The following is a 72089-nucleotide window of genomic DNA, read 5'->3' as shown; positions in this document are numbered from 1 at the left end:
AGGTTTTTCAGGGCTATCCAGTCCTTTATTTGGAGGGATGAGATGCACCAGGGTAGACCACAAGCACTGGAAAGTCTGAGTTGGCTGCATATCCAGCAACTGGATTTATTCACAGAGAACGCACAGGAATGTGCCCGTTGAAGAAAAATAGTACCATTATGGGCCAAATATTCATGTAAGAAGATAGCGAAGAGCCAAAGGAGTGGGAGCATAATAAAAAGGGTTATTGAAGGAGCAAAAAACAGAGTAGGGTTCATTTTCTCAATTTTTCTGAAAGACTGCAGTCTCCATGAGGCACGCAATTTCCAATGAATTTCTAAGGTGCCAGATACTTCTCGAGTACCTTAGCAATAAATGTCCTCCACTGTCACTTTGAATGTGGCATGGCAGACCAAATCAGGGAATAATTTCTTTTAATAATGCTTTAGCTACTTCTGGGGCGTTCTCAGTCCTGCAAGGAAAAGCTGCAACATATCCATGGAAGGTATCTACAAATACAAGCAAGTTCTTATAACTTCCTTGGGCTTTTGGCATAACTGTAAAATCTATATGCCAATCTTCTCCTTGTTCCATTCCACTTTGGACTCCTTTTATGGGAGGAGGACCTGTCTTTGGGTTGTTTTTGGCATAAATGAGACATTCCCAGTCACCTTCTGAATTGTTTTCTGCATGTTCAGGCCCACTATAAACTTTCACAACCGTTTGTTACATTGTATCCCTTCCATAGTGAATTCCTTGATGCAGGTGAGCAATAATGACCCTCATTAAATGATCTGGCACTAATATTATTCTTTCCTCATTATAAAGCCAACCTTCTTGGGTTGCCCGAAATGGTTTGCCTTGCCATTCCCAGGGGTTAGAGGATACACCTGGGAATCCCCCTTCTTCAGCCTTGCATAAGTCTTCTTAGGATCAATGTGGTTTAAAATATTCTAAGGCCAGGCTTGGTATTAGGGACACAATAACCTCTGATTTTTGAATTTTAGCTGCCCATTTAGCTTCTTGGTCAGCAAGATTGTTTCTCTTTGACACTGGACTATCAGCCTTCTGATGTCCTGGTCAGTGAACGATTTGACCTCCTGTAGCTGCAGAATGGCTTCTAATAAGGTTAAAATCATGTTAGCATGTTTTATTTTCTTTTTCCCTGATGTCAACAGGCCCCTTTTCTTCCAGGTGACCCTATTTGCATGGACCACTGAAAAGCCATACTTGGAGTTAGTGTACATGGTGACTCCTTTTTTGTCTCCTAAGTGTAAGGCCCTGATGAGGGCTATAAGTTCTGCTCACTGAGTCAACTTACCTGGATGAAGAGCCTTAGCCTCGAAGGTCTCTTGTAGAGTTACTATGGCATACCCAGCTTTTCAGAGTTCTTGACTCATGAAGCTGCTCCTGTCCATAAACATTTCCAGGTCTGAATTCCTAAACAGCTGCTCCATGAGGTCAGGACAGCTGGAAAAAACTTAGTGTATTATTTGTATACAGTCATGGTAGGTTCTTCCTGAGCACTGCGAAGCAATGTGGTTGGGTTTAAGGAAAAGATAGCCTTTAATTTTACTTTTAGTTTATATAATAGTATGGCTTGATATTTGCCTAGCCTCCCAGAGGTTAGCCAATATCCCCCTTCTATTCTAGGAGTGTGCATGGTAGTGGGTTGCCACAAAGTCAACTTTTCAGTTTCTTGCAGCAAATCACAGGTGGCATGAACTGCCTCGGCATACTGGCTATCTTTGTGTTACTGTATCGAGCTGTTTGGACAAATAACACCACTGGGTGCTGCCAAATTTCTGAGTTAGAACCCCCAACCTTACTCCTTGTTGTTCATGCAAAAACAGGTTAAAAAGTTGTTTGATTTTTGGGAGGCCTAGGGCTGGAGCCATTACGAGTTTTTCTTTTACGGCATAGAATGCTTGTTGGCATTCAGCAGTTCAGTCTAAAAGTTCATTGTCTCCTTTTAGGGCCTCATAAAGAAGTTTGGCTGTGAATTCAAAATGGAATCCAAATGTGGCAGAACCCTGCCATTCCAAGAAACCCTCAGGGTTGTCTCCTGGTAGCTGGTTCGGCTACTCTGGCTAAAGATTTTCTCCTGTCTTGTAACAAGTTCCTCTGTCTTTTTGATAACTCAGATGTTAGATTTTACAGTAGGCTGTGAAATTTGGGCATTTTTGTTAGATGCCTTATATCCCCAGTCTGCCAGAAAGCTTAGAGTTAAGATAGTGTTCAGATCTGAAGATTCCTTAGATTTGCTAGCAATTAAGATGTCATCAATCTACATATAGCAGCAAAATCCCATCTAAGAGTTGGAGCTCCCTCAGCTCTTTCAGCAAGGTTTCTCCAAAAAGTGTAGGGGAATTTTTAAATCCTTGAGGGAGCACAATCCAGCAATATTGCTGCTTTATTGCAGTTTTGGTTTCTTCCCATTCAAAGCAAATAGCTTCTAGGACACTGGGCTCAGTGGTATACAATAAAAAGCATTTTTGAGGTCTTGCACAATGAACAGCAAAGGTCCCCAGTTAAGGTGGAAGTAAGGTGTGAGGGTTAAGTACTGTGGGATGGATATCGTCTACTATTGATTAACTGTCCTTAAGTCTTGTACAAATTGATACTCAGTACTGGGCTTTTTGAACAGGTAAAATGTGGGGTATTGTGCAGGGTCCAGCAAAGTTGGATTGGCAGATGCCCAAGAAAAGAATTCATTAATGGCTCTATACCCTCCCTAACCTCCCTCCTTGGAGGGTATTGTTTCTGATGAGGAATTTTCACATTAGGCTGAATTTTTACCTGGATCAGTACAGCTGTTTTGGCTCTCCCAGGCCAAGCATCAGCCCATACTTCAGGGATTACCTTTTGGAGGATGTCTTCTGGGACTTGAAGCTGAGTTTCCTTTTCTAAAAGTAACACGGTAGCCTGGAGTGCACACACTTGATCAGGCTCAGGAACTTCAATGCCTACTTTTTCCAAGGAAAATGTTTCCTGGGTATTCTTTTTTTTTTAGTAAGTTGTGCCTTGGGAATGGAACTGTACACACTGGCATACATAGAAAGCTATGTTTTAAATGGTCCCCTAGCTGACACTGGAGGGGTTGTAGGAAAGGCTTGTGAATAGGGCTCCAGAAACCCTAGTAACAGCCACAGTTTTGGGACACAGCATTTATAAGCTTCTTTCACACCAACACAGATGCCTAGGGGTCCTCGTGGGAATTGTGGAGGCATGAAGTTGGAATGAAAGGTGCCCCAGGGCATTTGATAGGCAGTCTTGTGAGCCACTACAGAATACTGTCTGTGCTGGTTTGGATAAATTATGTCCCCAAAAACACCATGTTCTTTAATGCAATCTTTTGGGGGCAGATGTATTAGTGTTGATTAGGTTGGAATCTATAGATTAGGTTGTTTCCATGGAGATGTGACCCACTCAACTGTAGATAATGAATTTGATTAGATTATTTCCATGGAGGTGTGGCCCTAGTCATTCAATGTGAGTCGTGATTTAATCACTGGAGTACTTTAAAATTAGAGAGCCACACAGGTCCAGACGTTTTACTGACACTGATGCTTAGACATGCTTGGCGTTGCAGGCTCCTGATGTTAGCTGCAGCCAAGAGAGACAATTTGGAGACAGCCATTAAAAGCAGACTTTTGCTCTGGAGAAGCTAGGAGAGGACAAAATGCCCCAAGAGCAACAATTCTAAGAATGCACAGAAGCTGAAAGAGGAGCTGGAACACAACTTGGGATCAACAGACGCCAGCCACATGCCTTCCCAGCTAACAGAGGTTTTCTGGACACCGTGGGCCTTTCTTCAGTGAAGGTATACTTGTGCTGAAGCCTTAATTTGGACATTTTCACGGCCTTCAGACTGTAAATTTGTAACCAAATAAATCCCCTTTATAAAAGCCAATCTAATCTACAGATTCCAAACCTAATCAACACTAATACATCTGCCCTCACAAGATTGCATTAAAGAACATGGTGTTTTGGGGGACATAATTTATCCAAACCAGCACAGACAGTATTCTGTAGTGGCTCACAAGACTGCCTATCAAATGACCTGGGGCACCTTTCATTCCAACTTCATGCCTCCACAATTCCCACGAGGACCCCTAGGCATCTGTGTTGGTGTGAAAGAAGCTTATAAATGCTGTGTCCCAAAACTGTGTCATGGACGGAGAAGAAAAGGAACCCCCATGAGTGCAGGAGGACATCAATGGGTAAGATCCCTGGGACTCCCTCTGAGTAATCCAAAGAATCCCATCTTCTAGGGCTGCAGCATTGTGCCTATTGTAAAGAGGAGAATCACTGGAAGCATGAATGCGGAAATCACCCAAAAGGAGGGTGTTCCGGTTTGCTAATGCTTCCATTATGCAAAATACCAGAAATGGTCATGGCTGATGGCTGCCTCCAGTGGGGCAGCTTGGCATTTTATTTGCTCCTCCTGGAACTGGCCTTGGTTGTTGTAGACCTTGAAGGCAATCTCAACCAACTGAGAATAAGCATTCCTAGCCCACCTTCCAGTTTTTGCAATTTCTTTCTTATGTCTGGAGCACTTTGACTGCTAAAGGTCATATGAACTAGCCTCATATTATCCAGATGTTCTGGTTCTAAGTCAGTGTATTGCCTATAGGCCTCAAATACTCTTTCAAGGAAGGTAGATGGGTTTTCCTTTGGCCTTTGTTGTATCTCTGCACATTCTTTAGACTTTTAGGCTTTGCAACTCCCTTCTGCGTTCTTATTATAATACACCCTTGTTCATTTGGGTCCCATTTTGGCTCTGCCACAGGGATGTTAGGGTGGCTACTGTATGAATTGGGTTATTAGGCTGCAACTCATGCAGTCTGTCACCTTCCTGTCAGGTTTTTTGAAGACCATCCTATGCTCCTCAGGCATTAATAGGGTGTTTAAAAGGGCCGGGATATTTACCCAAGTGGGATTATGAGTAGCAAAAATAGAAGTAAAGAGATTCTCCATTCTCTTGAGATCATCCCTACATGAAAGCTTGCTATTTTTCCAGTTATACAAATCAAAGGTGGCAAAAGGAGAATGTAAATAAATGAATCTCCTTGGAATCCTCTCATCATTTAGTGTGGCCAGTTCGTGTCTGAGTGGAAATTTCCCTGCTTGGGAGTGTGTATTTCCCTGGCCAAATTGAGTGCCCTAATGGGCATGGGATGGGGTGGCCATTCTTTCCTGACCAGATGCTAAAGAAAGGTTTACAGCTGAGCCATCCTGGGGAGAGTGTGAATCACCATTCCTCTGTTTTCCCACATAAGGCAGTGCAGAAGCAGATGGAGACATTAGGTACAATAGAGATAGAGCCTCCTTGGAACTGGAATCTTGTAATACAGACTTAGCTAGTGCTTTAGTTGATTTTGATTCTCCAGCTTTACCATTCCTTAATTGGGCTTCCTCCTTCTGAATCATGATTTTACATCTCTTGCAAATTCTTATTTTGGTGTAAAGATCTAAAGGACAGCACATACAGCACATATGGAATCTTGTCTCATTTTTCTTCTCTTTAACAGTGCAAGTCTAATTTTAATATGGTATTATAATTAAGAGACCCATTTTCTGATCATTGTTCCCTTGGTTCCAATTCATATTGTGGCCAAGCAGTGTTACAAAAAAATACATATGTATCATTTTCTTCTTTTTCATCGATTTATAACAGAACTGACTGATTATCCAAAATGTATTTTAAAAGACTGCTGTCAGATGTGCTATTAATACTTCCCATGGTTCTAATTATTTGGCACAGACAAAAAGATCTTCCTGGATTAGGTCTCCTAATTTCTAATCCTGGTAAATTTACACAGAACCAGGACCAGAAATCCAGATGGGGATTTAATCCCCTTAAGACAGACCAGATCAGGTGCTAGAGTGGGACTCAAACCCACGACCCTAATAATCAAGCTCTGACTAGAGAATAGATGCTCATAAGAAGTTACCTAGAAGATGTCTATTCCTGGAACCATTTTTTCTCTCAAAATGGAGCTGACTGAAGGGTCTGCAATGCCAGTGGGAGCAGGAGGAAATCCCAATCATCCAGACTCTAGACAAACAGGTCTAGGCTGCTGCCTACAGCCAGCAACTAAAAGATCTTTGACCTGCAGGTACAGCAGGACCTTGGGCAAGTGATAGGGATTTTCAACATTCCTTTATGGTCACTAAATTTTTTTCTGAGCAGAGGGCTCACTGACCAATGCACACAGAAATTAATGCTGTGACATCAGGATTTTGAGAAAAGAAAGAGTTTATTGTGAGGCTGTCAAACAAGGAGACAGGAGTAAGCTCAAATCTGTCTTTACAAGCTGAAGAAGTGCAGGTTTTTTTTAATCATACATTTTTTCTTCTTGTGGAATATCATATATACATAGAAGTGATAACTTTCCAAATGCATTTTAAAGATAGTGGGGAGCAAATTTCAAAGAATATTATGGGTTACAATTCCACAGTTTCAGTTATTTCCTTATTGTGAAATGTAAGATATACAAAAACAAAACAAAACAATATCTTTGAAAGTATGGTTTAACAATTAGTTATATAGGAAATTTCCAAAGTTGTGTAGAGGTGGTTTTGATGGATGGGGTGATATGAAACTGGTAATGGGGTGAGATGATGTGGGCTTTGGAAGGAGCTGGGCTGGGCATGTGCAGTTGATGAACATGCTAACTCATGTTGCATGATCAAAAAATTGTGTCTTTCACGTGGCAAGTGGATCGAGATTTAGGTGGTTAGATTTAATTAGGTTATTTTAGGATAAAGTTTTCCTTTTTTTCTTGTGCATGCCCTGGCCTTTGGGACAGGAATTTTCCAGTTAAGTCCACTTACAGCAAGTTTTCTTAAGGAAGTTAGGGAATGGTTTAATAAGAGAGGAAGAATGTGACTTTTGCAAGCTAGTGGGCAGTTTCAGTGATTTTAATATACTTTTCATGTACATGAAAACTTTTCATATTCTTTATGACCTTAAAGAAGTAAATATGCTCTCTCTTAGGAAATACAAATGATCACATAATATTACCTGAGTCCCATGCTAGAATATATCATAATTGAGGTATCTGTGTTTCACTTAGGTTTCCCCTCTGTTCTTTCCTGTATTTCTAGACGTATTTTTTTCAAGCCTACAGCTCTTTTCCCCCCTTACTTTCTGTTCAGGGAAGCTGTACTCTCTCCAGACTCATTATAACATGGTGGGGATATGAAGAGTTTTCCTTAAATGACAGTTTGATAGCCCTGAGTGTTTTCTGGGGAGTTTATGGTCTAGATTTATCCAGCACATATCAACTTTTCCCTATGTCCCATTTTTATTCTCAACTACTGGTTAATTTGGCATATCCAGTGCCTGCTGATCAACCAGATAAAATGATCTCAATACTTACCAGTCTGATCATCTTTTGGGTGATTGTTAATTGTCCAAGAGTGACATTGTGCATGCACCAGATTCTGGTGATTGGTCCCAAGACATAGTTCTAATCAGAAATATAATATAAATGTTTAAATTACCATTATAATAAAAGTTTACATTATTATCTTGACTTCTTTCATTTTTTTTTTCCTTTAGCACAGCCATCCGATTTCATAAAATAACTGAAATTGACTTTCTGATGTCATTGCCATTAAACTACATGGAAGAGCTTTTCAAATATGTGCAAATTTTCCATCAAAGTATTTTGTAGGAAGGGAAAATTTTTCCAATTTATTCTCTTGTAACTTCAGTGAAGATCAGACCTGTCATGTTCAAGTAGAGGAGTAAACAAAGTACTTTTGAAGCCCTGGCATTGTTGAAACTTGAAGAAACTGGCAATTTCTGAGCATCGCTGAAAACTTTATGTTGCATTGTATTGTCAAGGAAATGTACCCTTTATGTAGAGTTATTTTTAAATGGAATGCATTTTTAAATTTCTCATTTCATTTTCTTATTCAAATAGCAGCTGGCTCAGAGCTTTGAGTGTGAAAGGGCCTTGGTAATAATGAGATCTCTTTGCTGTGGACAGATAAGATGCAGAATCACAAAACTCCATGAGTTTGCTTGGGAATATAATAATATTGAATCATCCTCACTTCCCAAACAATCTGGATTGCTTTAACTTCTTGTACTGGTCTTTCCATGTTACAGCAGACCACTGTGAAGGCCAATAACCCGGAATCCATGGCCACTTTCTTAGAGTTCCATCTGGTTATAAGAAGTTTTCTCATTCTTTGGAGATAGACCAGAACCACAAGTCCAGTTACCCTGGTCAGGTGGCACAAGTGCTTCTTCAGTTGTATAGATTCCACAAGTTGCAATCAATTAATTTTGTGGTTTATTTATTTTGCAAAGGCCTTGTAACAGCAACACATGCCCTCATGCCCACATGGTTTCATTGCCATAACTGCCTCCTAACAGGCCTCTCAGTAAAGCTTCCCCATTACTAGCACCTTGTGTGGAATGCAGCAGCAAAACCCCTCAGTGGGATGAGTAACCAAAATCAGATTTCCCGTCTCTCCTCAGTTTGGTTTGGGTTGCTGGTGTGACTCTCATTTGGCTTTGCAGATTTTTAATGAGGAGCAAACATGATCTTGGAGTGGCACAGCTGAGGAGCAGGGGACTGGTGAAAGACATTGTTTTGGCAGAATGGTGGCAGGATCAGGCATAACAGCTGGTAAGGATGCATTTATTGTGAATAAAAAAGTCTAGTAACTGGGAAACTCATTTTGTTGATGTAGCTCCAGTCCACAGCTGTGATTTGAAAGTCTTACATCTTGCAAATTACTGAATCTCTGGTTATTTCTTCTAAGAATCTAAGAGATTTCTGTTCAGTAAAACTATATATTAGTATGTTCTCAGCATCTGTTGATTTCTTGTTTTTATCATGTTATAATTAAGGTAAACTATTTATTTATCCATCCATTTCTTTGTTATTTTGTCTTTGACTATTGGTTCAGGACTTACTATTTTCCCTTCAAATGATAGAAATGTAATTAAATACTTCTATCTTTCAACTCTTTACAATCTTGCAAGTCAGGAAAAACATCTGTAAATAACTATGTAAATGAGATGTGCATGTAAAGCGTTATGGGAGTTCATATGAGGGTGGGAATTTTTCCTACTTAGAAGAATTAGGAAAAGCTTTAAGATTGAGATGGCATCTGTGTTCAGCCTTAAATGATGAGTATAATTTAGAAATTCAGACAGGTAACATACATCTCAATCAGGGAAAACAACTTGAGCAAAGGCAAGGGTTCCATACAATAGGTAGCTAAGCCAATTCTTCTCTTTTACTATAATGTCTGAGGTGAGCATTGGGACATAAGATCAGAGGGTGGTTTGGAGATATATCTTGATGAGGTTTAAAACTTAGTTGAAAAAAATATTTAGGTTTTATTTTACACAATAAGAAGTTACCGAAGACTTTTTTTTTTTTTTTTTTAATCATCATTTTATTGAGATATATTCACATACCACGCAGTCATACAAAACAAATTGTACTTTCGATTGTTTACAGTACCATTACATAGTTGTACATTCATCACCTAAATCAATCCCTGACACCTTCATTAGCACACACACAAAAATAACAAGAATAATAATTAGAGTGAAAAAGAGCAATTGAAGTAAAAAAGAACACTGGGTACCTTTGTCTGTTTGTTTCCTTCCCCTACTTTTCTACACATCCATCCATAAACTAGACAAAGAGGAGTGTGGTCCTTATGGCTTTCCCAATCCCATTGTCACCCCTCATAAGCTACATTTTTATACAACTGTCTTCGAGATTCATGGGTTCTGGGTTGTAGTTTAATAGTTTCAGGTATCCACCACCAGCTACCCCAATTCTTTAGAACCTAAAAAAGGTTGTCTAAAGTGTGCGTAAGAGTGCCCACCAGAGTGACCTCTCGGCTCCTTTTGGAATCTCTCTGCCACTGAAGCTTATTTCATTTCCTTTCACATCCCCCTTTTGGTCAAGAAGATGTTCTCCATCCCACGATGCCAGGTCTACATTCTTCCCCGGGAGTCATATTCCACGCTGCCAGGGAGAATCACTTCCCTGGGTGTCTGATCCCACGTAGGGGGGAGGGCAGTGATTTCACCTTTCAAGTTGGCTTAGCCAGAGAGAGAGGGCCACATCTGAGCAATAAAGAGGCATTCAGGAGGAGACTCTTAGACACAAATACAGGGAGGCCTAGCCTCTCCTTTGCAGCAACCGTCTTCCCAAGGGTAAAACTTATGGTAGAGGGCTCAACCCATCAAACCACCAGTCCCCTATGTCTGTGGTCATGTTAGCAACCATGGAGGTGGGGTAGGTGAATACCCCTGCATTCTCCACAGGCTCCTCAAGGGGGCACTACATATTTTTTTTTTTCCTTGTTTGTCTTTTTTCTTTTTTTTTTTTTTTAACTTTCCCTTCTTTTTTAAATCAACTGTATGAAAAAAAAAGTTAAAAAGAAAACAAACATACAATAAAAGAACATTTCAAAGAGACCATAACAAGGGAATAAGAAAAAGACAACTAACCTAAGATAACTGCTTAACTTCCAACATGTTCCTACTTTACCCCAAGAAAGTTACATAATATAGCAACATTTCAGTGAACTTGTTCCTACTACATCCATCAGAAATTAACAGACCATAGTCATTTCTGGGCATCCCCAGAACGTTAAATAGCTTATCTGTTCTTCTTGGATTATTGTTCCCCCTTCCTTAATTGCTCTCTACTGCTAGTTCCCCTACATTCTACATTATAAACCATTTGTTTTACATTTTTCAAGGTTCACATTAGTGGTAGCATATAATATTTCTCTTTTTGTGCCTGGCTTATTTCGCTCAGCATTATGTCTTCAAGGTTCATCCATGTTGTCATATGTTTCACCAGATCGTTCCTTCTTACTGCCGCGTAGTATTCCATCGTGTGTATATACCACATTTTATTTATCCACTCATCTGTTGAAGGACATTTGGGTTGTTTCCATCTCTTGGCAATTGTGAATAATGCTGCTATGAACATTGGCGTGCAGATATCTGTTCGTGTCACTGCTTTCCGATCTTCCGGGTATATACCGAGAAGTGCAATCGCTGGATCGAATGGTAGCTCTATATCTAGTTTTCTAAGGAACCGCCAGACTGACTTCCAGAGTGGCTGAACCATTATACAGTCCCACCAACAATGAATAAGAGTTCCAATTTCTCCACATCCCCTCCAGCATTTGTAGTTTCCTGTTTGTTTAATGGCAGCCATTCTAACCGGTGTGAGATGGTATCTCATTGTGGTCTTAATTTGCATCTCTCTAATAGCTAGTGAAGCTGAACATTTTTTCATGTGTTTCTTGGCCATTTGTATTTCCTCTTCAGAGAACTGTCTTTTCATATCTTTTGCCCATTTTATAATTGGGCTGTCTGTACTATTGTCATTGAGTTGTAGGATTTCTTTGTATATGCAAGATATCAGTCTTTTGTCAGATACATGGTTTCCAAAAATTTTTTCCCATTGAGTTGGCTGCCTCTTTACCTTTTTGAGAAATTCCTTTGAGGTGCAGAAACTTCTAAGCTTGAGGAGTTCCTATTTATCTATTTTCTCTTTTGTTGCTTGTGCTTTGGGTGTAAAGTCTAGGAAGTGGCCACCTAATACAAGGTCTTGAAGATGTTTTCCTACATTATCTTCTAGGAGTTTTATGGTACTTTCTTTGATATTGAGATCTTTGGTCCATTTTGAGTTAATTTTTGTGTAGGGGGTGAGGTAGGGGTCCTCTTTCATTCTTTTGGATATGGATATCCAACTCTCCCAGCCCCATTTGTTGAAAAGACCATTATGGCTCAGTTCGGTGACTTTGGGGGCCTTATCAAAGATCAGTCGGCCATAGATCTGAGGGTCTATCTCTGAATTCTCAATTCGATTCCATTGATCTATATGTCTATCTTTGTGCCAGTACCATGCTGTTTTGGCAACTGTGGCTTTATAATAAGCTTCAAAGTCAGGGAGTGTAAGTCCTCCCACTTCGTTTTTCTTTTTTAGAGTGTCTTTAGCAATTTGAGGCATCTTCCCTTTCCAAATAAATTTGATAACTAGCTTTTCCAAGTCTGCAAAGTAGGTTGTTGGAATTTTGATTGGGATTGCATTGAATCTGTAGATGAGTTTGGGTAGAATTGACATCTTAATGACATTTAGCCTTCCTATCCATGAACATGGAATATTTTTCCATCTTTTAAGGTCCCCTTCTATTTCTTTTAGTAGAGTTATGTAGTTTTCTTTGTATAGGTCTTTTACATCTTTGGTTAAGTTTATTCCTAGGTACTTGATTTTTTTAGTTGCTATTGAAAATGGTATCTTTTTCTTGAGTGTCTCTTCAATTTGTTCATTTCTAGCATATAGAAACATTACTGACTTATGTGCATTAATCTTGTATCCCGCTACTTTGCTAAATTTGTTTATTAGCTCTAGTAGGTGTATCGTTGATTTCTCAGGGTTTTCTAGATATAAGATCATATCATCTGCAAACAATGACAGTTTTACTTCTTCTTTTCCAATTTGGATGCCTTTTATTTCTTTGTCTTGCCGGATTGCCCTGGCTAGCACTTCCAGCACAATGTTGAATAACAGTGGTGACAGCGGGCATCTTTGTCTTGTTCCTGATCTTAGAGGGAAGGCTTTCAGTCTCTCACCATTGAGTACTATGCTGGCTGTGGGTTTTTCATATATGCTCTTTATCATGTTGAGGAAGTTTCCTTCAATTCCTACCTTTTGAAGTGTTTTTATCAAAAACGGATGTTGGATTTTGTCAAATGCTTTTTCAGCATCTATTGAGATGATCAATTGATTTTTCCCTTTCGAGTTTTTAATGTGTTATAATACATTGATTGTTTTTCTTATGTTGAACCATCCTTGCATGCCTGGAATGAACCCCACTTGGTCATGGTGTATGATTTTTTTAATGTGTCTTTGGATTCGATTTGCAAGTATTTTGTTGAGGAATTTTGCATCTATATTCATTAGGGAGATTGGCCGGTAGTTTTTCTTTTTTGTAGCATCTTTGCCTGGTTTTGGTATTAGATTGATGTTAGCTTCCTAAAATGAGTTAGGTAGTGTTCCATTTTTTTCAATGTTTTGAAAGAGTTTGAGTAAGATTGGTGTCAGTTCTTTCTGGAAAGTTTGGTAGAATTCCCCTGTGAAGCCATCTGGCCCTGGGCATTTATTTGTGGGAAGATTTTTGATGACTGATTGGATCTCTTTGCTTGTGATGGGTTGGTTGAGGTCTTCTATTTCTTCTCTGGTCAGTCTAGGTTGTTCATATGTTTCCAGGAAATTGTCCATTTCTTCTACATTATCCAGTTTGTTGCCATACAGTTGTTCATAATATCCTCTTATAATTTTTTTAATTTCTTCAGGATCTGCAGTTATGTCACCTTTTTCATTCATTATTTTGTTTATATGGGTCTTCTCTCTTTTTTGATTTTGTCAGTCTAGCTAGGGGCTTGTCAATCTTGTTGATCTTCTCAAAGAACCAACTTTTGGTGATATTTATCCTCTCTATTGTTTTTTTGTTCTCTATGTCATTTATTTCTGCTTTAATCCTTGTTACTTCTTTTCTTGTACTTGTTTTAGGATTGGTTTGCTGTTCATTTTCTAGCTTCTTCAGTTGATCCATTAGTTCTTTGATTTTGGCTCTTTCTTCCTTTTTAATATATGCGTTTAGTGCTATAAATTTCCCCCTTAGCACTGCTTTTGCTGCATCCCATAGGTTTTGGTATGTTGTGTTCTCATTTTCATTCGTCTCTATATATTTAGCAATTTCTCTTGCCATTTCTTCTTTAACCCACTGATTGTTTAGGAGTGTGTTGTTTAACCTCCAGGTATTTGTGAATTTTCTAAGTCTCTGATGGTTATTGACTTCTAATTGTATTCCATTGTGGTCAGAGAATGTGCTTTGAATAATTTCAATCTTTTTAAATTTATTGAGGCTTGTTTTATGTCCCAGCATATGATCTATTCTGGAGAAAGTTCCGTGAGCACTAGAAAAGTATGTGTATCCTGGTGATTTGGGATGTAATGTCCTGTATATGTCTGTTAAATCTAATTCATTTATCAGATTGTTTAGGTTTTCAATTTCCTTATTGGTCTTCTGTCTGGTTGATCTATCTATAGGAGAGAGTGATGTGTTGAAGTCTCCCACAATTATTGTGGAAACATCAATTGCTTCCTTTAGTTTTGCCAGTGTTTCTCTCATGTATTTTGTGGCACCTTGATTGGGTGCATAGACATTTACGATTGTTATTTCTTCTTGCTGAATTGCCCCTTTTATTAGTATGTAGTGGCCTTCTTTGTCTCTCAAAACATCCCTGCATTTGAAGTCTATTTTATCTGAGATTAATATTGCTACACCTGCTTTCTTTTGGCTGTAGCTTGCATGAAATATTTTTTTCCATCCTTTCACTTTCAGTTTCTTTGTGTCCCTGTGTCTAAGATGAGTCTCTTGTATGCAACATATTGATGGTTCATTTTTTTTTGATCCATTCTGCGAATCTATATCTTTTAATTGGGGAGTTTAATCCATTTACATTCAACGTTAAAACCGTGAAGGCATTTCTTGAATCGGCCATCTTATCCTTTGGTTTATGTTTGCCATATTTTTCCCCCTCTCTATTAATATCCTTTATTGTACCCATACCGAATCTCTTTAGTACTGAACCTTTCTCCAAGTCTCTCTGTCCTGTCTTTGTTTCTCTGTCTGCAGGGCTCCCTTTAGTATCTCCAGTAGGGCAGGTCTGTTTTTAGCAAATTCTCTCAGCATTTCTTTGTCTGTGAAAAATTTAAGCTCTCCCTCAAATTTGAAGGAGAGCTTTGCTGGATAAAGTATTCTTGGCTGGAAATTCCTCTCACTCAGAATTTTAAATATATCGTGCCACTGCCTTCTCGCCTCCATGGTGGCTGCTGAGTAGTCACTACTTAGTCTTATGCTGTTTCCTTTGTATGTGGTGAATTGCTTTTCTCTTGCTGCTTTCAGAACTTGCTCCTTCTCTTCTATGTTTGACAGTGTGATCAGTATATGTCTCGGAGTGGGTTTTTTTGGATTTATTCTATTTGGAGTTCGCTGAGCATTTATGATTTGTGTATTTATGTTGTTTAGAAGATTTGGGAAGTTTTCCCCAACAATTTCTTTGAATACTCTTCCTAGACCTTTACCCTTTTCTTCCCCTTCTGGGACACCAATGAATCTTATATTCGGACGTTTCATATTATCTATCATATCCCTGAGGTCCATTTCGAGTTTTTCAATTTTTTTCCCCATTCTTTCTTTTATGCTTTCATTTTCCATTCTGTCATCTTCCAGGTCACTGATTCGTTGTTCAACTTCCTCTAGTCTTGTACTATGAGTGCCCAGAATCTTTTTAATTTGGTCAACAGTTTCTTTAATTTCCATAAGATCATCCATTTTCTTATTTAGTCTTGCAATGTCTTCTTTATGCTCTTCTAGGGTCTTCTTGATTTCCTTCATATCCCGTACTATGGTCTCATTGTTCATCTTTAGTTCTTTGAGTAGCTGCTCTAGGTGCTGTGTCTCTTCTGGTCTTTTGATTTGGGTGCTTGGGCTTGGGTTATCCATATCGTCTGGTTTTTTCATATGCTTTATAATTTTCTGTTGTTTTTGGCCTCGTGGCATTTGCTGAACTTGATAGGGTTCTTTTAGGGTTTGTAGACCTATTGAAGTCCTTATCTCTAATTTATCAGATCTACAGCTTCGTGGAGTACACTTTCTCTAACTAACCAGCAGGTGGCATCCACGAGCCACCTGTTCTCCACAAGCCAGTTCTCCCCTGCTTAGCCTTTTTGGTGAGTGGGGGAGTGAGTCTTGTGGGGCCAATTGGTGTACCAAGCTTGCGTGTGTAGTTGGTGTTGCCTGCCCTGTATGTGGGGCGTGTTTCTGGGCAGTCGGGGAGGGGGGGTGGCCCTAACAATCAAATCTCCCTGATGATCCTAGAGTTTTAAAGCTGCTGCAATAGTCTAATCCTTCAGTTCAGTCGTGCCACAGTTTGTCTCTGCCACTGACCCACAAGTCTTTGGTATTGGCGTATGGCTCCTGAGACTTGCAATTGGGCCCCTCTTCCAGGCTGTGCACCCCGGGTCCTCTGTTGAGGGATGACTGTGCTATGTCACAGGTGAGTGCCGTCCCCCCAGGGCAGTTCTGGGCTGCTGGGCTGTGTAGGGAGGCTCCCAGTCTGCTCAAATGATGGCTGAATGGGGCTTTGTTAATTCACACTGGTCCACCTTCCCAGCTCTGGGACATTCAGCTGAGGTTGCAGGGAAGGCTAATGTCCATGCCCAGTTTTGTGGTGTGTGCCTGTTATTTGAAGCACTTCCGTCACACTGGGTTGTCTGGGGCAGCTCTGGGCTATGGGGCTGGCGATGGGCAGGAGTGTTTCCTGTCCACCAGGATGGTGGCTGTGAGCGGACACCCCCCTTTTCTTGGGAAGTTGTGTTGTTTAGTGAATTTTCTCAGCCACTGGATTATTGCCTTTTGTCTCAGAGCTCTCTTAGTTCTGCTCTTGACTTGACGTGCCCAAATTGCAATTCTTTGAAGCTTTCTGTATTGGGCTTCTTAGAGTAATTGTTTTAGAAAAAGAAAAAAGGATTTAAAAAAAAAAAAAAAAGGGCCCTCCTCAGAGATCTAATGGGTTATTGAAATGCTAATAGACAAAGCAACCAGGGCCATTAAGGAAAGGTCCACAGGGCAGAGAGATCAGCTTTGCTTCGGGATTTGCATATGCGCCTCAAGGCCTGAGCTCCGCCCTTCCCCTTTCTGTGTTCACCAGAACTCCAAAAATCCTCTGCTTTTATTTTGGAGTTTTTCGTGTTGTTTTTTTTCTATGCCTGTCTCCTCTCTGCTGGGCTGGCTGCTCTCAGAGTCTCTGGTGTCTGGTCTCAGTCTATCTATGGTTGGAGTTTGAATCAGTAGAATGAGTTTCCGATAAGAGCAGCCACTGCAGTTCTCCCTTCTCCTTCCCGGAGCTGACAGCCCCTCCTCCCCCGGGACTGAGCCTGGCAGGGAGGGGCGCGGGTCCCCTGGCCGCAAAAACTTACAGATTTCGCTGATCTCAGCAGTTCCACGTTTTCATGAGTGTTGTATGAAGTATGCCCAAAGACAGATTGCTCTGTGGTGTCCAGTCCACGCAGTTCCTGGCTTTTTACCTACTTTCCTGGAGGAGTAACTAAAACTTACAGCTCACCAGTCTGCCATCTTGCCCCGCCTTTCCAAATGCTTGCTGATTCCCAAAGCCAGTTTACCTTTTCTCTACTTCCTGCCAGCGGGGAAGGGATTCTCTACCGAAGACTTTTAAGCAGAAAGATATACATAATTGTGACTGTGATTCAGAAGGCTTAATCATTTAGAAAAAAATGTAGACTATTCAATAACTGTTTATTAATATTGTTACATGATTCTGTTTGTTGCTGCACAAACTTTATCTTGCCTTTAAAATCTCTGTATACATAATATAATGAAACCGTTTAAAAAATTTAGTCACCACTCAGGAATTTAAATTAATATGGAAAAATAGACATGGAAATTTATATTTTTCCTATATTTATACAAAATTTTTGCTCACAAATCAGTCATTCAGAGAAGACACGGTGAGATAGAAAACTAATGAGGAGTTAAGAACATAAATTCTAGTATGATTTCTGCCACCAAATAGAGAACTTTAGTTCCCTGGTTGTAAAATGATTACATACACACACACAGATATACACATGCACACACACACACATACACACACACACACACCCTATCTCATTCCAAGTTTGTATGCATAAAAGATTTCAGAGAAATATTTAATCTTTGTAAGAGAAGAGAGATTTTTAACCACTTTCAAGTACTTCAGACATACCCAATTATTCATTTATTAAGAATATGCCACTTAGAAATCTTTTTTATCTCTTCATCTGCCAAAGCCTAAGGGAATCAGCAGGCAATATTTTGTTAATCCATATCCAGTTAACAGTTCTTCAAAGTAAATCACTGCATTTGTTTAAGGAATTCACTGTAATTCACAACTGTCATTTTGTAGGCTGGACTTCCCCTCAGCTAGTCCATGTTAGTGCCATTTTATGGTTTTCCCTTAAAGCAAAGGCAACACTTACTGATACATAAAAAACTCAAATAGTAGAGAAAATACCATAAAGTTACTCAGTGGATTTTAGAGCAACAGAATTTTAGACTTACATTTATTTGGAAAAGAATAAAGCATTTCACTCTGGTACTTATATATTTAACTCATTCAGAGAAGAGGATGCAATCTATTAAATTACATTTTCCTTTTTCAGTGTTAAAAGCAACAAGAAAAAGCACACATGTGAAATGGCAGAGTTGGAGGTTTTACACCTCAGTCGCTCCACTAGTAAAATGAATGAGCTGGGAAAAGATACTGGAATTAACTAGGTGGTGACCCTGGAACCATACTGGACATTTAGAACAACTACAGGAGTGCCAAGAGGGTGCTGAGAGTTCAGTTTTGGTAAGTGAAAGCATAAACCAGTGACCAACCCCTACTCCTCAGCCCCATGGAAGTGGCTATGGAAACCGCAGTAGCTCTGGATTCCTGAGCAGCTGGCTTTGGCCAGGGCAGGCAGAGAAAACCGCATACTCTAAGTGTTGGAGTTGACAGCCAAGATTGGTCTGGGGGATCCTTGAGGGACCAGTGCTGACACTTGGCCTCTGGCAGCTTCCAGTCCCCCAACAGGATCCACTGGGAAGTGAAGAGCCTGTACACCTACTTTGACTGTTTTCTTTTCCTTCTGTGTGTGGTCTTTCTGGGTCTGGCAGATCCCTGAGGGCCCAGCACAGATGCTAGCTTAGTTTTTGGCCCTCTCAGCAGGAGCAGCTTCTGATCTTATAAATAAAGAAGCAGTATACTTGGTTTTGGTAGGATATATTCGTTCTCTTCCTTGTGTTTTTGGCCTGGCAGATCCCTGAGGGCCCTGTGTAGATGCTAGCCTTTATTTTAGCCCTATCAGCTGTTTCTGGCCTCACATTGGCCTATAATGAGAAATTTGGAGAGACAGTATGCATTCTTTTTTCTTTTGTGTGTGTCTGAGTGTTTTGTCTGTTAATATTTTTATTTGTCTTTCTATTTTCTCTTTCTCTCTTACTCCCTTTCTTTCCTTCTTTATTTCTTTTGTTTTCTTGTTCTTTGCCTGGTTGACTGAGGAGTGGGAGAACTAGATTTTCAGTGTGACCACAACAAATATTCAGAATGTCCAGTTATCAACAAAAGTTTACAAAATATGCAAGGAGACAGAAAAGTATGGCCCAGTCACAGGAAAAACAAATTTGATGCTAACTATTCCAGGAGAAGCTCAGTCTCTGGAATTATTAATCAAAGACTTTAGATCAACTCTCTTAAATAGAATAAATAAATTAAAGATAAACATGGAAAAAGAACAAAAGGAAGCCAGGAAAAGAATACATGAACAAAATGAGAATCTCAATAATGAGATAGAAATTATAAAGAAGACCCAAATAGAAATGGAGGAGGTGAAAAGTATAACTGAAGTGAAAAATTAAATAGAGGGGTTCAACAGCAGATTAAAGGAGACACACTAAAGGATCAATAAACTTGAAGATAAGACTATTGAATTTGTTCAGTCTGAATTGTAGAAAGAAAACAAAAGGAAAAAAAAGGGAATAGAACCAGGGTAAACTGCAAGACATGATCCACTGTACTAATATCTATATCTATCTATCTATCTATCTATCTATCTATCTATCTACAATAGAGGCCCAGAAAGACAAAAATGTGAAAGGAACAGAAAAATCTTTGAAGAAATAATGGCTGAAAACTTGCCAAATATGATGAAAGATATGAATATACAAATCCAAGATTCTCAATTAATATCAATCAAGAAGGACCCAAAGAGAGTTCCACCAAGGTGCATTATAATCAAGCTATTTAATGGCAAAGATAAGGAGAGAATCCTAAAAACATTGAGAGAAATGAAATACAAAATATCCTCAAAAAGATTAGCATTCAATTACTCAATAATTATCCTGAGTAATCCATATGTCAGGGCACAAGAGAAGTACAAATAAGTTTAAAATATTGAAATCATACAAAGTAACTTCTCCAACCACCATGGAGTGAAGCTAGAAATCAATAACAGAAGGGAAAGTGTAAGATCTACAAATATATGGAAATTAAACAGCACAGCCTAAAACAAGCAATAGGTTAAAGAAGAAATTACAAGGGAAATTAGAAAATACTTAGAGATGAATGAAAATAAAGGACATTGAAAAACTTATGGGATGCAGCAAGTCAGTTCTCAGAGAGAAATTTATAGCTGTGACTGACTATATTAAAAAAAGAAGAAAGATCTCAAGTTAATAACCTAACTTCACATCTTAAGAACTAGAAGAAGAGAAAAGTGAAACTGAGGCTAGCAGATGGGAGGAATTAATTAAGAGCAAACATGGGAGATAAGTTAAATACAGACTAGGAAAACAATTGGGAGAAAAAATAAAATAAAAAGTTGTTTTTTTTAAGAACTCAATAAATTTTTCACACTTTAAACTGAATTTACAAAGAAAAATAGAAAAGATGCAAATAATTAAAATCAGAAATAAAAATGTTGATATCACTGCAGAAAATCAATTCTATTTCCAATAAATAATAAAATATCTAGGAAAAAATTTAACCAAGGGCATAAAAGACTTATATACTACAAATTACAAAACTGCTGAAAGAAATTAAAGAAGACATAAATAATTGGCAAGACATCCCAGGTTTGTGCAATGGAAGAGTCAACATTGTTGAAATTTCACTATTTCCCAAAAATAATCTATAGATTCAATGAAATGCCTATCAAAATTCCAGCAGACTTTTTTTTTTTTTTTTTTTTTTTGCAGAAATGGAAAAACTGAGCCTCAAATTCATATGGAAATGCAAGGAAGCCTGAATAGCAAAAGTAATTTTGAAAAGAACAAAGTTGGAGGACTCAATTGCCTGAATTCAAATTATATTAAAATGCTACAGTAATCATAACAGTAGAGTAATGTCATAAAGGCAGACAAATAGACCAATAAAACAGAGCTAAAAGTTCAGAAATAGGCCCACATATCTATGGCCAATTGGTTTTAATAAGTGTGCCAAGTACATGTGATGGAGTATATGTGCACCAATATTTGTGGCAAGATTATTCAGAGTAGCTAAATGGTGGAAAGAGCCCAACTGTCCACCAACAAATAAATTAATAAACAAAATGTGGTACACAAATAGAATGGAATATTATTTGGTTATAAGAAGGAATATTATGACATGTACTGTGTGCTGGTTTGGATGTATTGTGGCCCCCCAAATAGCATTATTTTTGATGCAATCTTGTGGGGGCAGATTGATTAATCTTTTTGATTAGGGTGTGACCTTTTGATTGGATGTTTCCATGGAGCTATGATTCACCCAACTGTGGGTGATGATTTTGATTGGATAAATTCCATGGAGGTATTACTCCACCCATTCAGGGTGGGTCTGAATTAAATCACTGGAGCCATATAAATAAGCTGATGAACAGAAGGAACTCAGTGCAGCTGTGAGTGGCATTTTGGAGAGCAACTGAGAGTTACATTTTGAAGAGGAGCTGCAGCTAAGAGAGGACAAAATGCCCCAAGAGCAACATTTTGGAGAATGCCATTTTGAAATGCAACCTGGGAGCAAGCGGACACCAGCCATGTGCCTTCCAAGCTAACAGAGGTTTTTCCAGACACCAATGGCCATATTTCAGTGAAGATACCCTATTGATTCCTTACCTTGGACATTTATGGTCTTAAGAGTGTAACTGTGTAACCAAATAAACGCCCTTTATAAAAGCCAATCCATTTCTGGTATTTTGCATAATGGCAGCATTAGCTAACCAGAACATACTGCAACAGGGAAGAATCTTTTAAACATTATTCTCAGTGAAATAAGCATCATTCATAGAGACAAATATTGTGTGATATAAGTTAGGAGAGATGATCAAGTTTTCAGAGTTAGAAAGTAGATTAGAGGTTACTGAGGAGCAGGGGTAGGGAGAAGATGGAAATTAAAAATATACATATTAAATTTAAAAATTATGTTTTTTCCTTGGTAGCTTTCTTTATTAGGTTGCACTAGACTCTTCATTGGCAAATTTAGCCAATTAATAAAATATCTTTCAGGAATATTTTGTTGAATACCTTTTCCACTTTTTTTTTTTTTTTTTGGCTGGTAAACACATGGGTGAACATCCTTAAAAACACTATTTCTTCCAGGATTAGAATGTTCTAAAGGAGAGTATTTAAATTATTTGTATACAAAGAAGCTTATGACTACTGTGTTAGATGAATTATGTTCCTCCACTTAGTCATTTTCTTAATCCATGTTTCTGAGTTTGCCAAGTCACTTTTAAATAGGACTCTTTGAAGATGTACTATCTTCACAAATGAAGGTGCATATTCATTTTTGAAAAAGATCTTCTAAGATCCTATTTAGGTGTCACCAAACTGAATGACAGTGGCCCTTAATCCCTGTGACTGGAGGCCCTATAAAAAGAGAAAATTCAAACACAAAGGAGCCAGAAACCAGGTCAGAAAGCAGACAGTGGGAGGAGATCAAGGATATTGCCATATGACAGGAAGCAGAGATGCAAGCCCAGAAACTCAAGGATGGTAGCAAGCCTTCCCAGAATGCTACAGATTTTGGGGGGAAAGCATAGCCTTGCTGACACATTGATTTTGGACTTCTGGTCTCTAAAACCATTGGCCAATAAATTCTTATTGTTTAAACCAAACTATTGTGTGGTATGTCATACTAACCTGGAAAACTAAGAGAACTGCTATAATTGTGGTGACCAAAGACTAATGGGAAAAAACAAAAATAAGAGACGTTGTGGCAGACCAGGGGTCAGAACTACCCCCTTTCTTATGGAAAAGGGTGGAGCCTTAAGCATGCAGTGGCCCACTTGACCAGAGCACAGACATTGAAGGCCACTGAGCCTAATCTCAGGGTCTAGTAGCCCAAGATTATGAAGTGCAAAATTATCCCACCCCACATACTCCTAAACAGCTAATGGCTTTCCTGGGTTGTTGGGTTATTGGAGACCACTTATACCACATTTAGCACAAATCCTAAAACCTTTGTATGTCTTAGTCAGGAAAGGAAAAACATGTGAATGGGATGTTCCACAGCAGGATGTATTTGAAAAGGCTAAATGAGCCATTGCATAGGCACAAGCTTTAAGAGGGGTGGACCCAGATATGTCTTGTGAATTGGATGTGGCCAATACCAGTATTGGCTTGGGTGGGGCTTGTGGCAAAGGCAACAGGCAAAATAAGTTCCCCTCAGTTTTTGGTCTCAACTTTGAAAAGGGGCCAAGCTATGATATAGCCCCTTAGAGAAACAACTATGCACTGCCTATAATGTCCTGCTGCAAGTTGACGGACTAACCCCAAAATGCTCTGTGTCATTGTGTACTGCCATCTCCATACAGGGGTGGATAAAAGACATAGCAAATAATCTGCACTTAGGGAGTGCTCAGCTGAGCATTCTGACAGAATGGAAAGCCTATCTGCTACAATGCAGTGTTTTTAACAACAGCCCCTTAAGTGTGGAAATACATGATATTCTGGGACCAGTTTCCTATGTGAAAGAACAATGTTTGCTCCTCCCTGCTGATCCCCCTGAGGTGACTATTTCTGTGCTCACCATTGATGGATGTGGCAGTATACTGGTGCCTGCCTGGTATACTGACAGATCATCACATGGGCAGCCTGCCACTTGGATGGCAGTAGCCAGGCAACTTAGTACAGACACTATATTGTGGGAAACTGGGACAAGGCAAAGCAGCTAATGGGCTGAATTAAGGGCTGTATGGATTGTTATTGTTCATGAACCAACAGGTGAGCTCACTGCCCTCCCCGTTATGTGGGACATAACTCCCAAGGGTATAAATCTCCCTGACAATGTGGGACATGACTCCCGGGGATTAGCCTGAACCTGGCATCATGGGATTGAAAAAGCCTTCTTGACCAAAAGGGGAAATGAAATGAAACAAAATGAAGTTTCTGTGGCAGAGTGATTTCAGATGGAGTCAAGATGTCACTCTGGAGGTTATTCTTATGTATTATATATAGATATCCTCCTAGTTTTTAGTGTATTAGAATAGCTAGAAGGAAATACCTGAAACCATTGAACTGCAAGCCAGTAGCCTGGATTCTTGAAGACAATTGTATAACTAAATAGCTTATATGGTTTCAATGTGTGATTGTGAAAACTTGTGGCTCACTCTCCCTTTATCCAGTGTATGGACAGATGAGTAGAAAAACAGGGACTAAAAGTAAATGAATAAGAGGGGATGGAAATTAGGGGATGTTTTGTGTATTCCTTATTACTTTTTTTTTTATTAAATTCAGTTTTATTGAAATACATTCACACACCATACAATCATCCATGATATACAATCCACTGTCCACAGTATGATAACATAGTTATGCGTTCATCACCACAATCTATCTCTGAACATTTTCCTTACATCAGAAAGAACCAGAACAAGAATAAAAAATAAAAGTGAAAAAAAAACCACCCAAATCATCCCCCCATCCCACCCCATTTGTCCTTTAGTTTTTATCCCCATTCCTCCACTCATCCATACACTAGATAAAGGGGGTGTGATCCACAAGGTCTTCACAATCACACTGTCACCCCTTGTAATCTACATTATTCTATAATTGTCTTCAGGAGTCCAGACTGCTGGGTTGGAGTTTGGTAGTTTCAGGTATTTACTTTTAGCTATTCCAATACATTAAAGCCTAAGAGGTGTTATCTATATAGTGCATAAGAATGTCCACCAGAGTGACCTCTCGACTCCATTTGGAATCTCTCAGCCACTTGAACTATTTCGTCTCATTTTGCATCCCCCTTTTGGTCAAGAAGATACTCTCAGTCCCACGATGCCGGGTCCACATTCATCCCCGGGAGTCATACTCTGCGTTGCCAGGGAGATTTACACCCCTGGGAGTTGGGTCCCACGTAGCGGGGAGGGCAGCGAGTTCACCTGTCGAGATGGCTCAGTTAGAGAGAGAGAGGGCCACATCTGAGCAACAAAGAGGTACTCAGGGGGAGACTCTTAGGCACCATTACATACAACTTTAGACTCTCCTTTGTGGTAATGAGCTTTATAAGGGCAAGTCCCATGCTTGAGGGCAGCACATCAAACCGCCAGTCCCAATGTTTGTGACAACATACGCTAGGGGATCAGCATCTCAAAGTTTAGAGATAGGCCTTACAATTCAGGGATAGAGTTAACTGCTGTAAGAGTTACAATCTAGGGACTATTATAATTATTGTGTCCACGTTAGGCTATGATCTAAGATTCAATTCTGAGTTAACACATTGTAGTTAGTCCATATTGGTGAGGCATCATCCCTCTCACCATGTTTTCTCCAACACTTTAACTCCTATATATATATTTTCCTACAATTTTATAGAGTTATATTCACATACCATACCTTTATCCACAGTGCACAATCAGTTGTTCATGGTATCATCATAAAGTTGTACATTTATCACCACAATCAGCATTTGAACATACTGATTACTACAAGAAAAATTGTTTTTGTTTTTTTTTTAGCAATAAGAAAAAATGATATAAAGAAAAATAACATGTCATACAATACAATATACTACTAAGGACAGCAAATAACACCACTACCAAGAATCCCATATTACTCCCCTATATCCCCTTCTCATATACATTTAGCATTGGCGTATTGCCTTTGTTACATTTAATGGAGGTATATTACAATGTTACTGTTGACCATAGACTCCAGTTTGCTTTGATTATGTTTTTTCCTGAATACCATCCCTTTTTCAAATTTCTACATGGTTGACATTCATTTGCTTTCCCACATGCAAAAACATTTTTATATTTGTATATTTAGTAACAGTCATTGGCCACTCCAGTTTTTGCCACGTTATACAGTCCCAGTCTTTATCATCTATCTTTACCTCTGGTGTCATACATTCTCCTATCCCACCTCTTTCAGCTTTACTCACAGACATCTTTGTTCAGTGTACTTACAATACTGTGCTACCATCACACAGTATTATGCTATCTATTTCTGGATTTATGCAATCAATCCTAAACATTCTGTAGTCCTTCAGCATCGAATGGCTGATCTCTGCCCTCTTTCTATCTCCTGGTCGCCTGTTTGTCAGCTTTTAACTCCCAAAGTTTGTTCATTAATGTCTGTTCATATTAGTGAGACCATACAGAATCTGTCCTTTTGTTTCTGCCTAACTTCACTCAACATAATGTCCTTAAGGTTCATCCACATTATTACATGATCCATGTCTTTGTTCTGTCTTACAGCTGCATAATATTCCATCATGTGTATATACCACAGTTTGTTTATCCACTCGTCCTTTGATGGACATTTGGGCTGTTTCCATCTCTTGGCAATTGTGAATAATGCTGCAATAAACATCGGTTTACAAATGTCTGTTTGTGTCTTAAGTTTCAGTTCCTCTGAGTATATACCCAGCAGTGGAATAGCTGGGTCATACGGCAAATCTATATTTAGCTTCCTGAGGAAACTCCATACTGTCTTCCAGAGTGGTTGCACCATTCTACATTCCCACCAACAATGAATAAGTGTGCCTCTTTCTCCACATCCTCTCCAGCACTTGTCATTTTCTGTTTTTTGGATAATGGCCATTCTGGTAGGTGTGAGATGATATCTCACTGTGGTTTTGATTTGAATTTCCTTAATAGCCAGTGAAGTTGAACATTTTTTCATATGCTTTTGAGCCATTTGTATTTCCACTTCAGAAAAATGTCTGTTCATGTCTTTTGCCCATTTTTTAATTGGATTGTTTGTCTTTCTGTTATTGAGATGCAGGATTCCTTTATATATTCAGGATATTAAACCCTTATCTGATATGTGGTTTCCAAATATCATCTCCCATTGTGTAGGTTGCCTTTTGACTTTTCTGACAAAGTCCTTTGATGTACAAAAGTGTTTAATTTTGAGGAGATCCCATTTGTCTATTTGTTCTTTGGTTGCTCGTGCCTTGGGTGTGAGGTCTAAGAAACCACCTCCTTTCACAAGATCTTTAAGATATTGTCCTACATTTTCTTCTAAGAGTTTTATGGTCTTGGTGCTAATGTTTAGGTCTTTGATCCACTTTGAGTTAATTCTGGTATAAGGTGTGAGATGGACATCCTCTTTCATTCTTTTGGAAATGGATATCCAGTTCTCCAAACACCATTTATTGAACAGGCTGCTCTTTCCCAGTTGCTTTGGCTTCACTGCCTTATCAAAGATCAGTTGTCCATAGATGTGAGGGTCTACTTCTGAACACTCAATTCGATTCCATTGATCAGTATATCTGTCCTTATGCCAGTACCATGCTGTTTTGAGCACTGTAGCTTTGTAATATGCTTCAAAGTCAGGTAGTGTGAGACCTCCCACTTCACTCCTCTTTCTCAAGACATTTTTGGCTATTCGGGGCACCTTACCCTTCCAAATAAATTTAGTTATTGGTTTTTCTATTTCTGTAAAGTAAGTTGTTAGGATTTGAATTGGTATTGCATTGAATCTGTAAATCAGTTTAGGTAAAATTGCCATCTTAACTATATTTAGTCTTCCAATCCATGAACATGGTATGTTCTTCCATTTTTTCAGGTCTTGTTCAATTTCTTTTAGTAGTTTCTTATAGTTTTCTATGTAAAGGTCTTTTGTGTCCTTGGTTAAGTTTATTCCTAAATACTTGATTCTTTTGGTTGCTATTGTAAATGGGATTTTTTTCTTGATTTCCTCCTCTTGTTGCACATTACTTGTGGATAGGAACACTACAGATTTTTGCGTGTTGATCTTGTAGCCTGCTACTTTGCTGTATTCATTGACTAGTTCTAGTAGCTTTGCTGTAGATTTTTCTGGATTTCCTACATATAGAATCATGTCATCTGCAAATAGTGAAAGTTTTACTTCTTCCTCTCCAATTTGGATGCCTTTTATTTCTTTTTCTTGCCTAATTGCTCTAGCTAGAACTTCCAGCACAATGTTGAATAGCAATGGTGATAGTGGGCATCCCTGTCTTGTTCCTGATCTTAGAGGAAAAGCTTTCAGTCTCTCCCCATTGAGTGTGATGTTAGCTGTGGGTTTTTCATATATTGCCTTTATCATATTGAAAAAGTTCCCTTCTATTCGTATCCTTTGAAGTGTTTTCATCAGGAAAGGATGTTGAATTTTATCAAATGCCTTTTCTGCATCCATCAAGATGATCATGTGGTTCTTCTGCTTTGATTCATTGATGTGGTGTATTACATTAATTGATTTTCTTGTGTTGAACCAGCCTTGCATACCTGGAATAAATCCCACCTGGTCGTGGTGTATAATTCTTTTAATGTGCTGCTGGATTCGATTTGCGAGTATTTTGTTGAGGATTTTTGCGTCTATATTCATTAAAGAAATTGGTCTATAATTTTCTTTTTTTGTAGTATCTTTGCCTGGTTTTGGTATTAGGGTGATGATGGCTTCATAGAAAGAGTTAGGTAGCTTTCCCTCTTCTTCAATTTTTTTGAAGAGTTTGAGCAGGATGGGTAGTAATTCATTCTTGAATGCTTGGTAGAATTCACATGTGAAACCATCTGGTCCTGGGCTTTTCCTTTTTGGGAGCTTTTTGATGACTGACTCAATCTCTTTACTTGTGATTGGTTTGTTGAGGTCATCTATTTCTTCTTGAGTTAATGTTGGTTGTTTATGCTTTTCTAGGAAGTTGTCCATTTCATCTAAGTTGTCTAGTTTATTAGCATATAGTTGCTCATAGTATCTTCTCATTATCTCCTTAATTTCTGCAGGGTCGGTAGTTATATTTCCTTTCCCATTTCTGATTGCATTTATTTGCATCTGCTCTCTCTTTTTTTTTGTTAGCCTAACCAGTGGTCCATCGATTTTATTGATTTTCTCAAAGAACCAACTTCTGGTTTTGTTGATTCTCTCTATTGTTTTCCTGTTCTCAATTGCATTTATTTCTGCTCTAATCTTTGTTATTTCCTCCCTTCTGCTTGCTTTGGGGTTAGTTTGCTGTTCTTTCTCTAATTCCTCCAGGTGAGCAGTTAACTCTTCAATTTTTGCTCTCTCTTCTCTTTTAATATAGGCATTTAGGGCAATAAATTTCCCTCTCAGCACCGCCTTTGCTGCATCCCATTTTTGATAAGTTGTGTTTTCATTGTCATTTGCCTGGAGGTATTTACTAATTTCTCTTGTAATTTCTTCCTTTACTAACTGGTTTTCTAAGAGGGTGTTGTTTAGCCTCCATATGTTTGTGAATTTTATGACCTTCTGCCTTTTATTTATTTCCAACTTCATTCCATTGTGGTCTGAGAAAGTGTTTTGTATAATATCAATATTTTTAAATTTGTTGAGACTTGCTTTGTGACCCAACATGTGGTCTATCCTAGAGAATGTTCCATGAGCACTTGAGAAAAAAGTGTATCCTGCTGTTGTTGGATGTAGTGTTCTATAAATGTCTGTCAAGTCTAGTTCATTTATCATACAATTCAACATCTCTGTTTCTTTAGTGATCCTCTGTCTAGATGTTCTATCCATTGATGAGAGTGCTGTATTGAAGTCTCCAACTATTATTGTAGAGGTATCTATTTCTCCTTTCAATGATTGCAGTGTTTGCCTCATGAATTTTGGGGCATTCTGGTTTGGTGCATAAATATTTATGACTGTTATGTTTTCTTGATGAATTGACCCTTTATTAATACATAGTGTCCTTCTTTGTCTCTTTGAATTGTTTTGCTTTTGAAGTCTAACTTGTCTGATATTAATATAGCTACTCCCGCTTTTTTCTGGTTGTTGTTTGCATGAAATATCTTCTTCCAGCCTTTCACTTTCAGTCTATGTTTGTCCTTGTGTCTAAAGTGAGTTTCTTGTAGACAGCATATAGATGGGTCCTGTTTTTTAATCCATTCTGCCAGTCTGTGTCTTTTTATTGGGGAGTTTAATCCATTTACGTTTAGTGTTATTACTGTAAGGGCAGTACTTTCTACTACCATTTTGTTTTTTGGAATTTATATGTCATATCTTATTTTTTCCTCTCCTTTTACCTTTCCTGATAATCTTCATTTCTGCACTCTTCTCCAACTCTCTCTCTCCTGTCTTTTCCTATCAGCCTGTAGCACTCCCTTTAGTATTTCTTGTAGTGCCTGTCTCTTATTCACAAACTCTCTCAGTGTCTGTTTGTCTGAAAATGTTTTAATCTCTCCCTCATTTTTGAAGGAAAGTTTTGCTGGATATAGAATTCTTGGTTGGCAGTTTTTCTCTTTCAGTATCTTAAATATATCATGCCACTGTCTTCTTGCCTCCATGGTTTCTGCAGAGAAATCTGTACATAGTCTTATTGACTTTCCCTTGTATGTGATGGATTGCTTTTCTCTTGCTGCTTTCAGTATCCTATCTTTGTCTTTGACATTGGACAATCTGAACAGTAAGTGTCTTGGAGTAGGTCTATTGGGATCTATTCTATTTGGGGTACGTTGTACTTCTTGAATCTCTAATTTTCTGTCTTTTATAAGAGTTGGGAAATTTTCAGTGAATATGTCATCTATTACTCTTTCTGCCCCTTTTCCCCTCTCTTCTCCTTCTGGGATACCCATAACACATATATTTGTGCATTTCATGTTGTCACTCAGCTCCCTAAGACCCTGCTCATATTTTTCCATTTTTTTCACCATCTGTTCTTTTGTGTGTATGAATTCGAATGACATGTCTTCCAGTTCACTGATCCTTTCTTCTGCCTGTTCAAATCTACTGTTGTGTCCCTCCATTGTGTTTTTCATCTCCTCCATTGTGGCCTTCATTCCCATGAGTTCTGCCATTTGTTTTTTTAAGTTTATGAATTCTTCTTTATGGTCAGCCAGTGTCTTCTTTATATCCTTCAGCTCTTTTTCTATATCTTCCTTCATTTCATCAAATTTATTTAGCATTAGTTGCCTCCACTCCTGTGTCTCAGCTGAGCTATTAGTTTGTTCCTTTGGCTGGTCCATGTTTTCGTGTTTCCTGGTATGGCTTCTTATCTTAAGTTGTCTAGGCATCTGATTCTCTTGATTAGTTTATTTTGGAGCTTGTTTTCTGTCTTTTACCTAGTGGTTTTCTTGTTGGTTGGCTTTGTTTTCTGGCCTCTGTTATTCAGTTCAACTTATTCTAGACCTCTAACTTAGGTTCTATTTAGTTGATCAGAATTTTTCCCCTCTTGTTTTTTCTGTTTCTTGCTCTGCCTCTATGTAACCTTTTTGTGAGTGGGTCTCCTCAGATATGGTCGACCCTAGTCAGATTTTCCCAGTCTAGTGAGGCCCAGGTCTCATTGGGAGGGTATGGAGTTTTCCTGAGAATGAGACCCTCCTATGAGGCCTTTAGAATTGGTGCTTTATTCCTTATTACTTTTATTTTTACTTTTATATTCTTATTTTTTTGAGTAACGAATATGTTCAAAAATTGATTGTGGTGATGAATGCACAACTATATGATGATACTGTGAACAATTGATTGTATACTTTGGATGATTGTTTGTTATGTGAATATATTTCAATAAAATTGCATTAAAAATTTAAAAAAAGTATCTTTCCCCGAAAACCTGCAACAAGCAGAATGCTTAATTGGAAAGATTGAATGTATTCCTCTTAATAGGTAACAAGAAAAGACTATGTGATATCTTTTCAATTCAGCAATTACTAAGGCAATTCAGCCAGTTGGTGAAGGCACACAAAAAATTAAAGGTATAAAAATTGGATAGATAGAAAGAAACTCATTATTTGTAGATGCTGTGACTACCAATATTGAAAACACAAAGGATAACAGTAACAAAGCTGTTGTATACAGAACAATATACAAAGATCTATTCTAATGCCTAAACCACAAAAGTTTAGAAAATGCATTAAAAAGATACCATCAAAAATAGCACCACAAAGGATAGAATACTTAAGAAAAATGTAATAAAATATGAAAAACTTTTGAAGAAAATCATAAAAATTTATTGAAAGTTATTAAATAGTATCTAATTAAATGAAGAGATATTCTATGTTTTTGTACTCCAAGTCTCAATATTGTAGTCATTTAATTTCTAAATTATAGAATCAATTGAATCACAAGCATAACAGATTTCTGGTTTATTTGTCTCATTAACTGTATATTTGTTTGTAAAAGTTAAGCTGTTCTTATATAGAATATAGAAAATATAGTTATATAGAAAAGTAAAAGGAGCAGTATAGTTAAGACACTCCTGAAGAACAAGGTTGGTGGGGAAGAGGAGATGCCTTACCACATATCAATAATTATGTCAATAAATATTCAGTAAATATCCCATTGTGCTGGAGCAATCACTCAGCCAAGAAAAACAAATTGCACCTATTTCATACCATAAGCATAGATCCATGCCAGGTAAATGCAGTTCTAAGTGTGAAAGGTTAAACTATAAAACTTTTGGGAAAAAGCATGGGAAAATATTTTTATGATCCTGGGAATAGAGAAGAACCTCTTAGACAAGTTGCAAAGAGTCCAGATCATAAAAGAAGAGTTTAATACATTCAAGTCTATTAATTTTTTTCATTTTTTCTTTATTATAGAAGTTGTGTTTTTACAGAGCAATCATGCATAAAATACAGGATTCCCATGCATCACCCCACTACCAAAACCTTGCATTGGTGTGAAATGTTTGTTACAATTGATGATGGCACTTTTTTTTTAAATGTTTTTATTTGAAATAAATTCAAAGTTATAGGAACAGTTGCAAAAACAATACTAACCCCATACAAAGAATTCCATCATACCCTGACCCCCCTCCCCCTATAGCACAATCCACCAATTTTAACATGCTGTCACATCGCTATTTCTTTCCCTCCCTCCCTCCCTATCTATCATCCATTATCTATTGCTCTGTCTTCTGAACATATGAGAGCTAGCTGCACACATCCTTGAATATACACTATAATTCACATATACACTTCCCATGAACAAGAACATTCTTTTATGCAATCCCATTAAGCGCAGCTACGAATTGCAAGAGACTCAACAATGATACAAAGCTTACATTCTATATTTCCTTTACCTTATGTCTTGACTGTGTCCCTTTGAGCCACCTGTCCTCTATCCTCCAATCCCATCCAAGTGATGATGGCACTTTTTAAATTGTAGTATTAACTAAAGTCTATGGCTTAACTTAGGGTTCACTGTTTGTATAGTGAATTCCCCCTTTTAATCACATTCTGATATATATTTCAGTGCTGTTCTTTGCATTCACAATGTTTTGCTACCATCACCACCATCCATTGCCAAAACATTTCCACCATTCCTAATAGGAACCCTGTAATTTTAAGCCATAAATTCCCTTTCCCTTTCTCCACTCTGTCCCCTGGTAACCTTTATTCTAGATTCTGACTCTATGAGTTTGCTTATTCTAATTATTTCAAATCAGTGAGATCACACAATATTTTGTATTTTTGTGTCTGGCTTATTACACTAAACATGATGTCTTCAAGGTTCATCCATGTTGTTACATGTATCTGGACTTCATTCCTATTTATGGCTGAATATTTATGAATGAATAATACATATGTAGTATATTATATACTACATTTTATTTATCCCTTTATTGGTTGATGGACAACTGGGTTGCTTCCATCTTTTGGCAACTGTGAATAATGCTGCTACGATCATTATTATACAACTATCTGTTTGAATCCTTGCTTTCAATTCTTTTGGGTGCATACCTAGCAGTGGGATTACCAGAGCATATGTCTTTCTACAGTTAGTTTTTTTGTCAATGCTACTAAATTTAAGAACTTCTGTAAATGAAAAGATAAATAAAGAGAGTGAGGGTGGGGAAGGAATAGCCCACAAGATCTATTTGCAACACCCACATAAGGTGTTGGAAATAAGGGTTGGAAATATAAAGGATTGGAAATATGAAGAATAGCATGAATCATGAAGAAAAACAAAAATAAATAAGAAAACAGATGGAAGAAATGACTGGTATTCCCACAGAAAAGGGAATACAAGTGGCCCATGAGCAATCAAAAAATGCTCAACATCATTTACAGTGATCTGCGTGAAAATTAAAACCACAGTAAGATACCATTACACACCAAATAGATTGGCAAAATGAAAATGTTTGCCAGTAACAAAAATCCCCAAACAGAAAAGACCAAATATTTGCAAGGAAATAGAACAATGGGAACTCTCATTCAGGACTAGGTGTAGTAAAATTTGTTATGACAATTATGGAGCACATTTTATGTTCTAGTTAAAACAACACATATTTTACACTCTAGCAATTTCATTCTTAGAATGAATAAAATTGTTATGTCTTCTTGCTGTGTTGACCACTTTATCAGTATATAATGGCCTTCTTTGTCCCTCATAAGTGTTTTTGACTTAAAGTCTATTTTATTTGATATTACCCTGGCTCTCTTTTGATTACAGTCTTCAAGGTATATATTTTCCCTCATTCACCTTCAACCTACTTGTATTTTTAAATTTCAGGTGAGTTTCTTGTAGACAGCATAATGATGGGGTCATGCTTTTTTATCCATTCTGCCAATCTCTGCCTTTTGTTTGGAGAGCTTAATCCATTTACATTTAAAGTCACTAATGATAATGCAGGAATTTCTTTCACCATATTGCTATTTTGTCTTTGAAAGCCTTGTACCATTTTTGACATTCAATTCTTCCAGTAATTCCTACTTTCATATTTATTTGTTTTTTGTATTGTGCCATTTTGATCCCTTCTCATTTCTTTCTTAATCTATTTTTTCATATAATTTCTTTATCATTACCAAGGGCTTAAAATGTAGCATCCTAAATCTATAACAATCATATTTGAATTGGTACCAACCTAACTTCAATGATGTACACATGCACTGCTCCTATGCACCTTTATCCCCTCCCCTATTTGTTGTACCTGTTACAAATTATATCTTTATACATTGTATGTCCCAAAGCATGGATTTATCAATACTTTTTGTTCATTTGCATTTTAGAACCTGTAAGAAGTAAAAAGTGGAGTTAAATAACAAAAAAATATAATAGTACTGGCATTTATAATTACCTGTATGACTTTTACCAGAGGCCTTTGTTTCTTTATGCCATTTTGATCCACTATTTAGAAAAAACAATTTAAAAATGGCAAAAGACGTGAAAAGGCATTTCTCCAAAGAAGATATACAAGTGTCATAAAGAAATAAAGAAACACATGAAATGATGTTCAACATCATTAGCCATTAGGGAAATGTAAAGCAAAAGCACAGTGAGATACCATTTCACACCCACTAGAATGATGGCTATTAATAAAACTGAAAACTACAAGTTGGAGAGAATGTGGAAAAATAGGAACACTCATTTATTGTTGGTGGGAATGTAAAATGATGCAGCCACTCTGGAAGACAATTTTGTGGTTCCTCAGAAATTTAAGTCCAGAATTATCATATGACCCAGGAATCCCATTCCTAGGTATATACCCACAAAAATTGAAAAAAGAGACTCAAAAAGATATTTGCACACAGATGTTCATAGTGGCATTGTTCACAATTGCTAAAAGATGCAAGCAACCCAGGTGTCCACATCTGATGGATAGATAAATAAAATGTGGTGCAAACAGAAAACGGAATATTATTCAGCCTTGAAAAGGAATGAAGTCCTGATATATGCAACAACATGTATGAACCTTGAAGACATCATGTTGAGTGAAATAAGCCAGACAGAAAAGCAGGAATATTATGGGATCTCACTTATATGAAATAACTAGAATAAACAAACTCATGAAATCAGAATCCAGAAAAATACATTACTAGGGGATGGGATGGGAGTAGGGAATAGGGAAGCAAGGCTTAAAATGTACAGAATTTCTATTTGGGCCAGCAAAAAATTTTTGCTAATGAATGGTGGTGATGGTAACTCAACTTTGTGAATATAATTAAGAGCACTGAATTATATATTTGAATTATATATTTGAATGTGGTTGAAATTAGGAAATAGTAGGTTGTATAATGTTACTAAATAAAAATCAAAGCAAAACAAAACACCACAAACATTGAACCCTAATATAAATCATGGACTATAATTAATAATACAACTACAATAATCTTTTATCAATTGTACAAAACGTTCCATGCTAATGCAAGGTGTTAATTATGGGGGTTGGGTACATAGGAACTTTATTTTCTGCATGATTGTTTTTTAAACCTACAACTTTTCTAATAAAAAAATTAATATAGTCAAAATTATTCTTAAAAATCCATTAAACAGAAAGTAAAATATAGTATACATGGTCTCCCTTTTACATTTTAGGGCAATTAAGTATTTTTTTATAATGCCAAGTCAACCAGTTTGAAGTGGGCTTCTAGGTACGTTGGCTTACATTTGAGGTTCATGTTTTATCAAAAACAAACAAACAAAAACAAAATAAAACCCAAATTCCTATCATGAGAGGCTCAAACTATAAGAGGCAACAGAGAAACCGGGCAAATATTACTGATCAGCAAATTTATATCTTTCCTCTAACACTTACTCCTGAGTATAAGACTGTCAGACAGTATTGCATACACTATTTGTGTTGCCTTTTTCTCTTTATGTATATGTCTCCCTCTTTCTCTAAAAACCACATAAATTCTTGTAAGTGCATACTTAATGAGAAACTACTATATACCAAATAGTATTTATTCTTTTCCTAATGATCCAGACAAATCATGGTTATAAGGAACATGAATATTCGATAATGTCACTCCTTGACATTCTCTTTGCTCCTCTTTATCTACACTCTCTCCTTGGTGACCTCATACACTTTTTCCTCCCCTGTGCCATTTGTTTATAACCTTTTCCTTCCAGGTTCAGGATGAAAGAACTTGGAGAAGTCATTCTTGATTCTTTCCTTACAACCACAGATCCAATTTTGTCAAGAAAACCCCTGAGCCCTATCATAGAAATGTATCCAGAATGCAACTACTTTTCCCTTTCTCTATAGTTACCTTGTCCAAGCATTTGTATATAGACTTGGAACATCTTTTTCCTTCTGCTATCAAGCAATCAGTTTGTATTTAGTGCTGTTAGTAATATACAGCAACTTCTTTATTCTTTTAATTTTCTTTCTTCTAATGTCCCATAGGTATGTAACCAATATCACCATGCTTATTAGGATTAAATGTAAAGTAAGAAAAAATAGTGTCCGAAAGAAACATATGAGGTTCTTGTATGCATAAAAATCATTTTTATAAGTACATGGATTTGTGGATTTCTTTTGGATTCTTAGCATGTTGGCTTATATTCTATTTTTTGTTTAAGTTTCAGAGTTGATGTTGTCAGATAGGTGTATTATGCTGAAATTACTCTTATTGATCTTATAAAACTGATCCCTATATTTAGGTCTTTTCTCAAATTATTAATGGTTCATCAACTTGGGAAATATTTTCACTCTGCTTCCTTAATTTAATGAATTTTCCCTCAATAAATCCCCATTCCATATTCCAAGAAAATATTATATTGTGAATTTTTCCTTTGATTCCTTTCAGTTTGCTTTTCAGGAGATTTCAGATACTTAAAAATTATCTGAGCTTAAATTAAATTGTCTTCTAAGGAAAAGAAATCTGAAACTCTGGGGCCACCTTTGCAAATGAATAAGGAAATTGGGAATCTGCTAATGTCTCAAGGTCAAATTCCCTGATTTTTTTAAAGAATGGAGCTAATGTGTCTCCAGATAGATTAATTTGCTGGCTAGAACAACACTTTTCCTGGGAATTTGTCAAGTAGAGGAATTTTTTGAGAATCAGAAATGGACTGAGTTACTTTATCACAGCAAGAGGAGCGCACCAGTCAATTTTTTTTTTTTTAATTAAAGAAGTTGTGACTTTACAGAAAAATCATACAAAAAATACAGAATTACCTTATACCACCCTATTATTAACATCTTGCATTAGTGTGGTACATTTGTTACAATTGATGATACCACATTTTTATAATTGTACTATTAACTGTAGACCACAGTTTATATTTGTATTCACAGTTTGTGCTGTACAGTTCTGTTTTTTGTTGTTGTTTTATATTTTTGTTCTAGTAACATATATACAACTTAAAATTTACCCCTTTAACCACATTCAAATATATAATCCAGCACTGTTAATTATGTTCACAATATTTTGATACCATTACCACCATTCATTGTCAAAACATTTCCATCAACTCAAATATAAACTCTGTAGAATTGAAGCATTAACTCCCTGTTCCCTATCACCACTCCAGTCTCTGATAATGTATATTCTAGTTTCTGATTCTATAAATTTGCACTCAACTCTTTTAATAAAAAAAAAAAAAACTCTAATCATGTATGTTGAGATAAGCTATTCAATTATAATTAATTAATGGAACTTGTATTAGTGCTTTATAAAATAAATTTAAATTTTAAAATGTGCTCAATTTAGAAGCACAATGAAAAAGAATATTTATTTTATTCAATATCTTTAGCATATATAATTAATAAAATATATACTATTTTTGACTCTTTCTTTTACAAGCATTCATTTAACCTCTTTGAATTTCTCCATCTGATAATGAAATAGATGAGTTAGATTACAGAAACTTTTTTTTCCCTGAAAGTTTTGATTCAAATTTTTCATGATTCCTAAGTGCTCAGTTTTTATTCCAATTAAGATTGTGTTTCTCATCAGAAAAGAAGCATCTTACCCCAATAGAAGTTATGGTATGGATTATCAAACAGGACTTTGTGAAAAAATACCAGAGAAAAATCTGTTTTGCGGTTTTTGACATAACCTTATCTGAGTCTAAAGATCACATGAAGACCAATCAATTTAGGTTTGGCAGAATATAATTTTGAAAACTGAAAATCAATTAGATAGCTAAACTACAGCAAGTCCTTATGTAACAGTGTACTTGTCAAAGTTTAACTGTAGAAGATCAACGATGCATTGACAGAGACTTATACAAGATTATTGCTATCAGCTTCTGAAATGTGGGCAAAAAAATCTGATAGTGTGTTGAGGACCAATGCATTTGTCCATCTTGCATATCTGCCCTGCTGAAGAGAAAGCAACTGTCAGTACAGTGGGGAGATCACAGTTGCTGAGCAACGGTTTGAACATGAACACCCGTTTTTCTTTGAATTGGATCAAAGACAAGAAGTGTATTTTTATATGCAATAGAACAAGTCTCTCATTAAACAGAAAACTATCCATAGCAAAGAATCTTGTAACAATATAATTATTATTAAGATTATAATTTACTGATTTTCAGAGGAATAAATTTAGTAGTATCAGTGTCAAAGGAGACAATTTTACGCTGAATTTTTCGGATACTGTGTATCAGTCAATGATTACTCTGTAGAGAAGCATGAAAATTAGACTATGGTAATATTGCCATGGAATCTAAGTGATTATATCTTCTCTCTTAACCTGTTCATCAGACTGCATGTGGTGAAAAGACCATATGTGTCATAGTTATTGGAATGATTCAAGTCACTCTGCAGTTTGAAAGCACATTATGATTTCTGTTAGTAGGGGGTATGGATAGTTGGGAATGCTTTGGATTAATTTCTAATTTACTCTATTTGCCTTTCTTCTTGTATCTGGACAACTACTTACAGTCTCACAATTTTTGAATCATTAAAGTTAAGACTCAGCCATGAGTTACTTAGGTCTTTAGAATGAGCTTCCTGAGTCTTTGTTACTAGTTAGCAAATTTAAGGAACAGAGTGTATTGGCCAAATATCCATATGCAAACCAAGTAAAATGTGGAAATTAAATGATTTAATGTAACAAAGGAACGAAATGAAATTATTTCTTGCAGTATCCTTTGTTTGTCTATTCTTAACTACCATCTTAGAGAGGTGTAAATTAAAAGTCAAAATGATTTATTTCAGAAACTAAATAAATAGAGCACACTGCTGCTTTTTCATTTCATTGTGTACTTTCACTTCTGGTATTTTTCCCTCCCTCTGAAAGTGCTATTTCACCAAGACCATGTAAATGTCTATAATTGCAAGAGAAAATGTTAATATAACATTTACACAGTTCAACAGCTTCAAAGCTGTTTCATTGACTATGCTTAAAAGGAAACTTACATGTGAAGGCTTCACACCCACATAAGTGCTAGTTTAGTGGGACGTTTGGTGACAGAGCCTTAAAAACAGAAACAAAAAAGAAGAGAAATCAAACAGCCACATCTTCCAGCCTAATTCAAGCCATTTAGAAGCTCTGTGCTTAAGCTAAGGATTACCAGTGATACTATCTACATCAGCTTTGCTGTTCAGAAAGAAATGTCCCCCTTATTAAAAAAACAAAAAAAGAGAGAGACAGAGAAAGAAACAAGGGGAAAAAAGAGAAAATAGTTTGAAGTCAAGTAATTCAGGCTTGCATGAATCTCTAATGGGTTCTGTCTTCCTATGATTAGCTGTGCATTCCTTTCTCTGCCCAGAGGAAACACTGTATGTCTTAGAGGAGAATAATAGTAACCCCATCTTGTGTGTTACGTGATATCTTCAAGTAATCTTCAGGATTTTGTCTTTGTCTGCCAAAAACAAAAGGCCACCCATACACAATGTGTTTAAACTATTCCAGACTCCTCACCTTAGCAGGTGACACCCACAAGATGGACATGGGCTACTAAGCCTATTTGTAGCTAGGGGCAGTTTAACTCCCAAGATAATTCAGGAAATGTTAAAACAAAAAGCACATTTCTCTTCTTATAAGAAGAAAGTGTGACCAGCACACTAGAGTTGTATCAATTTTCTGGGTTCTTTTCAGGAGTAAGAATGAAACATCAAATAATGTAATTTGCTTTGTGAACTGATGAAGAAAATACTATGTTGTAGATTCATTTGTTGAAAATGTATGGATGATTCTAAGCCTTCTATGTCAAACCACAAAAACAAAAGGGAACTTAATTAATAGAACTATCCACCATTTACATGTTAAGATTTCAGTAAAAGTGAAAAATATGTGTGGAAAAAAGTCTATTTTGTCTATTTTACATCAATCTTTTTTTCTTTTTGCTTACTGAACTAAACTGCCTGACAGATTTATTCACTCAACAAACATACACCTACTACATATAAGAAACTTTCTTTGACACTGATATCATGAAAAAGCTTTGGCTTTACATATACTCCACAATAACTTTATAAAATTTTGAATCTAAAATAGGGTCAGACCTGAATCTGCTCTATTTCACCTTCTCTGACACAATATCAATTGAGCAATTTCCATGCTTTGTAATTGCATTGTAATATAAATAGCAGGCTTCTAGGTCATTACTCACTTAAATAGTACCAAGAAATTGTGGGAGATTTCTAAATCGATTGACTAAAATACAGTGTTTTAAAATCAAGGTCTTATAGCAATGAATATTTCAAATTTCATTCCTAAAGAAAGCATGGTTTCTGCTCTTCAATAAAATCACAATTTTTTCTGGCATACATTTAATTGCATGCATAAGTGCAAGTTTATGTTTACTTCAAATTCTTAGGAGAACTTTTTTGCAAGGTAGAAGGTGGGATATGCCTTGTCAAACGCCAATTCTGAGTAAGAAATGCAAACACTATAATGCCTCACCAATATGTAGTAACTAAAATGTGTAAACTCAGAACTGAATCTTAGAACACAGCCTATCAGGGGAATGATTATTGTAATGGTCCCTAGACTGTAAGCTCTTACAGCAGTCAAATCTATTCCTGAATTGTGACGGCTATCTCCAAACTCTGAGACGCTGATCCCTTTTGTGTATAACCTAATCGGTCTCTGGAATGTTGGATACCTGTGTGACACATGAAATTCAGAGCTAGAGCTCAGCTGATATGAATGTCAGTATTAGTGCATATAGCAACTGTCCAAAAAAAAAAAAAAGGTGAAAAAGAGCCCAGACTTCAATTAGATGTATTAATGAAGCAGATCTGGATAAGACTAGAGCAAATTGGGCCAAAGGGTAAAGGTCAAAACTGACTGTATTCTAAAACTTCAACTTCCATGTAAGACCAAGGGAAGAGATGTTTATTTGGTGCAAGATCTATATTTTCCATACAGTGTAACCTCTACAGTCAGTTTGTTCAAACACAATGATTACATGGAACCTTGAATGGGAAGTGAGATATGGTAGGTTTGTGCAGGTTAGAGTGAAATAGTGACACATCCCACAGTAATTTGGGCAGAGAATAAAAATATAGATGCAGGGTCCCCCTGAGGAGCTGGGGGAAAATGTGAAAGTGTTGGACGACTTCACCTGGATTGTTGCTGATGTTCTCACAAACATTGAGGACTGACTGACTGGTATGCTGAGCCCTGTATCTTGGGGCTTGCCCTTATGAAGCTTGATACTGCAAAGGAGAGACTAAACCTGCTTATAATTGTGCCTAACAGTCTCCCCCTGAGTACCTCTTTGTTACTCAGATGTGGCCCTCTCACTGGAGCTAAGCCAACTCAGCAGGTGAACTCACTGCTCTTGCCCCATGTGGGATCTGACTCTCAGGGGTGTAAATCTCCCTGGCAATGCAGGATATGACTCCCAGGTATGAATCTGGACCTGGCATCATGGGATTGAGAACATCTTCTTGACCAAAAGAGGGATGCAAAATGAAAGGAAATCAAGTTTCACTGACTGAGAGATTTCAAATGCAGTTGAGAGGTCACTCTGGTGGACATTCTTATGCACTATATAGATAACATTTTTTAGGTTTTAGTGTATTGGAATAGCTAGAACTAAATACCTGAAACTATCAAACTCCAGCCCAGTAGCCTTGATTCTTGAAGACGATTGTATAACAATGTAGCTTACAATGGGTGACAGTGTGATTTTGAAAACCTTGTGGATTGCACTCCCTTTATCCAGTGTATGGATGGATGAGTAGAAAAATGGAGACAAAAACTAAATGAAAAATAGGGTGGGATGGGGGGGTGATTTTGGGTGTTCTTTTCTACTTTTATTTTTTATTCTTATTCTAATTCTTTCTGGTGTAAGGGAAATGTTCAAAAATAGATTGGGGTGATGAATGCACAACTATATGATGGTACTGTGAACAGCTGATTGTACACAATGGATGATGGTATGGTATGTGAATATATCTCAACAAAACTGAATTTAATTTAAAAATGCCAATTCTGAGTGAAGAGGTAAACTGTATTTGTGTAAGTGAATTGATGTGTTGCAGCAAAAGACAAGGTGTTCATCAACAAACACACAATAATGCTAGTATTGCAAGCTGCTGCAATATGTAAATGAAAAATTACAGGAAATGAAAAAGTAAGAATGATTGGTGAAAGAGAAAAATGGACTCATAGAGGTATTGTCATCACTATTTTTAAATCTATTTTTAAATACCTGTTTCAAAATATGTTTACTAGCAGCATTAAAATCTTTATACCATGCTTTTTTATTTACTGGAATTATATTGATAATTCATTTCTAGCATGTGCATCATGAACTAACAAAGTTAGTAAATTGTTCAATATATCAAGTGTTTATCTTGTTCAGTATCCTATGTGTAAATTTCACACAATGTTTTTTGACTCTAAAAGGAGAAGGAGGCATCAAAATGTCCCAATTATTTTGCTAATCACTTCATGGCAATTAAATGTGTCAAGTGTGGACCATAGGATTTACTATTTCATGAGGAATATTTAAAAGGTTAGGGATTCATTATATATACCCTAGGTCCTGACTTCTTTAACTAATCACTAACTTGTTAGAAACAATGTATTATCTGATTAGTTGACTTTATTAATATGTTAATCCATTAATATTTTATATACTAAGTTATCATCTTGCTTTGCTTAATTTAGATGAGATGGCATTTATCATTTACTCTGGACATCTTTAGTCTAAGAGTAGAAGATTTGACATATGTGGTCATGTCTACAGTGAATGTGCCAGTTTTTTGATTAAGAACTATGTCTTTAAAATGTATTTTTTTGGAGGCACAAGATATTGACTGATGTCTAGCTTAAAGTTTCAGTATGACCCATATTCTTCTAGAAGACATTGTGGTTTCCTCATCCATACAATTCTATAAACCATCTTTAAATTCATTTATATTTTCTGCCTGTTTTGCCTTGTAGGATTGTTAGTTTTATGCAGCTTCCAGGTATGTAGTTTTTCTGTTTAGTGACTTAAATTTATGTACTCAGCTTACAAAGGATGCCCCTTTATCCAAGTATGGTTTATAAATATATTTTAAGAATTATTTTTATGGTTTTAATCATAACAAAAAATGAGATGGTATTTTGGTGATTTGCAGCTGTATGTATCCCAGAAGAGAGCATGTTCTTAAAACGAAACCATTCCTATGGGTGTAGACCTATTGTCAGTGGGACCTGTTGGTTAGGTTATTTCAGTTGATGCATGCCCCAGATGGGTGTTACCACTCTTACTGGAGTCCTTCATAAGAGATGAAATTCAAAAAGCACACAGAGAAGATGAGAGAAGCAACCAGAAGCTGAAAGCAATGAAACCTGGAAAAGAAGGACCGGCAGACACTGGCCATGTGCCTTGCCATGTGACAGAGAAGTACCAGTTCACCAGTAACCAATCTTTGGGGAGAAAACATCACCCATTGATGCCTTGATTTGGACACTTTCACAGCTTCAGAACTGTAAACTTTAAGTTAATAAATCCCCATTGTAAAAGCCAAACCCTTTCTGGTATATTGCATTTTGTCAGCTTTAGCAACACTCACTTGGCCTACCTACATAGTATATAAAGTATGTGAACTTGTATTAATATAATAGGAAATAAATAGGGTAAATTTGATCAACTGAGAAATGATTTTGTCTTTATTTGTAAAGAAGATCTGGAACACATTAAATAGAAAGTAGAGATGTAAATAAATTTTTTAAATATGATAATGATTAACTGATAGTTATTTCAATAAAGTTAAAATGTCAATATAAAAAATTATACATTTTAGTACCATTAGTTTTAGTTTTGATATTATTAGGACAAATTGTGGGGCATAATTCTCATTTTCTTATTATTATTTCTCTATATCAACCTTTTCTGAAATCATACTTTCACTGGGAGTCACTGAAAGAATATTTTCTACTAATAATTGATAACCAAATATTTTCTAGACAGTCTATCAGATATTTTGATTATAATAAAAGTTATAATGTACTGAACACCTACTATCTTTGTTGTATATAAATAGAGGTAGTTTTAGTTGTTGTAACAAATGATACACAAGGTTGTAGAAGCATAACACTATAGGGATGTATTTCTTCTCTCATAACAGCTCAATATAGATGTGCCTGGATTTGGGGTGGCTTTCTTGCTTGTGGTCATTCAGGGGCTCAAGCTCCTAACAACTTAGGCTCCAATAATTCCCTAGGCTAGGCTCTCTTAGTCCTCTGTACCTAGTCAGGGGAAGGAGAAAGTGAGACTGAGGAAGGGCAACAGCCTTCTTAAAAGACCACATCACTTTTGCTCTTATTCTGTTGTAGGAAGTAGTCTAACGATTTCACTGAGAGCAAAGCATCTCTAAATTATGGTCCCTAGCTGGACAGCTGCCTCCTAGCGACCATTTCACACTGTGAGTATTTGGAGCAGTCAGCTATCTATATTTGGCACATAAGCCACTATGCTATGTACTCTATATTCACTGTATATATAATGCTCTTAAAAACAATGTGAACTTGGAATGATTATTCCCTATTTTCCAACTGAGAAAACTGAGGGGCAGAAAAGTTATAAGTTGCAGAGAAGTATATGATTAATATAATTATTTCCAATAACAATTATTAACATTAATTCAGTTTGAGCCCTTATTATGTATTGGGCATGATTCTAAGTGCTTTTCTTGTATTTATGATATTGGTATAAGTGTGATCCACTTTTTATAGATAAAGAAACAGGCAAAGCCAAATTTTACCCAGTTAATACGCTATAGAGCCAACATTGAAACTGGCTCCACTCTTTAACTGGTTTCACTCTTTATTATGTTACAGTGCCTCTCTAGTCATTATATAAAGCACAAGATATGATGGGATGCTTCTGCCAATTATGGACTATCTTCAGCACATGTAGAAATGGTCTGAAAACATATAACCCAACCTGGCAGCTATCCAGTCACCAAGGAGTGACTGGGTGTGGAACAACATAGATCCACTCAGACTGACAATTTCTCTTCCTTCAATTGCCACCACCAGTTTCTATCAAATAGCATATCAACTGTTTGTTAAGCAGAACACTTATGAGTTTTATGGGTTTGCAAATACATGTAGAGCACCTGTTTTAAGAGCAATGGAAATTCAATTATGCCATTTCTATTTCCCTTTGGTACTGCAGCATGCTCAATTCACTTGCTGTAGTGCATATTCATTAGTATCGTCACAGGGAATGACATCAGTCATTTACAGAGTCATGGCTTCAGCTGAAGAAGTTCTAAAAAGACAATCTGGATTGAACATTCACCAAATATTAGTTCCTTATCATGATTTTTCAGGTAACTTTTCCCAGGGCACATATCACCTCACTAGAAAACCTATACCATTCATAAGTAGAAAATTAATTAGAATCATAGATTTGTATTTTTTCTCCAGGTCTTCCAGTTTTGAGGTTAGATCTCTGATTTGAAATATTTCTTCTTTTTTAATGTAAGCATTTAGAGCTATGAATTTCCCTCACAGGACTGCCTTTGCTGCATCTTATAAATTTTGGTATGTGTATTTTCATTTTCATTTGCCTCAAGTTATTGCCTAATTTTCCTTGTGATTTCCTTGCTAACTCATTGGTTGTTTAAAGTATATTGTTTAATTTTACATATTTGTGATTTTCCATTTCTCCCTCTGTTGTTTATTTCTAGCTTCATTCCATTGTGGTCAGAGAAGATACATTGTATGATTTCAATATTTTTGAATTTTCTGAGACTTGTTTCATGACATAAATTATGGTCTATCCTGGAGAAGGATCCATGTGCTTTAGAGAAGAACATATATTCTGTTGCTGTTGGGTGAAGTGTTACAGATATGTCTGTAATGGTCTAGTTGGTTTAGAATATCATTCAAGTCTTGTACTTCCTTATTGATCTTCTGTGTAGATGTTCTATCCATTAATGACAGTGATATATTGAAATCTCCTTCTATTAATGTAGAACTAGTTCTCCCACCAAATCTGTCAGTATTTGCTTTTTATATTTTGGGCCTCTGCTATTAGGTACATATATATTTTTAATTGTTATGTCTTCTTTTTGAATTGATCTCTTTACCAGTATATAATGACCATCTTTGCCCATCATAATAGTTTTTGACTCAAGGTGTATTTTATCTGATATTAGTCTAACTACCCCAGTTCTATTTTGGTTACTATTCGCATGGTATATTTTTCCTATCCTTTCACTTTCAACCTACTTGTCTCTTTGAATTTAAGGTGAGTCTCTCATAAAGAGCATATAGTTGGGTCATGCTCTTTCATCCATTCTGCCAATCTCTGCTTTTTAACTGGAAAGTATAACCCATTGATATTTAAAGTAACTAATAATAATGCAAGATCATTTCTGCAATTTTGCTATTTAGTCTTGGTAAGTCTTACACATTTTTTTGCTCCTCAATTCTTCCATTAATGCCTATTTTCATATTTATTTGATGTTTTCTATTATACCAGACTGAGTATCTTCTCATTTATTTTTGGATATATTTTTCATATATTTTCTTGTGGTTATCATGGAGTTGAAACTTAATATCCTAAATCTATAACAATCATATTTGATTAGATACCAACTTGACTTCAATAGCACACACATATACTGTACCAATAACCCTCTGTTCCGCACATTTTTTGTACTTGTTACAAATTATGTGCTTGTATATTGTATGACCCAAACCACAGATTTTTCATTACTTTTTATGTATCTGCATTTTAGCCCCTCAAAGAAGTAATAAGTGGAGTTACATATGAAAAATACATTTATAATTACCAATTTGGTTACCTATACTGGAGGTCTTTATTTCTTTAGGTCACTTCAATCCACTGTTTGGTGTTCTTTCTTTTCATTCTGAAGAACTCCTTTTAGCTAAATCGAAATCATCAAATTTATGGAAGGGTAAGAGGCCCTGAATAGCCAAAGCCATCATTTAAAATAAGAATCAAGTTTTAGAACTCACACTCCCTGAGTTTAAGCTTGTTACAAAGCCACAGTAATCCAAGCAGCATGGTAAAGGAACAAGAACAGATATAGAGAACACAGAATAAAATTGAGAGTTCAGAAATAAACCCTTTTATCTATGGCCAACTGATTTTTGACAAGGAGGAGATGACCACTCAATTGGGAAAAAATAGTCTCTTCAAAAAATGGTGCTGTAAAAACTGTATATCCATATGCAAAAGAATAAAGGTATACCCCTAGCTCACACCATATGCAAAAATCAGCTCAAATTGGATCAAAGACTTAAATGTAAGAGCCAGAACAATAAGAATCCTGTAAGAAAATTTAGAGAAGCCTAAAACTTTGCATTAATGTGGTCCATTTGTTACAACTGATGATAGCACATTTTTATAATTATACTATTAACTTTAATCCATGGTTTACATTAGAGTTCACTGTGTTGTACTGTCCCATGGACTTTATAAAAAATTTATTTTAGTAACATATTAATAACCTAAGATTTCCCCATTCAACCACATTCAAATATATAATTCACTATTGTTAATTACATTCACAACATAAACTGTTGTGTTACCATCACCACCATCCATTACCAAAACTTTTCCATCACTCCAAAGAGAAATTATGTACAAATTAAACATTCCCACCCTGCCCTGTCCCCTGGTAACCTATAGTATAGATTCTCATTGTATGAGAAAATTTAATTCACACAACTTTTATGTATTCATTGAAAATGCTGATGAAAACAGAAATATTGAACAGGCCAAAGGGAAAAAGGAAATTAATCTATTTACACAAAGACCTATCTTGAATTGACATGAATTAGTACTATTTAAGTTTGAGTGCTTATCAAGGATGAATCCATGTATCAGCAGTATCTATTCTCACATACATTTTGTACTGGTTCTACACATGTATTGTGAATGGTTCTATTAAATTTTTTGTTGAAACTCAGATATAGTTTATCTATGCTATTCCATGATCCACCTGACATATCTTTTCCAAGAAACTAAATTATATTAATTTGGCATACCCTGTTTTAGTAAATCAATGCTAGCTCCTAGGGATCACTGTTCCCTTCTTCAAGAGCTTACAAATTAGTTGCTTCATAATCCACTGAAGAATATTGTTGGTGATTAATGTTACATTATTACCTCTTTTGGAAAACTGGAGCATTAAACACCAATGTGGTGATATGTTCTTTTATTAGCTGTGATTTTAAAAGGATTGTAAACAGTTATAATAGTTTAAAAATTAGAAATTAACACTTTAGTTAAAGTTAAATAAATAATTCCAATATTTTTGGTATTTTATTTTTTTGATAATTTGGAGCTAGATACTTTCAAATTGTATGAAATGTGATATGTTTTTACAATTTAGATGGCCATCTGTTTAATATTGGAAGAAAAATAAAGAGAAAATGAGGTAATAAAGTCATGACAAATACAACAGCACATGAATTGATTTTAGCACAATAGTATTTAACTTTTTAGGGGGTGGAATGTAATACTAGCTAGGGGTTGGGATGGGAAGTTGGACATCTTTCTAATTGAATAATTTCCTCTTTGTAGTAACTGTTCTCTTTGTAATAAATTAATAATTCCACAAATCTCTGGGAGAATTTCACTCAAATGTCAATATATTTTTAAATTTTGTATACTCACGCTTTTGCTTATATATACTCTTCTTTAGTCAGACAATGTTAATTATTGGATACTTATTTTCAATCACTGCCTCAGGCTTTTGGGTCCAGTAATGTAGACTGTGCATTTAAAAAGTAGGTAATTGGGTGTTTCACCATTTTGAAGTGTCCTACTTCAAGCCTGATTAATTTCCAAGAGTAATAGTAAAACACATTCAGGTCAATATTCACTAAACTAAAATATGGGCTAAATAGGTCTATTTTAAATATGGGTCAAAAATACGATACCAATTAATTGAGAGCATTTTCAAGACATATCTAATTTTGTTGATTAAATTCTTTAAATAATTATATGATGATTTGGCTAATAATATTGTTTGTCATTATTTGACATCATTACCCTCCCACTTGCAGAATAGAGAAGTCTCAGCAGACTGTTGATATCTTCATCTTATTTAAGTTCACATCCGGTTGATCACTGGCATCTGTTCATTTGTTCCCTTCATTGATTTCTGAGTCCTTGTTCTACTTTCTTTCAGCATTTCTTTCTCAGATTCTTCTAGAAACCTATAAAAGTTATTTGCCTCCAATCATCCTTTGTCCCGCTCCTGCACGCAGTTGTCTTTCTAAACTACAATGCAAACATATTTGTTTCAAATGTCTTTGAAATCTCACCATTCATTTCAAAAAGAAGACCATACTTATCAACATGGTGCTTAACTCCACTACAGTCTGGTCCCAACTTGCATTTTTCTACCTTCCTTACAATCTTTCCATACTGGAGATGGAAACCTGCCGGATGTGCAAATGTTTCTAACGCTGAGACAGTTTCTTTTCCTTAGATTTCCTTTCCACATTTTCTCTAACTTCCCAAATTTTTCTCAGCCTTCAATTCCTACCTTAAATGAACTTTCTGCAATAAAATGTTTTCAAGGCTTTCATCTCAGAAATCTCGGCTCTTTTTTGACCTTCATTAGAAGTTCATTTACATATTGATTGCAGCATTCCTGATAATCTGGCTAGAATTATTTGGGTATAAACTATTAAGCACAGTTTATATTTCATTTTTTTAAGCATAGTATCATCATAGCTCCTAGTGTAATAGGCCCTCAAAATGTTTGTGGAATGAAATGGAATAGAATAAAAGGAATGTAACAACATATTAAGAAAACACAATTTAGAATAAATTATTGATTTAAAATCCACTTTGAAATGTAGAATGTTTTTTATTCCTCAAAGAAAACAAATGATGTTCCAATTTTTTAAGCTTATAGAAATAAAAGAGACTTCATAAATTTTTTAACTCAACAATGCACTGTAGAGCTTTTATGATTAATGCCATAACATTTTTTTTGCAATTTTATTGAGATATTTTTACATATGATAGATTGTTCACAGTATCATCATATAGTTGTGCATTCATCATCACAATCAATTTTTTGAACATTTTCATTACTCCCAAAAATAAAAATAAGAATAAAAATAAAAAGTAAAAGAGAACACCCAAAATATATTATCCAACTTTCCCCCCTATTATTATTATTATTATTATTATTATTATTATTATTAGAGAGAGGCCACATCTGAGCAACAAAAGAGGTTCTCTAGGGGTTACTGTTAGGCACAATTGTAAGTAGGCTTAGCCTCTCCTTTGCAGTAACAAACTTCATAAGGTCAAGCCCCAAGATCGAGGCTCAGACTACTACAATGCTAGTGCCCAATGCTAGTGCTTATGAGAATATAATGCTTATGAGAATATCAGGAATTCCCCAGGTGGGGAAGTTTAATATTTCCACATTTTTCCCCAGGACCTTAAAGGGGCTTTGCAAATACTTTTTGTTCTCTGCTCAATTTACTCTGGGATGTGTCAGGGTGTCACTCTAACCTATACAAATCAACCAGCTCTCATCCCTTATTTAAGATTCCATGTAATTGTGGTGTTTGAAAAGCTGACCTTACAAGTTAAGTTATATAGCATGTTACAGAAAATACAGAATTTTCCCCAAATATTTTTTCCTTTGGTCTCACACAGAAGTTGAGGTTTTAAAACACAGTCCTTATCATCCTTTTCTCTTGAGTCTGGTTTACCTTAGTCCTAACCAAGACCATTTCATTCATATCTCTAATTGAAGTCTGATCTCTTTTTTAGCTTGTTTAACATTTGCTGCATGAGATAATGCTGACATTCATAGCTTCTGAACTGTGGCTCTGAGTCTCAGTGTCACACAGATACCTGAAGTTTCAGGGACCAACCAGGATATACTCAAACACCTCAGCAACTCAAAATTTAGAGATAACCATTACAACTCATGAATAGACATGACAGCTATAAGAGCTTACAATCTAGGAACATTTTCCATAAGCCTTACCCTGATAACCCATGCTCTCAGAGTCAATTCTCAGTGTTTGCACATTACAGTTAGTCCATATTAGTGAGGCATTATAATGTTTGTCTTTCTGATTCTGGCTTATTTCACTGAACATGCTGTCTGAAAGGTCCATTCACCTAGTTGCATACCTCATAACTTAATTTCTTCTCACCACCACTCAGTATTCCATTGTACACCACAGTACATCATTCCATTTATCAGTTTGATGTACCCTTAGGCCTCCTCCATCCATTGTGAATCATGAATACCAGTGTGCAATGTCCACTCATGTCCCTGCTCTCAGTTCTTCTAAGTATATACCCAATAACAGGGTTTCAGGACCATATGTCAATCCCAGAGTTAGCTTCCTGTGGAACCACCACACTGCCCTCCAGATGGGCTTTGACATTCTACTTCCCTACCAACAGTAAATAGGTGCACCCCTCTCTCTGCATTTTCTCCAGTACTAGTATCCCTCTATTTCTTTTGTAAGCAGTTTTATTCACACCCCATACAATCCATCCTAAGTCAACAATCAGTTATTCCCAGTATAATCACATAATTATGTCTTCATCACCATAATCTATATGAGGATATTTCTGTTTCTTCCACAATGAAAGAGGAAAAGGAGAAAAAGATGAAGAATAAAAACAGAAAAGATAGAAGAGAAAAATAAAATTAAATACAATGAAAATGTCAGACAACACCACCACTACCAAGAATCCCATATCACTCCCCTATATCACTCTCTTATTGAAATTTAGCTTTGGTATATTGCCTTTGTTCAATTAATGGAAGCATCTTACAATTTTACCATTAACTATAGACTCTGGTTTGCACTGATTGTATTTTTGCCCTATACTATTCAATTTTCAACACCTTTAATGTTGACATTCATTTGTTATCCCACATTTAAGAACATTTCTATATTTGTACATTTAATCACCATCACTGACCACTCTAGGTTTCATTAAGTTATACATTCCCAGTATTCCCAGTCTGTAACTTCTATCTTTCCTTCTGGTGTCATACATGCTCCTAGCCTTCCTCTTTAAACCATACTCGCACTCATCTTTTTTCAGAGTACTTACAATATTCTGCTACCATCACACACTATTATGCTACCCATTCCATTTCTGGATCTATACAATTGATCCTGTTCAATCTTCTGTACTCCTTCAACATCAAATGCCTAATCTCTAACCTCTTTCTATCTCTTGATAACTTGTGTCCTCAACTCTCAAATTTCACTCATCAATGTTAGTTCATATTAGTGAGACCATACAGAATTCATCCTTTTTTTTTTCTGCTTAATTTCACTCAATATAATGTCTACTGTCTACCTTTTTGTTTTTTGGATTTTATATGTTATACCTCATTTTATTTTTATTTTGTTTTCCTCTCTCTCTTTTTGCTCTTACTGATAGTCTTCAGTTCTACACTTCTCCAAACCTCTCTCTCCTGCCTTTCCTATCTGCCTGTAGTGTTCTCTTTAGTATTTCTTGTAGAGCAGGTATCTTGTTCACAAACCCTCTCAGTGTCTGTTTGTCTGAAATTTTTTAAACTCTCCCTTATTTTTGAAGGACAGTTTTGCCAGATGTAGAATTACTGGTTGGCAAGTTTCCTCTATCAGTATCTTAACTATATCATACCATTGCCTTCTCAGCTCCATGGTTTCTAATGAGAAATCTGCACATGGTCTTATTGAGCTTCCTTTGTATGTGATGGATCAGTTTTCTCTTGCTGCTTTCAGAATTCTCTCTTTGTCTTTGACATTTGATAATCTGATTGTTAAGTGTCTTGGAGTGGTTCTACTCAGATCTATTCTGTTTGGGGTATGCTGTACCTCTTGGATCTGTAAATTTATGTCTTGCATAAGAGATGGGAAATTTTCAGTGATAATTTCCTCTATGATTCCTTCTGCCCCTTTCCCTTCTCTTCTTCTGGGACACCCATGACACACATATTCATGTGCTTCAGGCTGTCATTCAGTTCCCTGAGATCCTGCTCATATTTTTCCATTCTTTTCCCTATCGGTTCTTTTGTACATAGATATCTTATCCTCTAGTACATGAATCATTTTTTCTGCCTCTTTAAATATGCTTTTGTATGTCTCCATTGTGTTTTTCATCTCTTCTATTGTGCCTTTCATTTCCATAGCTTCTGCCATTTTTTTTTCCAAATTTTTGAGTTCTTCCTTACGTTCGCCCAATGTCTTCTTTATATCCTTCATCTCAATGGCATATCTTTTCTCAACTCATTGATTTGATTTTTAAAAATTGATTTAGGAGCTTTCTTTGAATAATAATTAGTTGTTTCAATTCCTGTATCTCTGTTGAAGTGTAAGTTATTTCCTTTGGGCCATATCTTCATTTTTCCTAGTGTGATTTGTAATTTTTTTGTTCTCTAGACATCTGGTTTCCTTGATTTACCCCAATCAGATTTTCCCAGACCAGATGGGCTCAGGTCTCAGGAGGAGGCTCTATTCAGTATCAGGTTTCCCTGATGCTGACACCTAGCAGATTGTCAGACTTTTCTGTGAGGCCTCTAGACTCTGTGCTTTTGCTATCCTGCTCAGCAGGTGGTGCTTTTAAGCCTGCAGATCCCCACTGGCATAATGAGGTGTGGTGCCTTTAATTCTCAGTGGAACCTGTCTCACCCAGGGGCCAAGGGTGTCAGAAACCAAGCTTAAGATATTTCCGTGTTTTTTTCCCCCAGGCTCTGGGGTCTGGGTTCCCTGAGGGTGGTAGACACTTGAGCTGCCCCTCCTTTTCTTAAGGAAGATAAGACTTTTAGGGAATTATCTCCTACACTTTAGTTTTTCTTTTGACTCTGACTGTCTTAGCTCCACCCTTGCTGAGATTAGTACGGACAATTGAAACTTTCTGAGGCTTTCTCTAGTAAGCTACTTAGAATGAAAGAAAAACAATGAAAAAAGAAATAAGTCCCCATGTCAGAGCCAGTCTCCAACCCTCCAGTTCACCAGGCAAGAGCTGGAGTTGGTACCCGGTTCTGTGTGCCCCTTTTCTTGGGACACAGCCCTTTTCCAGTGTTCTGAGCTCAGCCAATTCCAAAATCCTCTGCTTTTATTTATTTATGTATTTTTTTTTCTTTCAGACTTTCATCCTCTCTGCTGGGAGAAACCTCTAGGTTCCTTTCCTGCTCACTCTGAGTTTTCTGTGCACATAGCTTGCACTCAGTAGTCCAATTTTGTTAATTAAAACCACAATTGGAGCTTGGTTGAGCTACATTCCCTTTCTCCTGACAGGACTGTTTCTGTTTGCCATAGGGAATTGTTCCAACTTGCCTGCCATGCTGGCTCCACAGTTTGGGGAGCTTTACTTACAGTTCTCTGCTGTGATCTCAGTGATTCCACCCATTCCAGACTGGTGTACAATATTTTCCAGTCACAGAAGTCCCCCTAACATTTTTTTCCAGATTATTTACTGGTTGTTCCTGGCTATTTGCTAGTTGTTCTAGGGGACTAACTTAATTCCACACCACCCTATGCCACCATCTTGCTCCACCTCCCCACCTTTGGTCCATCATAACATTTTATTATATGGATGCATCATCATTTACCTAGCCAAATTTCCATTATTGAGAATTTATTTTTTATAATAATTTTTGATAGATAAACAGTGATATAATGAGCATCTTTGCCCATTTGCCTGATGACGTCCTTAAGATATTTCCTAGGATAAAGTTCTGGAATTGGAACTACTAGATTAAGGTGCATGAATCTATTTAGGATTTGTTAAATATTTTTAAATACCAAGTTTTTTTTTTATTTAGTGCCTTTGAAGTTGAGTGGATGGTGCATTTCCCTTTTATATCATTGCTGTGTTTTAAAATATGACATTCTTAACTGTAAAAATTATACACTGTAACTTTTTACAAAGGACACAGTGGCCTTGGTCTCAGCACTTTGAAAACATGCTCTCTCCCAGATCAGAGGCCATGTTTAGCTATTGTTTTTTATTACCAATGCCTAGTAATTTGTCCAATACAGAGTGGCCTCCCAATAAATTCCTGTGAAGTTAATCATTTGCCAATTGTCACAACCCATCTTAGCCCTAGGACCAAGAACACACAAGGCACAAATTTAGACATGAGTTTCATAGGCCTTACTTACGGGAAATGGTTTGTTCCATGGTGGCAGCAGGCCAGAAAAGATGGAAGTTAATGCTCCACAAAAGCAGGGGGTGCCAGAGGTTGTTTATAAGGGTTAGGACAAGGAGGGTGTGAGAACAGAGTTTCAGCAGGGTCTTGTGACACAAGGGTGTGGAGATTTTTTATCAACAGTGATCAGGGGAGGGGAGTTTCAATGCTTTGTTTATGATACATTTTTTTCCTCCCCTGTGGAGGTCTGATGACCTTTAACGTCTGTCCTGATCAAGTAGGTGGCTACATGAAGTCACCATGGAGGGGAGAGGGCAGAGGCCCCGGGCCCCCCACCAATGCAAGATTTCCTTGAGATTTGAGATGGAATCAACAGGACAGCCTAGCATAGTGATGAAGAGCATGGATTCTGAGCATGGGACCATTTTGCCCTTCCTGTACTCCTTCTGAAATATAGTCCTTTCTCTCCCTTCAAAAACAGCTACTATTATGATTTCCATAGCACTTTATTGCATCTAGGAATAGACCCAAGTGTGTATTCATAAACACAATAATTTAATCTTGCCTGTTTCTACCTTGCTATGTCTTTTAAATCTCCTTTAATCTACAGATTTTTCCCCATCTCTGTTTTCCCTTCAGTGTATCTGTTGAAGAGCTTAGATTTTAACTGTAGACTCTCCAACGGTCTGGATTTTGCTGATTGCCTATTCATGACATAATTCCATATTACTTTCTCTCTGTATTGCCTGAAAAATGGCAGTTGGATGAAGAGGCTTAATCAGACTCATGTGAGATTTTTTTGACAAGACTATAAGTGGTGATATGTTCTTCTGTCAGGAGGAACATGTCTGATTTCGGCTTTTGTTTTGAAGTTAACATTTATTGATACACAATGCCTAGTTCATTAATTAATTATAATTGGTAAAATGGTTATTTTCTAATTCTATTATCTTGTTTCCATTTATTATCCATAATTTTATAAGGAAATACCTTATAAAATACCTCTCTCTTTTCCTTTTTCTAATTGGTTTTGCTATCTAACTGGTCTGTCTGTTTTTAAGTGGGGATTCAGGAAGATCTAAAAGCTATGCTGCTACCCACCTCCACCATCTTCCCATAATCTCCACATAATACATTAAATTGTAAAATTATGCTCTGATTTTCAAAACAAAAATGTCTAAAATACAATCTATATTGCTTAAACAAGAGATCCCACTGTTCTGAAAGGTTATTCCTCACACATAGACATATTTAATTTTGACCCAAAGTAATATACAAATACAATAAACAGTAAAGATCTAATTAACTATAATTTTAGTTATTTTTGTATTTAGAAGGGTTTTTGAAAGAAAGATGATGAAATCTTGTAAAATAAATTGTATAAGGAATTGTGTGCTATTGCTGCCTTTTCTTTTACCTTGAGAAAGGATATGCATTTAAAGCTGTTCCATTTACATAGAGCCTCCTCTAAGAACTGTAGTAGCTAAATAGCTCAAGTTTGTAGTGTGGATAAATGGAATTCTGCCCAAAGAAACTCACTTACTAAAGTAAAGGAGATCCAATATTTTTTCTTTTAGTCATCAAGCATTTGTTGACCAATTAGTATGCGCAATTCACTATACACAGCATAATGAAATTACAAAGAATCAGATGAAATCTTTGTCTTCAAGAAGTGCCCAGGCTAAGTGAAATTTACATGTATGTAATTAAATAATACAGAGGGTATCTATTCACTTTAAACTTGGTGAGGTCTTTATAAAAACATCTCCCTCAAATACAGGACAGATATATGATCTTTACAATGCATAGGAAAAACATTAAAATGAGCAATTTAGGATGATTCTAAATTCATTTAATGTGTGAATTTGAACAAAGCACAAAATCATTTAAATACTCGATACCTTAACTTTCATGTACAAAATACAAATTTTCACAAATTTGAAAAGATAGCATTTAATACATCTATGATTTCTTGTCAAATTATTAAGATACTTATGTGTATCCAGACCAATCTTAAGCTATTGATTTTCTGTGCACAGTTATTGGCAGAAATTATGCAAAGCAAGTCAGGACTTCTTATACATTTTTTGTATATACATACGCACAGGAACACACATCTTCCTATGTAGATAATAAGAGAAATTTATAACTTCCCAGCATTTTTATAGTGAACAAAAGTCCTTTTGAATCATGATCACCATTTGGGAAAACTAATGCTTGCTCAAATTTACAAATTCCTTTTGTAATCCTTTCTCTTGATTTTTATTCCATTAATTATTGAGTCATTTGACTTTATTAACCAAGTGCACTATAGTCAAAGGACCTAGAATTCTTTACATACTAACAATATTTTCTGCCTCGAGTGCTTCAATCGGTGACCCCACCAGTGATCTTGAAGACATAAGGGATAAAAAAAAGAGCATCCTTGATTAAATCAATCATTTAATCAACAAGTATTAAGAGCTGTGAGGAAGATAAAAAAAACACAGAAGATAATTATCTCTGCTATCAAAGAGCTTACAGTCTTGTTAGAAATGTAATATATGCAAGAGACAATTAGAGAATAAGACAGTATGTAATGAAGTGTTTAATTGGGTGGGGGGTGTAGCATCAGTTTCTTTTGCTGTAAACTGAAGGGTTAGACAAACTGGGTCTTAGGTCACTTTCAGCAATATGATCTCTATAAAAATAGAATGGTAGGACATTCCTTGAAGTCGTGGACTTTAAAAAATAATTTATCTCTTTGCCAATTATGTTTATTCTCTCATGGACCCTCTCATGTCCCTTTGAATATTAAGAAAAGCCTTCTCTTTTTAAGATTTTCACTAAGGAGTATAATTTAATTGATCACACTTCATGAACATAAATCTAAATTCTCTTTGGCAAATAAATATGCCTTCAACTGAAATAGAATAATAAACAACTGAAAAAATGATACCAATGCCTAAAATTCTTTGACTACTTATGCAAAAATAGACATAATGTCTTTTCAATGAAAGCAAAAGTTGTAAAACACTAAAACCAATCACTGGTTGAGTTTGATTCTCATTCACATTAGGAGACAAGAGACTGATAATCCATACCACAGAGACATAAAACAGTTGCTAAAATTTTAACCTGTGACAGCCCAGAAAGAAGTGCACATTGAAGGCAAGGCATTGGTAGATCATGTAACTGCTTCCATTGACCATTGTGTAAATAATGGGGGATACAAAGACTGGGTTAGGGTGGCTGCTTTTAAGTATTCTTTGTTTATTTTAAATATTTTATATTGAAAGACATATGTACACAGTTACTATATATATATATATATATATATATATATATATATTATTATGTACCATTTAAAGAATAATAATAAAACCAATGATATGTGCACATCTCTCAGTTTAAGAAACCGAACATTGTCACCACCTTTGAAGTTTTCTAGGTGCCCCTCCCTCTGGCATCCTCCCACCAGAAAGGTGACTACTTTTCTGAATTTTGTATTAATTACTCTCTTGCTATTCACTACTAAATATGTATGCATGTATCCCTAAAAATGTGTCTGTTTTTTAAATTTTATATTAATGGAGCCATAGTGTATATATCATCTATGACTTCTTCCATTCAATATTGTTTTGAGTTTTATCCATATAATTTATTAATTTTTCACTGCTGTTTAGTATACAATTGTTTGAATATGCAATTAGGTATCCATTCTCTTATGGTTGGATATTCTGGTTGCCTCCAGTCTTTTTGTTTGTTTGTTTGTTTTAGCTCACAATCACAGTTTTATTATAGCAAAAAGGATACAGGTAAGAAGGAGCCAAAACCCAAAACCAGAGGTGCGTGGAGTGAGGTCTGGGAGGATCTCAAAGGTGATGCTTCCAGTGTCCTCTCTCTGTGGATCAACATGTATTATCAACTAGGGAAGCTCACCCCTGCTTCAGTGTCCAGAGTTGTTTTTTTTTAACAGTTTGATCAAATTTTAATTTTTTTTAATTAGAGAAGTTGTAGTTTACAGAAAAAAAATCATGTAAAAAATACATCATCCCCTTATACATCCCATCATTATTAACACTTAGTATTGGTGTGGTATTTTGCTACAACTGATGAAAGAATATTGTAATTTATTATTAACTATAGTCCATAGTTTACATTAGGGTGCAGTTTTTTTTCCAATATACCATCCTATTATTAACACCTTGTATTAGTGTGTTACATTTCTTATAATTCATGAAAGAACATTTTTATAATTGTACTATTGACTAAAGTCCATCATTTACAATTAGGTTCACTGTGTTGTACAGTCCTATGATTTATCTTTTAATTTTTATTCTAGTAACATATATACAACACTTTTAACCACATTTGCATCTATAATTCAGTGCTGTTAAGTATTCTTTAGAGTTTAAAGAAAGAAATGAAAATTCAGGGTTAAATATTCTCAGACTGAGCTGACAACAGACCATGATCATCCATGGTTACTCTAAACGAATCATAATTTTATCTCCTCTGGTTGAAATTGTATATATGGATTGCAAAATCTGACTCTGAGTTGCTAAATTACAATATAAGTTATATTTGGAACCTTTCCAAGGTTCTTAAAAATTTAGGGAATTTACTGGAAAAGAGTATGACCCCCAAAATTGGAAGAAGGACATTAGGAAGATTCAGAAACCCCTGATTATCTCACACTTCACCCCAAACTAAGAGGCTGGTCCCATATTACTTGCATACCTTGTAAATACTGCACCTGATAAGAAATGCCAGTTCTGAAGTATTTTTCTGAAGTATTTTTCATTACCTCAGATTCCAGTTTCTCACCTAATAATAGCTGAATCTATGATAGAAAATGATAAGAGTAGGACAGGAGCTGAGGGTCAATCCTCGAAACCCTTTTCCTCACCCTTGATCATCCCATTTTCTTTAGCCCCTTGCCCAGTTCTACAGGACTATCTGGTCATTATGTAATTGCCATTTCTCTTTCTCAGGTGTGATTATCACAAACTTAGTCATGTGATAACTCCGATGTCAATAGCTTTCCAAGAAGTTTTATCTTTATTGGAGCAAATCAAACCCATCTCTGGCCCCAGGCATGCAGCAGCTTGTCTGGCAAATGCAGTGTCTTTAACCCAAGAAGCAGAGAATTGTAGAAGAAATTTGGTTTCATCTGTCAGTGACAGCAGTATAACTTTGCAGTATTCTCTCAATATGTCACTTTTCTGGTTCTTTATCATAATTTAGTCTGCAAAGAACCTGGTCACCTACTTTTGCTTAAAGAATCATGCTGATCCTTTCTGAGGTCAACATGCTAAAAGGAGCTGGCCAGCAGGAAGCAACTTAACTATGCGCCTAGGGAAGTCACATGCATGCCAGAAGGTGAGAATTGCAGCCCACAAAAATTGAGTGAAGCTGGTAGAGATCAATAAAGTGCAGCATGTAAGATAATCTTAAAAATTAAAAGAAATTTGCAAAACTTTTGTCACAGCCCAAGAAGGCTTTTGTGGCCAAAGGACTAAAGAAGACACTGGACATGTTCTGGGACATGAGCTTTTATTATAGGGCTTAACTATAGGGTGGGGAAGTTGAGTCATGTTGCCCTGAAATCAGGAGCTTCTCTGAATGGATTCAGGAGCTGCTCTAAATGGCGGTGTGTTCAGAGCACAACGTGGAAATTGTCTGCACTTTGAGGGACTGAATAAGCTGGTTATAAGGGCTTGACATTCCAGTGGGTATGAGAGCATAAGGCAGGGAGCGGGGTCATGCAATGTAGGGAGGAATTGATTGTAATCAACAGGAAGGAGGGAAGGATTATATATTATCTTGTAGATAACAGTATCTCAGGGAGTCTCAGGGAAGAGGTAGTTTTGGGTATAGATTACATTTAGCACCTGATATTACAAGGAGAATAGGTCCAACTTTAACTGCCCTAAGTCAAGCAAACTGCTGCATGCAGTCTTCAAGACACTTGGGGGCCCAGCGTTCCCACAACTTTATACCAATTAACATTAAGAAAAAGGTAGAAGCTTATTGGTTAGAGGTCATTTAAACCATCCTTGTGGGTGTTTTCATAATCCATTTACTGACTAGGCCTTAATGCTGCCAACTTTGAGCTGATCCCAGAGAAAGCATACACTATGAAGATCCAGGCTGCAGTTGAAGCAGCTCTCTCACTTGCGCCTTATGATCTGGCAAGTCTTACAGTGCGTGAAGGTTGGGCAAATATATGGAGACTCTGGGAAAGCTAGATAGTAGAATTGCAGCTCAGGCCTCTGAGATTTTGGAGCAAACCCTCTGTGGCATTATTCTCCTGGTATTCTACTGGAATATATTGAACACCTGACTAGGAGACACCAAATGATCATGTGTTCTGAGCTACAGAGCATAAAATAGGTGTTACAGCAAAGCCATGAAGTTGGAAGTATGCAGCAGGAGTCCATCATCAAGTTGTGGTTGTTTATATGAGATCAACCTCAGGCAGTTTCTAAAATCACAAGTAAGGTGTTCAAGCAGGTATCTCACACTCATAGTGGACCTGTTTTTGCTGCTTGGACACCTTCCCCTTCACTTACAGAGAATTTTCATAGAGAATTCACCAAAATCCATTTACTAGTTTACAGACCATTGATAAAGATGTGCTTTCTCCACCCAGAAGTGGACTATTTCAGCATGATAACTGCACTGGGAAGAGGACTTCGAGGGTACATACAACTAGCAGGCAGAACCCTGAACTGAAGTATTTTTGGAAGGAGATATGGCCACACCAGAGCATCTTTGCTGGCTCATAGTTTGGCCAGGTGGTCAAGGACTTGAAAGATTTAGGAATGGAAGATTGGTGACAAAAAACTCTAAGGCAGTGGTATTGTACATGGACTTTGAAGAATATTAGTGTACTATGTAATGTTTACCAAAGTTCACTTGCTAAGAAGAAGTTCTCAATAATCACATAGATTCATAATTTGGATATAAGTTACCTTAGTACTTGCTGAATGGATTCATAAAAATACTAGCCATGGGTTCAGAAAAGATTGTACATAACCTAAACCACATGACCTTTCTCAAACATAGTCCAATCCAGCCACTTCCACCCCTGAGTGCCCTGTGTGCCAACAACAGAAACCAAGTCTGAACTTCTAGTATGCTGTTAGTCCCTTGGAAGAGCAGCCAGCTACCTAGGATCTCATCATTTATATTGCATAAATTCCATCATTCATGCAGCAGTATTTTGACCTCACTGGAGTAGTTACCTATTTTAAATACGGACTTGCCTTTCCTGACCACAAATCTTCTTCCAATACCACCATCTGTGATTTCAATGAATGTCTTCTTTGTTGTTGTATCCAAAAAAGCACTGCTTCTAAATAAAGAACTTATTTTATAACAAAAATCATATAAGTCAATGATTAATGCCTACAGGATTTATTGTCATTACCATATACTTCATTATCTAGAATGACCTGACCTTATATAATCATGGAATGGTTTACTGAAGTATCATTTAGGAGCTAGCTAAGAAAAAACACCTTGCAGAATGGTATCCCATAGGATTTAGAATACACTAAACTGGCATCCAGTAGCTGATACTATTTCTCCCATGCTAGAATGTGTGGTCTGAGAGCCAGTGGGTGGACATGGAAGAACTATTTCTCACAAAGTCACCAATGAACCACTGGTAAAAATTTATGTCCACATAACTTTGGCTCTTGGAGTTTAGAGATCTTAACAATAATCTACTTTGAGAAGCAACAATGATCCCACTAAACCAGAAACTGAGGGTGCCAGATGGCCATTAGGATTCATCAAACCACTGAAACAACTAGTTAAAAAAGATTTAATGAGAGAAATGAAGAGTTTTATCCTAATTATCCAAGGGGAAATTAAATTGCTGCTACACATTATGTACAGGGAAGAGAATGTCTCCTTCCTAGGTGATCCTCTGGTGTGCTTTCTAGTATTGTTCATGGAGGATTGCATAGCAATCCAAACAGGTAGTCACTCTGCCATGTAAAGAACAGTGATCAACTGTGATTCTAGCTGACAGCAAAGGGAATATGGACTGGCTATGAGAGGAATGAATTTATATATTCCAACTTTCAATTCACTGTCATTTATGGAAATAAAGCTTCTAGTCAGCATCTATGGTATATACATTTATACAGAAAAGAAAAAAAAATGCATAATAAAGCTCCCTGCAATAAAGGGATTTCAGATAATGAGATTGGCTTTTGACTCCAAACTTCCACCCAACTCCTGTTTCAAATGGAGTGGATATATGTTCTGTGTGTGTGGAGTGATAAGACAAAAGAGAGAAAGGTGAGACCTAGTGAATAAGCAGCAAGCACCTTCATGTCAGGAAGCTTGGGAGTGGAAGTTGGTCCCTGCATCCTCAGGACTCTCCTTGCCCCATCTCTCTGTATATCAGAGTGACTGGAATAACTATGGCAGTCCTGGAAATCACAGCAAGCACATGACCCGGCATTTCCCCACTGGTGTTTAAGCTGGAACAGACATCCGCTGCTAGGTAGTTCCAAACCACAGTGGGGCCCAAATATATTTGGTTTGTATAGTCGGACTCCTAGCTGGCTTGCAGCACAGTCTCACTCCAGTCAATTCATTAATTTCACCACCTGACTCCAAATTTTATGTGAAGAATTTATTGCACCCCACTATGTCTCCTGTATTTCCCACACCCTTTTACCTAATGTGTGATTATGACAGTTTAGTATTTAGTACATAGATTATAAGATAAAAAGACAGAATTCTAGCTCAATTTGAAACGAATGAAATTACCAGAGATAAATGCAGTGATAGAACTTTGTGTCTTCCCTTTTGAGAGGGGGTGGGTACATTTTCATGTTTATGCATCATAGCTGGGTGATAGGTTTTTATAAAGCTTAAGCATGATAAGAAGAGTATAGGTAGGTTAGGAGCCAAAGAGTTGGACTCTAAAACCTCTTGTTTGGTGTGTTGTCCTGTACTGAAGAGGGTAAAAAGCTAACAACCATATTTCCCAGTCTCCTGTCACTGTAGATCCTGCACATGACTAGGTTCTGCTAATTCAAGGCAGTCTCCTGAGATAGAAAGCCAAAGTGAGGCAGACACCATACTTCTGGGACATCAGTTGTTTTTGATGATGAGTACCATTGGGAAGACATTTGGCTTTTCAACTCAACATTAGCAGATATACTTATGTCTGGTCAACTCGGTGGGTAATGAGAGGCAGGTCACAGGGCATCCATTTGTTGGAGTGAATCATAGTAGACATGGCACAATTCTGGAGCCAGTAGAGATAGCTGTTGATCTATTCAATTCATTCATCGAATATTTGTTGAATACCTATTATGTGCCAGGCACTCTTCCAGGTCTCTGGAATGTATCAGTGAACAAAACACATCCTATTCCTTGCCCCTGTGGAAAATACATGCCAACAGTGGTTTCCTGGTGCTGTGGCTTATGTGCTGTTTCCCTAATAGGGCAGTGTTAGCATATTCTTAGAAAGGGGTTTTCTGATGGTAGAAGAAATAGTGGTTCCCTTGTGACCTGGCTCTGTGGTATGACTCTGGGAGTCATTTCTGAAAGCCCAGTACAGCATCTTTCTTCAGTGCCTCCAGAGATTGTGTAAGTCAGATAACACCCTATTTTAAATTTCTTCTTGCCTAAACTATTTAGAAAAGATCGTGCTCTCAGCCAATGAACCCTGACCAATAACATTTATCTTTTTAAAATACTCACTCACACTTTAGCCACCTCAAAAGTCCCACACATTGTTTAATTTCTACCCACTTCTGGCACTCTGACCCTTTTCTATTCCCTATGCAATTAAGTGCTATGTCATCTGAGCTGCCATAGCAATGTATATATGCTTCTTTTGTATGGCTTATCAAACTGCCTGTTTTAGTCAGTTCTCATGCTTTTCTCCTGCTGAACACACAAACATACAAGACAGGGACTTGGTCTTATTCCCTTTTGTATCTCTGACTCCTAATAGTGTAAAGCAGATTACAGTTACCCATCTTCCATTTACTCATATATTAATAACTAAATCACAACCTACCTTATGACAAAAATGTTTTTAACCACGTTTGCAGCCTTTTTTTTCCACATACAGTTTATGAATTCACTGATATTTATTTGTATCATTTTAAGCAATTACATTAAATTATAATGCATTTTAGGTTTAGGGATGGCATCAGAAATTAGGTAGACCAAACTCCTTTTCCAGATCAGGAATTTCAGGCTCATAACAATCTATCTTCTTGCTCCAAGTGCAGTATTCTTTTGTTTTCTTCTACAATTACCTATACTAGATTAGCTTGACCTTGATCTATTTTGTAACTTCAGTGAAAACATGTACTGTTTCTGCAGCCCTGCAGGCTCTTGGTGTTCTGAAAGTCAGAGGATAATTGGCAACTGAAGAGCTTCCTCATACTTATCCAAAAGTGTATCAGTGGAGACTTGCAATGCAGAGGCAGGGCATTCTCAATTTAGACTAGCAAGTGCTTTTGTCAACAAATAGGTTCATGGAGAGACATTAGATAAACTGTCAAATATTTGATTCTGACTCCATAAATTATATATCACTTTTTTCCACATTATGAATTTCCTTCTGTAAGGTGCAAAAAAATGGTACTTAAATATGAATGTGTGTGCTTTCATTTATAAAATTGGAGTGCAAACTATGTCATCAATGTGTCAAAAGATCATTTTGTACAGCTTTCTCCTTTAGCACTTACCCTATTTTATTGCAATTCATGTTGTTTCATGTTTTTCTCCAAGGCCTCCATGAGATCAAGTGTCATGCCTTCATGTTAATAGCTTTAATTCCTAACAAGGTGCTTGGTTGAGGCTATACAATTTATGTTTGCTCAGTAAAGGTTCCTGGACAGAAATATGCCATCTGCCAGATAACAAACAATTAAACTTCCCCAAGTCAATGAAGTGAAACCAATTTTTTTTAATGTACTTATACTAAGAGCTTATTTTTTTTTAGAAATTAATGGGTGCTTCTACTAGTTCATGGATTGTCCATTTAACATCAGGATGTTTCTGGAGTCCTTTATGGTCATCCAAGAGGAAAATTTTGTTTTCTCTATATCATTTCTTTGCAAAAGCTGCTCAGCTTTATTCCCAAAATTGCTTCACACAGCATGGAGTATCTAGAGCATAGATCCGTTAGTACTTTGAAGTGACCTCAATTAACAAACTCGACAATTGCTTCAACAAATATAGTCAAAAGTGGAAAAGGTTCATTTTTAAGTGGTACTTCTGAGAAGTGTGAACTCATAATGGAGAACATACTCAGATAATCACTTATGAGCTAGTGATTTTGAAAATTAGTCCTACACAAGTTAGATATAAATCATTGTGGTTTTTGTAGAGCACACACATGTGCACTCTAAAGAGTGTAATGTGATTCTGCTCCCTGTTGACAGTCGTGGTTGATGAGCAGGTGCTGTGAATGAAGACCAATGAATATGAACTACAGTTGTTCAGGAATATTGCATCAAATGAAGCTCAGAGACAATGATTCTCATATACTTCAGAACGAGGAAAGCAAGCTGTAAGAGCATTTCATGATCTCAATTCAAAGGCATTGCAGATGTAAGGGACATAATGAAAAACAAGAATCAAACTTAGTGCTTGGATACTTAGCTCACTCAATCTTTGTGTCATATTTCTCAAGTGAGTTAAAGAGTAGATAATTGGCTATTTTTGGATTAATTTTTATATATCCCATAGTATGATAAAACTTTTCACATCTCAGCCTAGCAAAAGCAAAGAGACAATAGAATGGTTTTTGTTTTAGTTTTTCACAAGAAGATCATCTTGGCTACAAATATGTTTTGACCATAAATCAGGGCAATTCTTGAACACTCATTGGAGAACTAGTGCTACAAGCAATTAAAGTGTTAACTTGATTCATTAACACAGAGAATATTCACAATTTTCTATCTTGGAAGAGACAGATTCTGTCATCCCTTTAATAGAACTCTGCTGGAAATCAAACACAATTTTTATTCTTGGAAATGATTACTGTGTCTTGTTTAATTCTTCCCTAACAAATGTCAGCACTAATGTATTACAGATTATTCAGTCAATTTGATGGTTCCAGGTGAAAGAAAGGAACACAAATCTCTTCTTTTAGTGTAAAAAGGGTCAGCCGGATGACTTCCCCTGCAGGAGCCAAGATGAGACTTGACATGAATCAATCAAGAAGGCTCAATTTTACAGTTATAGTGCCTAATGCCTAAACATGAGCGTACGGGTGAAAATTAGCACCCGATTATGAGCATACATGATCTTCCCCTGGAAGACAATAATATTGGCATTAAGCTTCTCAAGAGGGAAGATGCTGCTGGTTTTTAATATGTCTTAAATTATGTCAGGAAAAACACTGGAACATCACACAAAAGCCACAGTCAGTGTCTATTGCTATCTCATAAAGCTGGAGATCTTTACAACAATATTGACACAGGAGCAGGCAAGCAAATGTCAGCCAATATAACATATGAAATACTTAACGTAACCAATTTTCAGCTGTCAATCAGCAGGGAATAATGACTGATGCAAGGAATCAATACTCCACAATTGAATTCCAGCTCACAAACTTGTTTCGTTCTGTGCTATAAAAGACTGTCAAATGTCACACCCCAAGAGATGCAACAGGATTCCAAAGATTTATTTATTTCAAGCTCTGAAGTCTATTAGCAATAGTGCTCCTTTGCTATTGGAAATAGAGCTTTGATGACATTAAATTTTCAGAAATGACAACTTGCTTTTCTGACAAACTAATGATAGGTCTTCCTTAGTCCTATATTTATTTATTTTTTGCCAACATGAAGTACAATTATAGTCAACCAATTCCTGGGATTTCAGAAAGCAAATATTTGACATAATTTTTCAAGTAAACTGCTCACAGAGCCAACTATTCTTAAATAAGTTGTCCTATACATGGTAAATGAATGGAAATTGCGTACGACAAATCTTGTGCTTATGTTAAATCCAAACCCTAATGTTATTCAGATGCTTGATGGCAAATTAAAGCTATATATTTTTTTCTTCAAATGACACTATTAAATTCTACTTTAGTCCAAGATGAACTTTTCAGAGTAAAATAAATAAATCTTTGTAAAAATAATTGTGCTATTTCCAACCCCAGTGACTTATTTTATCTTATTCCAGGGCAGCATTTTTAGAGTTGAGAGTCTGAACCTATTTTTTTTAAGCTGTTATGGTAGCAATCAAACATTTTTCCAAAATGTAACACTGACATGATGTAGTAACTTGAAAGATGCTTTTCATAAACGGGGAGAAAAATGAAACATAGAGAATTGCTATCTATCTTTACCCAGATATTCCCGCAGGAACATTTATTCTTTTCAATCCTGTTATTTTGTGTTTTGCTAAATATTTTCCTTAATGATAGGGGAAAAAATAAAAGACTAATTTTATGACAGAGAAAAATATGTCAAAAAATAATTTTTGCCCCTTAGCCAAGGAAAATACAGGTCACATACTCTTTTAAGCAAGTTGAAGTAGCAAGCTAGTTACTCCTCAAGATGCAGTTACGTGTGGCAGAGATGGACTGGCTTTGGGCCCTCGTCATTGGCTGTAACATTAGGACAAAGTCAAAGCCTGATACTCTTTCAGCAGGAGCACACAGAAACACAGTTATCACCAGTATTCTTATTTGGTCCTGTCTTGCCAGTAGCCCTTTTTCCAGGCTGTGTGTGCCATTTTGGTGGGCCCATAAATTGCAGGGTGTAAGCACTCCATCTGGGCTGAAACTTAGAGTGGTTTTTATGCTCTCATGACAACTCCCATTATGAAGTTGATATGAATTAGTATTAAATGTTTAAAAAGAAATACTTTTCCTCAGATATATTTGGCATAGAAATAGATAAAACATAAATAGAGCAGGTTGAGTTTCTGTTGTTTATTTTTATGACCAGAGCAGCAAAATGTCTGCACCATTTATAAATGGAATAAAATACTGTTAAGGCAGAGCTACTCATGTGGTTGAGTGGGCTGATTAAACCCAGAGGGAACATCTTGGGCAGTGCCGCTGTATCCTTCATTTGTTCTTCACTGAAAATGATAACATTGAACTGTAAAAGTTGAGATTGAAAAGCCACTAGTGTGTTGTCTAATTTCAACTGCATAAACTGTTGTGTTCTCTTGGTGACTTTATGAGAGAATAAGATTATAGGTCACAAGAGCTTCTTTATTTCCCACCTGTAGCTTCTAACAACATTTTATTAAGGATTTTCCCATCATCTTTCTCTGACCTATAGGGGTTGATATCCTAACAGCTCTTAAAGGACCCTTACTGAAATCGTATTAACATAGATTAATGATTCTGAAATGAAGTATCCTTTTATCGGAGCTCTATTTATGGATGGTTACTAATATTCTTACAGTGCTAATAAGATAAACATGATACGTCATTATGTAAATAGGAAAGGAATCCTTAACAGGGTTAAAAACTTGGAGCTTCACAGAAAATCACACCAAGCTATTGTTATTTGAAGATTTAATGCTAATTTCTAAAACAATCATTTTGAAGAGTAGTCCATAAATACCTTCTTGACATGTGAATGGTGCCTGACTTATTTAGATGGTTTCTTAATTTTTCACTAACTGACTATCTCTCCAAAATAAAAACCAGGGAAAGAATTTTACATGCATATATAGTATACACATTTACAGGTGACTATAAATTCACATTTTCAAGGACTGTATTTGAGACAAGGTACATGATTTCTTGCCTGGATACTTTTGAAGAGTAATGAGATGATATTTACAGGATACTTGGAGAGCAAGGAAAGGTGCTAAGTACCTAGTATTATCATTGGCCTTCACTTAGAGACATACTTCACCTGAAAAATTGTAAACACAAAAGAACAAGAACATCCTGTTCACCACTCTGATAGACTAAAAATTAGAGGCAACACTGTTGGAAGGTCTGAGGTTTTTATTTTTCTAATATTTCTATATGCTATATGCCAAAGCCAGTGCTTTTTTTTTTTTTTTTAAAGAAACTGACTGTATGTTCAAGATGTTATCTCATTAAACTTGAACAATTTAGTTCCAGGTACAGTCAATTTAGACTCTCCTGAGGTTTTTGTGGCTCCTGGGTTTAATTCTGATACCAAAGCCTGATACCAAAGTCTTGACTCAAAATTCTACTGTTATTAGGAAATTTGATTATAGAATCCACTTGATTTTTTGCTGTTAGTCAAATCTGAAAAGAATAAAGTTCCATTTGTTCTGTGGTCAGATGGAGGATTTGAGGACACATTGACAATAATTGTGTTTATATGAAACAGATCAAAAAGTGGTCAGTCTGGTGTTTTCAGCTGTCTTGATGACAAAATTGGTTTGTCTGCACAGCTGTTTCAATCAATAGTGAAGATACTGGTTGATATGGGAGCCAAAGAGTGATTGGAAAGAAAACCAGTGGATTCAGTATAGACATGGCCTATTAACCTAAAAACCAAATAGCTAATGTGTTATTTTTATTGAGAGGCATTTCTCTTATCCTACATTTGTCCTTGTGAGTGTAAGTGGAGGAACAAATACCTATTACCATCTCTATCAACTATTTCTCTCTCCCTCCTTCCCTCTCTCTCTCTCTCTATCTCTTTATTTCTCTATCTCTATCTGCAGTGAGTATACAGATTGTCTTGGATCCTTAATATGGATCAGACTGAGAAATCATCAAAATTATCCAAACTTTTCTGTTTATATATTTGGATTATATGTTAATAGAAAGATTCATTAGGTGAAAATGGTGAGAAATAAATCATGATAGTAGGGATATATTTTAAAAACATATAATATTCAACTGAAAAGG

This window comes from Choloepus didactylus, chromosome 3, assembly GCF_015220235.1.
Source record: "Choloepus didactylus isolate mChoDid1 chromosome 3, mChoDid1.pri, whole genome shotgun sequence".
In the NCBI taxonomy this organism is placed as follows: domain Eukaryota; kingdom Metazoa; phylum Chordata; class Mammalia; order Pilosa; family Megalonychidae; genus Choloepus; species Choloepus didactylus.
The sequence above is the reverse complement of the archived record's forward strand: the minus strand, read 5'-3'. Positions refer to the sequence as shown.